Source organism: Oncorhynchus masou, unplaced genomic scaffold (assembly GCF_036934945.1).
Source record: "Oncorhynchus masou masou isolate Uvic2021 unplaced genomic scaffold, UVic_Omas_1.1 unplaced_scaffold_24___fragment_4___debris, whole genome shotgun sequence".
Classification (NCBI taxonomy): Eukaryota; Metazoa; Chordata; class Actinopteri; order Salmoniformes; family Salmonidae; genus Oncorhynchus; species Oncorhynchus masou.
Genome location: NW_027016551.1, coordinates 212,336 through 273,283, shown reverse-complemented (window position 1 = coordinate 273,283; position 60,948 = coordinate 212,336). Strand labels below are relative to the sequence as shown.

Sequence of the window (60,948 nt, the reverse complement as noted above, 5' to 3'; positions counted from 1 at the left end):
TTGCTAATTTTTGCTAACAGATATCATATTTACATAAGTATTCAGACCCTTTACTCAGTACTTTATTAAAGCACCTTTGGCAGCAATTACAGCCTCTATTCTACTGGGGTATGACTCTACAAGCTTGGCACAGCTGTATTTGGGGAGCTTCTCCCATTCTTCTCTGCAGGTCCTCTCAGGCTCTGTCAGGTTGGATGGGAAGCTTTGCTGCACAGCTATTTTCAGGTCTCGCAGAGTTGTTCAATCAGGTTCAAGTCCGGGCTCTGGCTGGGCAACTCAAGGATATTCAGAGACTTGTCTTGAAGCCACTCCTGCATTGTCTTGGCATTGTGCTTAGGGTCATTGTCTTGTAGGAAGGTGAACCTTCAGCCCAGTCTGAGGTCCTGAGCGCTCTAGAGCATGTTTTAATCAAGGATCTCTCTGTATTTTGCTCCGTTCATCTTTGCCTCGATCCTGACTAGTTTCCCAATCCCTGCCACTGACAAACACCCCCACGGCATGATGCTGCCACCACCATACTTCACCGTAGGGATGGTGCCAGGTTTCCTCCAGACGTGATGCTTGGCATTCAAGCCAAAGAGTTCAATCTTGGTTTCATAAGACCAGAATATGTTGTCTCTCATGGTCTGAGAGTCTTTAGGTGCCTTTTGGCAAACTCCAAACAAGCTGTCATGTGCCTTTTACTGAGGAGTGGCATCTGTCTGGCCACTCTACCATAAAGGCCTGATTGGTAGCGTGCTACAGAGATGGTTGTCCTTCTTGAAGGTTCTCCCATCTCCACAGAGTAACTCTATTGGAAGAGTTACTCTAGAGTAACTCTTCCATTTAAGAATGATGGAGGCCACTGTGTTCTTGGGGCCCTTTAATTCTTCAGACATTTTTTGGTACCCTTCACCAGATCTGTGTCTCGGCACAATCCTGTCTCTGGGCTCTACGGACAATTTCTTCGACCTCATAGATTTGTTTTTGCTCTGACATGCACCGTGGGACCTTATATAGAGTGTGCCTTTCCCAATCATGCCCAATCAATTGAAGTAGGGGGAACATGCATTTTATGGCTTATAAAAGTGTTGAACAAAGTGTTGACAGTACTGAATAACAACTTACACATTAACTTACTAATACAAACAGCATCTCTTTGCAGTATTCATTGAGTCTCTCTCTAGTCATAGTTTTAAAGTATTGAAGTCATTATCAACTTTGCTGTGCGTTGAGGCTTCTTTTTACAGTTTTTGGTGTGAGGAAACTATGCAGAAACTGTGAACTGATTGGCCACCGGTCGGCCTATAAGTGCACTTGATTTGTTCTCTGGTTCTGCTGGGTAAGTGGAGTTCTATCTTCAGACACATGAATAGATTCAAAATGAGAACAGTTTCCCTTCCCGGAGATAGGGCTGCTGAATCCAGTGCATACACCGCCAACAGCACAAAACAAATACAAAAAATTAGAACGCAAGGCATTTTTTTTTACAGAAATGTTTTGTGATCGACGAGGAATGCAGTGGAGATGGACCAGTTGATCGTGATCGACCAGTTAGTGACCACTGCACTAAGGTGTTTCAGATGCCAAGCTTATGATAACGTTGCAGCAGTGTGTAGGAGGGAGATTCCGAAATGTTTGAATTGTACTGGAGAGGATGGGACAAAGGAATGTGTAGCACCGGTGGAAAAAACTGTGTCAACTGTGTGAGAAAGACAGGTTGAGGTTGCCAGGGCCAGAGTAGAGCAGAAGGTGTTGTATGCTGAGACAGTGAAGAGAGTAGAGGATGATGTTTCAAGGGTGAGTAGTATTTGGTTTCAGTAAGGTTGGCTTCTTAGCATTCATTACCATGGTTATCAACTGTACTGCAGGAATGGAACGTAAATCACAGAAAAATATATGTTGTGGTGGCAGCTGCAGAGAAGTACTTGGGTGTACGAGGCTTTACTGCAGAAGAGTTACAAGGCAGTTAACCCACTGTTCCTAGGCTGTCATTGAAAATGAGAATTTGTTCTTTTAACTGACTTGCCTAGTTAAATAAAGGTAAAATAAAAAATAAAAATAAAAAAGTGTGTTGAACGAAAGAGTCCTTTGTAGGATCAGTTAGGGTGAAAGTAGTGGAATGGGGTGGTGAATTTTATTTGTATGAAATATATGGAATATACGTGTAGCTTAGTTGGCGGAGCAATTTTTTTCCATTTCCCTCTCCCCTTTTAAAATGTTTGTATCACAAAATGTAACATGATGGAGCCAGATACCTGCCAAAAGGTTGAACATATGAATCGTTGGGATCGTACGAAAATCAATACGTACATTTTTAGGATCGTAAGAAAAGCCATGTGTGAAACATGAAACGTAAACTTTAAAATAGATCTGTAAACATACAAACCCTATGTTACGACTATGAATGAACATTTACACGTTCAATTCTTACTTTACGTCTCCCTTTACTCGGTTACAGATCTTTTTTTATGAGTACAAACTTTTGTCAGTAATGTGGCATCTGCAAAGGACATGAACCTAACTTAGATAGTCGAGGTTAGCTAGTCAATCGAAGCAACTCTAGCCGAGACGTTGCTTGGTAACTTCCGATTTCATTTGCCGAAATAAAAGTTTAGTGCTTCTTTTAGAACTGCATTCAATAACGACATTATACCAGTAGATGGCGAAGTATAGACTTGGACCTTCAGTAAATGACATGTGAGAATGATAAAGACACAGAAGAGCCTTGTCTAGAATAACCACCTGAGCTGCAAAATAGAAAGTAAATATGATTTAGGCTAGGCCTATTCCGCTATCTAAATATGCCATGCTGTTGTGTGCTATTTAATGGCCATATAATTGCATAATCCATTTATTATAGCCAAGTGGGACTATTATGGTGATCATGTAACCTAATGAATCACACTTTTTCCGGTATTTGGGAGCACGGACTGTAGGCCTTATATTAGGCATTTTGACTGTTGTATTAGTGAATTCCATTCTGTATGTAGGCTTGTTATAGCCATTTGCGTTGCACAACCCCATCACGCAGAGACTATACTACCGTTCAAAAGTTTGGGGCCAATTAGAAAAGTCCTTGTTTTTGAAAGAAAAGCAAATATTTTGACCATTAAAATAGCATCAAATTGTTCAGAAATAAAGTGGAGATTCTTCTTTATTCTTTCATTACATTTTTCATTACATTTCATTATAGTACAACGGTTTGATTTGTCTAATCTTAGCAATTTCTTCTTAGCTAGCTACATAGCCGTCTTTGCATCAAAGATAATTGCGTAATTATCGTATTTCGTCGTCCTAACGTAGTCTACACTGCTATCTGCCCAGCAGCTAGCTAAGCAGCTAGCTAACGTCCACTGTCCACCAGCACTGTAGAAACTATTACACTCAACTGAACGACTCGATTAGTGAAGTGTTAGCTAGCTACATAGTTGTCTTTGCTGTCTTCGTATCCAAGATAATTGTGTAGTTTAGAGTGTGTAGACTTAGAGTGATTATCTTAATTTACCGAGGTTAGCTAGCCAGCTATTTGTCGTCCTTAACGTAGGAGATGCTGCTAGCTAGCTAGCCAACAGCTAGCCAACCTCTACCGAATAGAACTTCAACTAACTTCCGCTTCGCTCCACAGGTAGTATCACATTTTCATCTCACTTCATTACAGTACAACGGTTTGATTTGTTTGATCGTAGCTAGCTAGCTACATAGCCGTCTTTGTATCTAAGACAATTGTGTAGTCTAGAGCGATTTTCTAGGTTAGCTAGCCAGCTATTGTCGTTCTTTTAACGTAACGTAACGCAATCAACACTGCTAGCTAGCCAGCTAGCCCCCGAATAGCAGCACTGTAGAAACTATTACAGTACAACGGTTTGATTTGTTTGATCGTAGCTAGCTAGCTACATAGCCGTCTTTGTATCTAAGACAATTGTGTAGTCTAGAGCGATTTTCTAGGTTAGCTAGCCAGCTATTGTCGTTCTTTTAACGTAACGTAACGCAATCAACACTGCTAGCTAGCCAGCTAGCCCCGAATAGCAGCACTGTAGAAACTATTACACTCGACGGAACGACTTGATTAGTGTAGTGTCAACATCGCAGCCACTGCCAGCTAGCCTACAAAGTCAACAACGCAGCCACTGCCAGCTAGCCTACTCCAGCAGTACTGTATCATTTCAATCATTTTAGTCAATAAGATTCTTGCTACGTAAGCTTAACTTTCTGAACATTCGAGACGTGTAGTCCACTTGTCATTCCAATCCCCTTTGCATTAGCGTAGCCTCTTCTGTAGCCTGTCAACTATGTGTCTATCTATCCCTGTTCTCTCCTCTCTGAACAGACCATACAAACGCTCCACACCGCGTGGCCGCGGCCACCCTAATCTGGTGGTCCCAGCGCGCACGACCCACGTGGAGTTCCAGGTCTCCGGTAGCCTCTGGAACTGCCGATCTGCGGCCAACAAGGCAGAGTTCATCTCAGCCTATGCCTCCCTCCAGTCCCTCGACTTCTTGGCTCTGACGGAAACATGGATCAACACAGAGAACACTGCTACTCCTACTGCTCTCTCTTCGTCCGCCCACGTGTTCTCGCACACCCCGAGAGCTTCTGGTCAGCGGGGTGGTGGCACCGGGATCCTCATCTCTCCCAAGTGGTCATTCTCTCTTTCTCCCCTTACCCATCTGTCTATCGCCTCCTTTGAATTCCATGCTGTCACAGTTACCAGCCCTTTCAAGCTTAACATCCTTATCATTTATCGCCCTCCAGGTTCCCTCGGAGAGTTCATCAATGAGCTTGATGCCTTGATAAGCTCCTTTCCTGAGGACGGCTCACCTCTCACAGTCCTGGGCGACTTTAACCTCCCCACGTCTACCTTTGACTCATTCCTCTCTGCCTCCTTCTTTCCACTCCTCTCCTCTTTTGACCTCACCCTCTCACCTTCCCCCTACTCACAAGGCAGGCAATACGCTCGACCTCATCTTTACTAGATGCTGTTCTTCCACTAACCTCATTGCAACTCCCCTCCAAGTCTCCGACCACTACCTTGTATCCTTTTCCCTCTCGCTCTCATCCAACACTTCCCACACTGCCCCTACTCGGATGGTATCGCGCCGTCCCAACCTTCGCTCTCTCTCCCCCGCTACTCTCTCCTCTTCCATCCTATCATCTCTTCCCTCTGCTCATACCTTCTCCAACCTATCTCCTGATTCTGCCTCCTCAACCCTCCTCTCTTCCCTTTCTGCATCCTTTGACTCTCTATGTCCCCTATCCTCCAGGCCGGCTCGGTCCTCCCCTCCCGCTCCGTGGCTCGACGACTCATTGCGAGCTCACAGAACAGAGCTCCGGGCAGCCGAGCGGAAATGGAGGAAAACTCGCCTCCCTGCGGACCTGGCATCCTTTCACTCCCTCCTCTCTACATTTTCCTCCTCTGTCTCTGCTGCTAAAGCCACTTTCTACCACTCTAAATTCCAAGCATCTGCCTCTAACCCTAGGAAGCTCTTTGCCACCTTCTCCTCCCTCCTGAATCCTCCCCCCCTCCTCCCTCTCTGCAGATGACTTCGTCAACCATTTTGAAAAGAAGGTCGACGACATCCGATCCTCGTTTGCTAAGTCAAACGACACCGCTGGTTCTGCTCACACTGCCCTACCCTGTGCTCTGACCTCTTTCTCCCCTCTCTCTCCAGATGAAATCTCGCTTCTTGTGACGGCCGGCCGCCCAACAACCTGCCCGCTTGACCCTATCCCCTCCTCTCTTCTCCAGACCATTTCCGGAGACCTTCTCCCTTACCTCACCTCGCTCATCAACTCATCCCTGACCGCTGGCTACGTCCCTTCCGTCTTCAAGAGAGCGAGAGTTGCACCCCTTCTGAAAAAACCTACACTCGATCCCTCCGATGTCAACAACTACAGACCAGTATCCCTTCTTTCTTTTCTCTCCAAAACTCTCGAACGTGCCGTCCTTGGCCAGCTCTCCCGCTATCTCTCTCAGAATGACCTTCTTGATCCAAATCAGTCAGGTTTCAAGACTAGTCATTCAACTGAGACTGCTCTTCTCTGTATCACGGAGGCGCTCCGCACTGCTAAAGCTAACTCTCTCTCCTCTGCTCTCATCCTTCTAGACCTATCGGCTGCCTTCGATACTGTGAACCATCAGATCCTCCTCTCCACCCTCTCCGAGTTGGGCATCTCCGGTGCGGCCCACGCTTGGATTGCGTCCTACCTGACAGGTCGCTCCTACCAGGTGGCGTGGCGAGAATCTGTCTCCTCGCCACGCGCTCTCACCACTGGTGTCCCCCAGGGCTCTGTTCTAGGCCCTCTCCTATTCTCGCTATACACCAAGTCACTTGGCTCTGTCATAACCTCACATGGTCTCTCCTACCATTGCTATGCAGACGACACACAATTAATCTTCTCCTTTCCCCCTTCTGATGACCAGGTGGCGAATCGCATCTCTGCATGTCTGGCAGACATATCAGTGTGGATGACGGATCACCACCTCAAGCTGAACCTCGGCAAGACGGAGCTGCTCTTCCTCCCGGGGAAGGACTGCCCGTTCCATGATCTCGCCATCACGGTTGACAACTCCATTGTGTCCTCCTCCCAGAGCGCTAAGAACCTTGGCGTGATCCTGGACAACACCCTGTCGTTCTCAACCAACATCATGGCGGTGGCCCGTTCCTGTAGGTTCATGCTCTACAACATCCGCAGAGTACGACCCTGCCTCACACAGGAAGCGGCGCAGGTCCTAATCCAGGCACTTGTCATCTCCCGTCTGGATTACTGCAACTCGCTGTTGGCTGGGCTCCCTGCCTGTGCTATTAAACACCTACAACTCATCCAGAACGCCGCAGCCCGTCTGGTGTTCAACCTTCCCAAGTTCTCTCATGTCACCCCGCTCCTCCGCTCTCTCCACTGGCTTCCAGTTGAAGCTCGCATCCGCTACAAGACCATGGTGCTTGCCTACGGAGCTGTGAGGGGAACGGCACCGCAGTACCTCCAGGCTCTGATCAGGCCCTACACCCAAACAAGGGCACTGCGTTCATCCACCTCTGGCCTGCTCGCCTCCCTACCACTGAGGAAGTACAGTTCCCGCTCAGCCCAGTCAAAACTGTTCGCTGCTCTGGCCCCCAATGGTGGAACAAACTCCCTCACGACGCCAGGACAGCGGAGTCAATCACCACCTTCCGGAGACACCTGAAACCCCACCTCTTCAAGGAATACCTAGGATAGGATAAGTAATCCTTCTCACCCCCCTTAAATGATTTAGATGCACTATTGTAAAGTGGCTGTTGCACTGGATGTCAGAAGGTGAATTCACCAATTTGTAAGTCGCTCTGGATAAGAGCGTCTGCTAAATGACTTAAATGTAAAATGTAAATTCTTAATGTTGTAAATGTCTGCTAGTCTAGAAGGACAGCATCCTGGAGTCACCTCTTCACTGTTGACATTGAGACTGATATTTTGCGGGTACTATTTAATTAAGCTGCCAGTTGAGGACTTATGAGGCGTCTGTTTCTCAAACTAGACACTCTAATGTACTTGTCCATTTGCTCAGTTGTGCACAGGGCCCTCCCACTCCTCATTCTATTCTGGTTAGCGCCAGTTTGTGCTGTTCTGTGAAGGGAGTAGTACACAGCGTTGTACGAGATCTTCAGTTTCTTGGCAATTTCTCGCATGGAATAGCCTTCATTTCTCAGAACAAGAATAGACTGACAAGTTTCAAGAAAGTTATTTGTTTCTGGCCATAATCAAACCCACAAATGATGATGCTGTAGATACTCAACTAGTCTAAAAAAAAGCCAGTTTTATTGCTTCAGTTTCAGCTGTGCTAACATAATTGCAAAATACTTTTCTAATGATCAATTGGCCTTTTGGAACACAGGAGTGATATATGTAGATATTCCATAAAAAAATCTGCCGTATTTAATTTTATTTAACCTTTATTTAACCAGGAAGGGCTCATTGAGATTAAAATATCTTTTTCAAGAACGCCCTGGCCAAGATAGGCAGCACCAAGTCATTACAAAAAAATTACAGACAGACAACATGAAAAACTACAAGTAATCTAGTAAAAACCATTGAATTCACAAGAGTATAAAACAGCAAATTAAAAACATTGACAGGTCAGGGAATCAGCCTCAAAATCCTTCATCAGTGAAGTATGCCGTATCCTGCTACAATAGTCATTTACAACATTAACAATGTCTACACTATATTTCTTATCAATTTGATGTTATTTTAATGGAAAAAAATGTGCTTTTCTTTAAAAAACAATGACATTTCTAAGTAACTCCAAACTTTTGAACGGCAGTGTATATCCATATCATATTATGAGACAAAACAAAATATTGATTAAGTCTTTGCTAAAACCTGTTATGAGCGAAATAGCCAAGGGGTCCCAAATGGTCAAGACTATCTGTAGCCTATTCTTATTGCCAGTATTTAGAGGCTATATTTAGAGGCCTGTGAGCTAGGGTCTCGTTTTAAGGTAAGCCCTATAATGACAACAGTTATAAAACACAAATAGAGTTCTAATATTGTTCCGCAAGACACCAGTACCCAAAATGATAGCCTAAATTGAAATGCCTACAAGTTGATGACCTATTTGTTATTTGGATAGTCCTACATTAAACATTGCATTATTAAAGTGATAGGCTAAAGAACTTTGGAGAATTAGATTTTGAATACACATGGATTTCAATAAACAAAATAATAAGACTGTTATATTCTCTTTGATTTAGTTCCTATTAAATGACTGAATGGGTGACATACTGACTGACTGAACTGAATGAAGGATGAATTAAATGTTAAAAGAAAATATCATGCATGCTCTGCACTTTATTTGGCTGATAGGCATATAGGACTGCATTAGGGTATAATGACTCTATGACTGCATGCCTCCAGAAGGCCATTTTATGAGGTTGATGGGTGCTTTTCCGCAGGCGCATGTTGCTGTGGTGCTGCATGGAGATCATAAGCTCTTCAACTGAGTAGCAGTGTTGTGATGGAGGGAATAGCCTATACTGAGTGTGGGAATAACCTTATGCCAGACTTAGCCTACGTTAAACCTCTCCCTTGGTCATATGTTCACGACCCGGATTCACATAAATCTTAATATACAATTATTTTAAATTCATAGTAACCCCTCCTACAGCATACGCTTTGCCAAGATTTTGAGTGATGAAATAAATGTCAAAATATTCCATAAAAAAAATAATATTTTAGTGGCAAAGACTCCAGTGGTCATACATAATTCATAGATTCAGCAAACATATATTATTATTTTATGTTTCATTATTCATGGTATATACTATTGGTTATGATTGCAGAAAAAGCCCAGAGAATGGGATGGTGCAATATTGAATTAGTGATATTTTGATGCATGTCACCCAGAGATATGCCCATGTTGTAGAGATACACCTAGCGGACTGAAAGCTCACAGTTGTAGGCATATTACAGCTAATGCTATTTAGACTAGCGCTGGCAAACAAATCCATTACATTAGCTCCCTAAATGTGAAGTAACCTCAACTGAGGAGTAATAGAGCGGCAGGTAGCCTAGTGGTTAGTATCGGACTATTAATCAAAAGGTTGCAAGATTGAATCCCTGAGCGGACAAGGTAAACATCTGTCATTATTCCCCTGAACAAGGCAGTTAACCCACTGTTGCTAGGCCATCATTGAAAAAAATAATTTGTTCTTAACTGACTTGCCTAGTTAAATAAAGGTAAAATAATAATAATAATGGAGATTTTTAACTTGAAAACGTGCAGGATAACTACTTCCGTTTTTTATACTCCGTTTTGCTTGTTTGGGTAGCACTCCTCACAGGCCGTTTGGTGTATGCTTTTTGTTGTTGCTGAGATGAAACTGCCCAAACTCTGAAAGGTATTATTGTATGTCAGAATTGCAACTCGAGATTTGTTCAAGCCTAAAATGTTATTCCGTAATTGTAACATGGTGATGGTGTTTGTATGTTCACAGATGAAATGTAACATTCAGTTCATTTTTCACGCAAGGCTTTTCTTATGAACCTAACAATTTATATATGGATCTTCTTACGAGCGTCTGCCAAATGACTTAAATGTAAATGTCTTACGATCTTAACAATACGTACATTCAACCTTTAGGCAGGTATCTGGCTCCATAGCGGCGGCAAGCACAAACAATTTTGCAAACGCCATGATACCAAAGAAGAAGAAGTCGTAGTAGTACCCGGATGGAGCTGTCATGGCCGCCGTCGCTGAGCTGCAAGGCTGAAGAGAAAAGGAAGGTAAATTCATCAACGGTAAACCTTTTTTCAACTGTAATTTTAACTATCGCAAGAGTTTACATTGCGTCGCAGTGGATAATGTCTAAATAAATCATCGCTAACCATACATTTAATGTTCTGAGGCTTATTTCTGGCGTGGGTGGGGGCAAGCTCTATTTTGTATTCAAATAACCGGTTATTGAACAAGTTCTTACACTATAGAGTCCCAATATAAAGTATTTATTTGTCAGTATCACGGACGAAGTTGATGAGGTACGTAGAGCAATATAAATTCTCAAGATTAACATTGCCCCATGCTTTCCACTGGTGTTGTAGGCTATACGTCTGCGTTTTTTCAAAGTTAGAGAATGTCGAGTCTGTGTAGGTAGCTAGCTACCGGAAAAGTACATTTTAAAATTAATTAATAATTAATTTCTGTTTACAATGTATACACACGAGGTGGGATTTGTCTGTCTTCCACAAATATTGTTAGTTGTTGCCTGTTGTGAAGTAACGTTAGCTTACTGAGACATAACATTGTTTGGGGGGCACACACTGTACTTATTGTGTCGTTTTGCTTTGATGTGCTGAACGGTGTGGGTATGGATCCGATGTTCTGGCCCATGATGTTCTGTTGTTTGTAGGATGCAGGGAATAAAACACATGTCCACAATGAACATTATCCTAGCTACTTCCTATAGGGACCCTCCTCGGTAACAACACACAGACCTACACCTTTTGAAGGACATTAGTGTTAATATCATTATGCTATCATCTTGTAATATTAATACATTTACCACGTACTGCTATTACATTTATATTTTTTTTCCACAGAAAATGTGGTAGAATTAGAGAATAGTTTATGGTTTGGTTGCCTTGTGAAACGCATGCATGAGTTGCATAGGCTAGGTTAATGCAGCAAATGTAGTATTCGTTAGCAGTGAGGATGGAAATGTGTCTTTTGGGATGGTGGCACAACTCACTCAGTTATGTCTTCTTTAGTTGTGTAGTGCAGGGACATTACAGTATTTGAAAATCCCGGTGGCTATTTTTTCAAACATGGTCGCCAGCCAATGCTCCAGGGTCAGTTATGCAGTTTTCTTGGTTGGGTCAAAAAACATGGGTTCTGTGCTAATACCCAACCTTCGAAGGATCCTGTGCAAATAAGTCTGTGACATTAGAAAGTGAGCTATTTAGACTGCACGTTGTGCTTGTTGACAACTATATTTTGCCTTAGCAGAATTAAGTTACGTGGCCTTTAAAGTTATAATCATATTGGAAAAAGAGTGACCTCTTTCAATGCGTGCCTATATCCAATAATGTGATGTTAAACTTAAAGTTTGAGTAGGCCTGGGTGATACTCCGTTATACGGTATATTCCGAAATACCGACAGTATATAACTATAAAAAATGTGAAGGTTTGTCATACATTATGTCCATCTCAGGGCTCCAGCTATGCATTTGGTTTGCTAGCTAAGTGGCTAGATGTCAAGATCAAGCTTATTGGTTACAGCAGATCCAATCCCCTCCTGGATCAAGATCGTTGTTGCCTAATTTTTTACTTTTTATTTTTTAGAAATACTGCCCCTTCTGTGCACATTCGGTAATAACATAGACCCCGGTATGGTACAGAAACAGTATGACGGTATGAAAATCTGGATATTGCCCAACCCTAAGGTAGACTAAATAACAATATTGGGCCGACTAACGCAACAACTAAGAGCATGAAGTGTGAGGCTAAACTTCTGTGCTGTTGTCCAGCAGCTGTATCCCGTTGCAGCACAGTGAAGCGTTCATGTACAGATACTTTGACTTCGTCTTGCATCGCGCTCATCTGCAATATTATTGGTTAATCCTGCTGCTTGTGGCAATGTCACATTGCTGAGTCTCAGTTCAACCATAATCTAAATCTTCCCCTTCATTCAACCATATCGATAGTCTTTCCTTTCATTCAATATTTTACCAATTTACACAAACAGAATTATGATGACAATAAATGGACATCAAAACCATGTAATCAGTCCACACAATAAATGGAAGCACTGGTGCTGTTAATCATTTTGCAATTTCTCTGACAGGTTGCGGAGCCCATCCCCACATCACCAACCCTGAGGGAGAAGACAGAACATTCATGTAAAGGCTTCCTTGGAAGGGGTAAAGGTAAATTCAAATAGTCATAATAAAAACAAAGGATGTCATTTCTGAGGTTCCTTTTTGTTGAGCAAGTATTCTATTGATGCATGCAGTTCAGTCTTGATCATTTAGTAAAAGATGAATTAGGATGTGCATACAACACACATACAGTTGTTATGTTTCAATCAATTTCAGTCAATACAGTTTGTCATGCTGTTCTTTAATCTTAATCTGTAAAGCCTACCATAATGTATTATCTGATACAAGGCAATTGCACCAACAAATGTGCATATGCTGTGTCGAACATTGTTTTTCTTTTAGTGGTAACATTGAGATATAGGCCTAACACAGAATTCAGTGTGGAAATAATCTTGATTAGAATGAAAAAGCCACAAGAATAAAGCATGAAACTATCTGATCTCACATTGGAACTTTGTGAAGTCATCATTAGCTAGGTTTCCATCCAATTTGCAACAGATTTTCATAAAAATACCATCATTTTCCAACCAGTTTTGATATTTTTTGGAAAGGAGCATCAAGCTCACCACCGTGCACTTTCACCACCCTGTGAAGTTCAACATAACTTATTACATCTGTGGCCTAATACACTGTGCATGCTTTTCCAAGTCGCAGTGGGAGGACCACACAACATAGCATCGTGTGACTGTAAGTTTACTTTGACATGATAGTTATTATATCAATATTGGTACATAAAAGCGGGGATGCACAGCACCAACCGCACACCTCCCCAAAATTCCCAACCAACGTGCGGCTCATCATACTGTTAGGGATGGGCAGTTGACATTATTTCACTATTCGAATAATATATACAAAATATGGATATGCATGAAGAATAAATCAATGCTCTTGACCAATCACAAATCTACCCATAAAATATTTGGAAGCCATTGGTTTTGGGTATACATATTAGAGGTTGATCGATTAATCGCAATGCTCGATTAATGAGGGCCGATTTCAAGTCTTCATAACAATTGGAAATGGGTATTTTTGGACACCAATTTGGCCGATTTAATTAAAAAGAATATGTATATATATATATATATATAACCCACCATTATTTAACTAGGCAAGTCAGTTAAGAACAAATTCCTATTTACAATGACGACCTAGCGTAACAGGCAGGCTCCTCGTGGAGTGCAATGTAATCATGTGGTTAGAGCGTTGGACGAGTTGGACTAAAAATCTGTCATTCTGCACCTGAACAAGGCAATTAACCGTACAAAATGGGTTAATTGCCTTGTTCAGGTGCAGAACGACAGATTTTTACCTTGTCAGCTCGGGGATTCAATCTTGCAACCTTACGGTTAACTAGTCCAACGCTCTAACCACCTGATTACATTGCACTCCACGAGGAGCCTGGCTGTTACGCGAATGCAGTAAGAAGCCAAGGTAAGTTGCTAGCTAGCATTAAACTTAACTTATAAAAAACAAAATCAATCAATCATAGTCACTAGTTAACTACACATGGTTGATGATATTACTGGTTTATCTAGCGTGTCCTGCGTTGCATTCGTGAAAAAGGTGGCATTCGCGAAAAGGGACTATCGTTCCTCCAACGTGTACCTAACCATAAACATCAATGCCTTTCTTAAAATCAATACACAAGTATATATTTTTAAACCTGCATATTTAGTTAATATTGCCTGCTAACCATGAAATGGTGTCACTTCTCTTGCGTTCATTGCACGCGGAGTCAGGGTATATGCAGCAATTTGGGCCACCTAGCTCATTGCAAACTATGTGAAGACTACAGTGCCTTGCGAAAGTATTCGGCCCCCTTGAACTTTGCGACCTTTTGCCACATTTCAGGCTTCAAACATAAAGATATAAAACTGTATTTTTTTGTGAAGAATCAACAACAAGTGAGACACAATCATGAAGTGGAACGACATTTATTGGATATTTCAAACTTTTTTAACAAATCAAAAACTGAAAAATTTGGTGTGCTAAATTATTCAGCCCCCTTAAGTTAATACTTTGTAGCGCCACCTTTTGCTGCGATTACAGCTGTAAGTCGCTTGGGGTCTGTCTCTATTCCTCCTTGCAAAACAGCTCAAGCTCAGTGAGGTTGGATGGAGAGCATTGTTGAACAGCAGTTTTCAGTTCTTTACACAGATTCTCGATTGGATTCAGGTCTGGACTTTGACTTGGCCATTCTAACACCTGGATATGTTTATTTTTGAACCATTCCATTGTAGATTTTGCTTTATGTTTTGGATCATTGTCTTGTTGGAAGACAAATCTCCGTCCCAGTCTCAGGTCTTTTGCAGACTCCATCATGTTTTCTTCAAGAATGGTCCTGTATTTGGCTCCATCCATCTTCCCATCAATTTTAACCATCTTCCCTGTCCCTGCTGAAGAAAAGCAGGCCCAAACCATGATGCTGCCACCACCATGTTTGACAGTGGGGATGGTGTGTTCATTGTGATGAGCTGTGTTGCTTTTACGCCAAACATAACGTTTTGCATTGTTGCCAAAAAGTTCAATTTTGGTTTCATCTGACCAGAGCACCTTCTTCCACATGTTTGGTGTGTCTCCCATGTGGCTTGTGGCAAACTTTAAACAACACTTTTTATGGATATCTTTAAGAAATGGCTTTCTTCTTGCCACTCTTCCATAAAGGCCAGATTTGTGCAATATACGACTGATTGTTGTCCTATGGACAGTCTCCCACCTCAGCTGTAGATCTCTGCAGTTCATCCAGAGTGATCATGGGCCTCTTGGCTGCATCTCTGATCAGTCTTCTCCTTGTATGAGCTGAAAGTTTAGAGGGACGGCCAGGTCTTGGTAGATTTGCAGTGGTCTGATACTCCTTCCATTTCAATATTAATCGCTTGCACAGTGCTCCGTGGGATGTTTAAAGCTTGGTAAATCTTTTTGTATCCAAATCCGGCTTTAAACTTCTTCACAACAGTATCTCGGACCTGCCTGGTGTGTTCCTTGTTCTTCATGATGCTCTCTGCGCTTTTAACGGACCTCTGAGACTATCACTGTGCAGGTGCATTTATACGGAGACTTGATTACACACAGGTGGATTGTATTTATCATCATTAGTCATTTAGGTCAACATTGGATCGTTCAGATCCTCACTGAACTTCTGGAGAGAGTTTGCTGCACTGAAAGTAAAGCGGCTGAATAATTTTGCACACCCAATTTTTCAGTTTTTGATTTGTTAAAAAAGTTTGAAATATCCAATAAATGTCGTTCCACTTCATGATTGTGTCCCACTTGTTGTTGATTCTTCACAAAAAAATACAGTTTTATATCTTTATGTTTGAAGCCTGAAATGTGGCAAAAGGTCGCAAAGTTCAAGGGGGCCGAATACTTTCGTAAGGCACTGTATTTCTTCCTAACAAAGGCAGCCAACTTTGCCAAACGGGATGATTTAACAAAAGAGCAATCGTTGCACAACTGTACCTAACCATAAACATCAATGCCTTTCTTAAAATCAATACACAGAAGTATATATTTTTAAACCTGCATATTTAGCTAAAAGAATTCCAGGATAGCAGGTAATATTAACCAGGTGAAATTGTGTCACTTCTCTTGCGTTCATTGCACGCGGAGTCAGGGTATATGCAACAGTTTGGGCCACTTGGCTCATTGCGAACTAATTTGCCTGAATTTTACATAATTATGACATAACATTGAAGATTGTGCAATGTAACGAATAGTTAGACTTAAGGATGCCAACCGTTAGATAAAATACGGAAGGCTTCCATATTTCACTGAAAGAATAAATGTTTTGTTTTCAAATGTATAGTTTCCGGATTCGACCATATTAATGACCTACGGCTCGTATTTCTCTGTGTTATTGTGTTATAATTAAGTCTATGATTTGATAGAGCATTCTAACTGAGCGATGGTAGGCACCAGCAGGCTCGTAAGCATTCATTCAAACAGCAATTTAGTACGTTTTGCCAGCAGCTCTTCGCAATGCTTCAAGCATTGAGCTGTTTATGACTTCAAGCCTATCAACTCCCGAGATTAGGCTGTTGTAACCGATGTGAAATGGCTAGCTCGTTAGCGGGGTGCGCGCTTATAGTGTTTCAATCGTCACTCACTCTGAGACCTGAAATAGTTGTTCCCCTTGCTCTGCATGGGTAACGATGCTTCGAGGGTGGCTGTTGTCGTTGTGTTCCTGGTTCGAGCCCAGGTAGGAGCGAGGAGAGGGACGGGAGCTATACTGTTACACTGGCAATACTAAAGTGCCTATAAGAACATCCAATAGTCAAAGGTATATGAAATAAAATCGTATAGAGAGAAAGTCCTATAATTCCTATAATAACTACAACCTAAAACTTCTTACCTGGGAATATTGAAGACTCATGTTAAAAGGAACCACCAGCTTTCATATGTTTTCATGTTCTGAGGAAGGAACTTAAAACGTTAGCTTTCTTGCATGGCACATATTGCACTTGTACTTTCTTCTCCAACACTTTGTTTTTGCATTATTTAAACCAAATTGAACATGTCTCATTTTTTATTTGAGGCTAAATTGATTTTATTGATGTATTATATTAAGTTAAAATAAGTGTTCATTCAGTATTATTGAAACATGACAATGACATTAATAGATGCTAAATATGTTTTGAATTAACTATCTAGTCTGTTTGTTGTCTTATTATTTTATAGCCTACATGCTGTAATGTCTCTCTCTCTCTCTCTCTCTCTTAGGCCCAGTCGCACACAGGTGACTCATACATCTTTACTTTTCCAGGATTTTCATGACTGTACAAACCTTGTTTGCTGACCCAAGACTTGCTATAACTGGGTAAATAACTCAATAACTAGCAAGGAATATCAGCACTTTGATCTCAAAACCTTTTAATCTTGGGACCGCAAGTGATTGACAGATCGCCTTTCAATGCAATATAATTATATTCTGATGCGATCTGCAGAAATCGGTTGATTTAAAAAGCAATGTACACTTAAATGAATATTCTGCTTGTCTGATATATTTTTTTGACTTGCCCCAGTGTTAATGTCGAAACCTGTTCCGCTGAAGGCTACTATCAAACTATTAATAAAAGTTGCTCTCTCTAATGCATCAGCCACAATTTTTCAACACAACTTTGAATTTTTAAAAACTTCCACGAGATGCACCATCAAATTTTTCTCCCAAAATAATAGCCGATAACTTTTCAAATTCCTTCATGATTAAATGTGTAGTAGTCTGAGTAGTTATTTGTGATGAAATATGTGATGTAACTGCCCCACACTCCAAGGTTGATATAGTGGGGTAATCAGACCAGATATTTTAATGTTAACCTTTTGACTATATCTCACCGCTTCACTTTAGTAAAACGCTTTAATCCTCTTCCACAAAAATAATTTTCTTCATGGAAAAGTTACCATCTTGTTACTGATTTTATATATTTCATGATTTTAAGTGAATAAATATTCACTTTGTGGACTTGAGTGTGACAAACAGGCATCTGTCACTTAAAGGGTAACTTAATTATTTCCAGCACAATACTAGTGTCAACATATGTGAAAATGGCGCTTTTCTAAGTTTTGTATAAACAAATACATTTTTAATGTTACATCTGACAATATCATCAGTTTGAAAATCACGTTTTTTTAAATTAATGTTTAAACACTGAGATTTGTGGTGATGTGGGGAGCAAGCAAATACCTGCTCTTGGGCGAGCAGCAGGTGTTAAATCCCATCCTGTGATGTCACAGAGAAGCATTGTTTTATGACCTTTTTAACCACAGATCATAGAAACATGCTGTTTTCACATGTATTATTATTATTTTTTTAATTTTACCCCTTTTTCTCCCCAATTTCGTGGTATCCAATTGTTGTAGTAGCTACTATCTTGTCTCATCGCTACAACTCCCGTACGGGCTCGGGAGAGACGAAGGTTGAAAGTCATGCGTCCTCCGATACACAACCTGTTGTAACTTTAATGTGTTTCAGTTAATGTTTAAGTTTATTTTTTGAACTGTATCTAAAGATATTTCTTTAGATTTATTTGCATATGTAATTGTATTGGGTTGTGTTGAATTACGCTTTTTGACTGCAAGTCCCAGAATGCCTTGCGAGAGGAATGAGTGATAATGCGCCAATTATGTGCAGGTGTTTGGTGATTGTAGCTGACTTTCCGACAGCATCTTACCTGCATTGCTCTGTACCAAAACAATTGTTGTTAAATGTAACGTGAACCAGTATTCCTACTAAAAGAAGCTTTCGTATCAAACCCGACATCCCGAGTCATTACTTTGAAGTTAGTTAATCTAAACAACCCAACCAGCCGTACTGCTTCTTAACACAGCGCGCATCCAACCCGGAAGCCAGCCGCACCAATGTGTCGGAGGGTACACCATGCACCTGGCAACCTTGGTTAGCGCGCACTGCACCCGGCCCGCCACAGGAGTCGCTGGTGCGCGATGAGACAAGAACATCCCTACCGACCAAGCCCTCCCTAACCCGGACGATGCTACGCCAATTGTGTGTCGCCCCACGGACCTCCTGGTCGCGGCCGGTTACGACAGAGCCTGGGCGCGAACCCAGTGACTCTGATGGCACAGCTGGCGCTTCAGTACAGCGCCCTTAACCACTGCGCCACCCGGGAGGCCTTGTTTTCACATGTAGACACTGGTTTGGTGCTGGAGATCATGAATATGAGGTTGAAAAGTGGTGGAATTGCCCTTTTAGCCCTTTGACATGTACCAACAAACGGGTGTGATCATTCTACAGTGTCCCTACAGGGTACGCTGAAACCACTTTCCAGTGTTGATTGATGCAACAGTCAGTGTTTCAGCTGGCCACTGTTTTTTTCACAGAAATATTTTGCACAAACAGTCGTTTGTTGTCATGTATGTGACCAGTTTATTTTTGGATGCAATGTTCAGACAGTCACAGAAGTAGCGACAGCATAACGCAATCATCCAAACTGGAAAATGTAGGCTATATTAGTCCTAACTCTGTGGAAAGATTGACATAACACAAGTGGTCATATTTAGCTAACACTCAGCTGACATAAAGCACAATATGAATTAGCTAGTAGCAATTACTATTCACAGTTCATCACATCACGGTTGAGCTCACCATTGATAAAAATAGAGAAACACTTCGATGTGTAGTAATCCGACGATGGGTAGTTTTCGCGCGCCACCATGTTTGTTTTTTCACGACAACCAAAGATAACAGGAGACCAGATGAGTTTGGTCTGTTTGCATTATGCATGTTGAAGGGGTGTGTCATCTACGATCATTCACTTCCGGAAGTTTACTTGAAAGATGCGTGAACCATTCCTTCACCTCATTATAACATCTTTGGTCTGACAGAAGTTTACGTGATACCCAGAATGCATTGTATAATGTCAACAAACAGCATTAGCTCATAATAATCAGTACAACCTTCAAAAAAGTGCAGTGGCTTGCGAAAGTATTCTCCCTCTTGACATTTTTCCTATTTTGTTGCCTTACACCCTAGAATTAAAAGGGATTTTTTGGGGGGGTGATTTGTATCATTTGATTTACACAACATGCCTACCACTTTGAAGATGCAAAATATTTTTTTATTGTGAAACAAACAAGAAATAAGACACAAAAACAGAACTTGAGCGTGCATAACTATTCACCCCCCACCTTTTGCAGCAATTACAGCTGCAAATCTCTTGGGGTATGTCTCTATAAGCTTGGCACATCGAGCCGCTGGGATTTTTGCCCATTCTTCAAGGCAAGTTGTATGGGTTCCGCTGGTGTACGGCAATCTTTAAATCATACCACAGATTCTCAATTGGATTGAGGACTGGGCTTTGACTAGGCCATTCCAAGACATTTAAGTGTTGCTTCAGCAGTATGCTTAGGGTCATTGTCCTGCTAGAAGGTGAAACTCCGCCCAGTCTCAAATCTCTGGAAGACTGAAACAGGTTTCCCTCAAGGATTTCCCTGTATTTAACGCCATCCATAATTTCTTAAATTCTGACCAGTTTCCCAGTCCCTGCCAATGGCGGGGGGGGGGGTGATATCCCCACAAGCATGATGCTGCCACCAGCATCCCCACAGTGAAGCATAGTGTTCTCGGCCTAACCTCTCTAGGGTATGTGGGACGCTGGCCAACGTCCAGTGAAAGTGCAGGGTGCCAAATTCAAACAGAAATCTCATAATTAAAATTGCTCAAACATACATGTATTATACACCATTTTGAAGTTAAATTGGTTGTTAACTTCTTGAAACTCCCCGTCCCGGATCCGGGTTTGTGACTAAAGCCTCAGGCTCATTAGCATAACGCAACGTTAACGATTTCTGAAAATCGCAAATAAAATGAAAATAATGCGTCTGCTCTCAAGCTTAGCCTTTTCTTAACAACACTGTCATCTCAGATTTTCAAAATATGCTTTTGAACCATAGAAATTGACTAATTTGTGTAAGAGTATGCAAAGCTAGCATAGCATTTTGAGTAGCATTTAGCACGCAACATTTTCACAAAAACCAGATAACCAAATAAATAAAATCATTTACCTTTGAAGAGCTTCTGATGTTTTCAATGAGGAGACTCTCAGTTACATACCAAATGTGCAGTTTTTTCTGAAAGCGTCTGTGTGTAGGAGAAATCGTTCCGTTTTCTACATTGCGTCTGGCTACCGAAACGAACCGAAAATTCAGTCACCTACAACGTAAAACTTTTTCCGGATTAACTACATAATATCGACCGAAACATGGCAAACGTTGTTTGGAATCAATCCTCAAGGTGTTTTTTCACATATCTCTTCATTGATATGCACTTCGTGGAAGCTTGCTTTCCTCTCTGTATCCCATGGAAAAATACTGGCAGGTGACTTTTGCGCACCAATTTCGGCGCAGGACACCGGGCGGACACCTGGTAAATGTGGTCTCTTATGGTCAATCTTCCAATGATCTGCCTACAAATACGTCACAATGCTGCAGACACCTTGGGGAAACGACAGAAAGGGCAGGCTCATTCCTCTCGCATTCACAGCCATATAAGGAGACAATGGAAAACAGAGCCTCAAAAATCGTGTTCATTTCCTGGATGCCATCTCATCTTGGTTTTGCCTGAAGCTCACGTTCTAGGGCACGCACAGAGAATATCTTGGTAGTTTTGGACATGTCAGAGTGTTTTCTTTCGAAAGCTATCAATTATATGCATAGTCGAGCATCTTTTTGTGACAAAATATCTTGTTTAAAACGGGAACGTTTTTCATCCAAAAATGAAATAGTGCCCCCATAGGTGTAAGAGGTTAATCCCACCACAGTGTCCGATTTCAAAAAGGCTTTACGATAAAAGCATACCACGAGATTATCTGAGGTCAGTACCTAGTCACAAAAAAAATTCCAGCCAAAGAGAGGAGTCACAAAAAGCAGAAATAGAGAAAATGAATCACTAACCCTTTGATGATCTTCATCAGATGGCACTCACAGGACTTCATGTTACACAATACATGTATGTTTTGTTTGATAAAGTTCATATTTATATCCAAAAATCTCTGTTTACATTGGCGCATTATGTTTTGCCTCCAAAACATCCGGTGAAAGTGCAGAGAGCCATGTTAATTTACAGAAATACTCATCATAAATGTTGATGAAACTACAACTGTTAAGCATGGAATTAAAGATATACTTCTCCTTAATGCAACCGCTGTGTCAGATTTCAACAAAGCTTTACGGAATAAGCACACCATGTAATAATCTGAGTACAGCGCTCAGAGACCAAAACAAGCAATACCCGCCATGTTATGGAGTCAACAAAAGTCAGAAATAGCATTATAAATATTCACTTACCTTTGATGATCTTCATCAGATTGCACTCCCAGGAATCCCAGTTCCACAATAAATGTTAGTTTTGTTCAACAAAGTCTATAATTTCTGTCCAAATACCTCCTTTTTGTTCGCATTTAGTACAGTAATACAAATGCGCAGGCACTAGGTTCAGACAAAGTCAAAAAAGTTATATTACAGTTCGTAGAAACATGTCAAACGATCTATATAATCAATCTTTAGGATGTTTTTATCATGAATCTAAAATAATGTTTCAACCGGAGAACTCCTTCTTTAGAAATGAAAGGGAACGGAGCTAACTCTCTCGGGCACACGCCTGACCGAGCACATGGCCTTCTGGCAGACCCATGACTCAATCAGCTCTCATGCTCTCCCACTTCACAGTAGAAGCCTGAAACAAGGTTCTAAAGACTGTTGACATTTAGTGGAAGCCTTAGGAAGTGCAATATGACCCCACAGACACTGTATATTGGATAGGCTAAGACTTGAAAACCTACAAACCTCAGATTTCCCACTTCCTGGTTGGATTTTTTCTCAGGTTTTTGACTGCCATATGAGTTCTGTTATACTCACAGACATCATTCAGAGTGTTTTATATCTAAATCTACTAATAATATGCATATCCTAGCATCTGGGCCTGAGTAGCAGGCAGTTTACTCTGGGCACGCTTTTCATCCAGACGTGAAAATGCCCCCTACCCCAAATAAGTTAAAGTGGTGAGAATAGACAGATACTCCAATCTCTGCTGTGGAGCTTTGCAGCTCCTTCAGGGTTATATTTGGTCTCTTTGTTGCCTCTCTGATTAATGCGCTCCTTGCCTGGTCTGTGAGTTTTGGTGGGCGGCCCTCTTTGGTAGGTTTGTTGTGATGTCATATTCCTTCCATTTTTTAATAATGGATTTAATGGTGCTCCGTGGGATGTTCAAAGTTTTGGTTATTTTTTTTATAACCTAACCCTGATCTGTAATTCTTCACAACTCATGTTGCCACTTCCTTGGGGATGCCCCTTGCTTAGTGGTGTTGTAGACCCTGGGGCATTTAATAAATCCTCTTGGGGCTAGGGGGCAGAATTTTCACTTTTGGATAAATAGCGTGCCCAATTTTAAACTTCCTGCTACTCATGCCAAGAATATAAGATATGCATATTATTCATATAGTTGGATATAAAACACTCTGAAGTTGATACAACTGTTTGAATCATGTCTGTGAGTATAACAACTTATGTAGCAGGAAAAACCCAGAGGACTAACTGTTCAGATTTTTTTTTTTCCTCTCTCTGTTCCCTGAGATGTCATTGCCAAGGGATATTTCTTAGGATCTGTTTTCAGTTCCTACCGCTTCCACTGGATGTCACCAGTCTTTGGAATTTGGTTGAGGTTATTCCTTTGGGGAATAAATAAGTAGGCCAACTAGGAACTGGGAGAGTTGTGCAAGACATGAAAAATATCGCTGGTTTGTTTTCATTCCTGTATGGAACACAGAAAGACCAGTCTACAATTTGATTGATTATTAATGTTTAAAATACATAAAGTTGTATTACAAAAGTAGTTTGAAATATTTTGGCAAAGTTTATAGGCAACTTTTTAAATATTTTGTAGTGACGTTGCGTTTTTTGTACGCTTTTTTTCTGGATCAAACGCGCTTTATAAATGGATATATATGGACGAAATTAATCGAACAAAAGGACCAATTGTGATGTTTATGGGACATATTAGAGTGCCAACAAAAGAAGCTCATCAAAGGTAATGCATATTTTATTTCAGCGTTTTGTGTAGCGCCTGCAGGGTTGAAATATGCGAATCCCTTTGTTTACTGCTGGTGCTATCATCAGATAATAGCTTCTTATGCTTTCACCGAAAAGCATTTAAAAAATCCAACATGTTGGCTGGATTCACAACAAATGTAGCTTTAATTGAGTATCTTACATGTGTGATTTAATGAAAGTTTGAATTTTATAGTATTTTATTTGAATCTGGTGCTCTGCATTATCCCAGGCAATTGGCCAGTTGAGACATTTGCGTCCCGCCTATCCCAAAGAGGTTTTAAAAAAGGTGCATGTATGCTGAGATCATGTGACAGATCATATAACACTTAAATAAAGTCCACCTGTGTGCAATCTAACTAATTATGTGACTTTGTTGCACCAGGTCTTATTTAGGGGCTTCATAGCAAAGGGGTGAATACATATGATCGCACCACTTTTCAGTTTTACATTTTTTAGAATTCTTTGAAACAAGTATATATATTTTTTCAATTTCAACTTGGACTATTTTGTTTATGTCCATTGCGTGAAGTCCAAATAAATATTAATTTAAATTATAGGTTGTAATGCAACAAAATAGGAAAAACGCCAAGGGGAACGAATACTTTTACAAGGCACTATACAAACATGCATACATGCATAAAAAGATGAGAGACCTGTAATTTTCATCATAGGTACACTAAAATCCAGAAAATCACATTGTAGGATTTTTTTTGAATTTCTTTGCAAATTATGGTGGAAAATAAGTATTTGGTCACCTACAAGCAAGCAAGATTTCTGGCTCTCACAGACCTGTAACTTCTTCTTTAAGATGCTCCTCTGTCCTCCACTCGTTACCTGTATTAATGACACCTGTTTGAACTTGTTATCAGTATAAAAGACACCTGTACACAACCTCAAACAGTCACACTCCAAACTCCACTATGGCCAAGACCAGAGAGCTGTCAAAGGACACCAGAATCAAAATTGTAGATCTGCACCAGGCTGGGAAGACTGAATCTGCAATAGGTAAGCAGCTTGGTTTGAAGAAATCAACTGTGGGAGCAATTATTAGGAAATGGAAGACAAGGCCACTGATAATCTCCCTCGATCTGGGGCTCCACGCAAGATCTCACCCCGTGGGGTCAAAATGATCACAAGAACGGTGAGCAAAAATCCCAGAACCACACGGGAGGACCTAGTGAATGACCTGCAGAGAGCTGGGACCAAAGTAACAAAGCCTACCATCAGAAACCCACTACACCGCCAGGGACTAAAATCCTGCAGTGCCAGACGTGTCCCCCTGCTTAAGCCAGTACATGACCAGGCCCGTCTGAAGTTTGCAGAGAGCATTTGGATGATCCAGAAGAAGATTGGGAGAATGACATATGGTCAGATGAAACCAAAATAGAACTTTTTGGTAAAAACTCAACTCGTCGTGTTTGGAGGACAAAGAATGCTGAGTTGCATCCAAAGAACACCATACCTATTGTGAAGCATGGGGGTGGAAAAATCATGCTTTGGGGCTGTTTTTCTGCAAAGGGACCAGGACGACTGATCCGTGTAAAGGAAAGAATGAATGGGGCCATGTATCGTGAGATTTTGAGTGAAAACCTCCTTCCATCAGCAAGGGCATTGAAGATGAAACGTGGCTGGGTCTTTCAGCATGACAATCATCCCAAACACACCGCGCGGGCAATGAAGGAGTGGCTTCGTAAGAAGCATTTCAAGGTCCTGGAGTGGCCTAGCCAGTCTCCAGATCTCAACTCCATAGAAAATCTTTGGAGGGAGTTGAAAGCCCGTGTTGCCCAGCAACAGCCCCAAAACATTACTACTCTAGAGGAGATCTGCATGGAGGAATGGGCCAAAATACCAGCAACAGTGTGTGAAAACCTTGTGAAGACTTAAGAAAACGTTTGACCTCTGTCATTGCCAACAAAGGGTATATAACAAAGTATTGAGAAACTTTTGTTATTGACCAAATACTTATTTTCCACCATAATTTGCAAATAAATAAATAAAAAATCCTACAATGTGATTTTCTGGATTTTTCTCATTTTGTCTGTCATAGTTGAAGTGTACCTCTGATAAATTACAGGCCTCTCATCTTTTTAAGTGGGAGAACTTGCACTAAATACTTTTTTGCCCCACTGTACATACATACATACATTACATACATACATACATACTGTGTGCTACAGTAGAAACAACACAATATATAGAAAATAAGGCACTTGCATTGATTGGAAATGTGTGTGTTCCTAAGTCATTATTTGTAAGGAAAACAACAATGAAGGCAATGCGAGCACCAGCCAGATAATGTGCCAGACTGCTCAAATGTTTGCGTACTTGTTCTGCGGAAACAGTGGGGAAGTGCTTAGGCTCTCCTCCCAGAGAGGACAAGAGAGAAGTTTGTCCTGCTTAGTAAAGCCTCATACTTAAATAGTTTGAACAGTTAAATGGACTACTTCTGTTTATTATTGAGGCGGAACACCCCTAAATTTAAACTGCATTCTGACATCACGTGCATAAAACAACTCACGCTGGGGTGACCGTTAGAGATATTTGGAATTCACACGTGAAAAAGGTTAAGTGTACACCTGTTTGAATGTAATTAAAAATCATTTGTTTTTTTCTGTTTTTTCCCCACATTTTTTTTTCAATTTTGTTTTTCCCAGGTTAAGGTTTTTGGTCACACAAACACACATTTTGTTTACTAGAAGAACATCCAATTTGGTTGTGCTTTAAGCATTGTTGTGGACTTAACATCTGGAAACTACCTTGGAGGTCTAGGAAAAATCTAAGAAATTTAGATTTTGGGGTGCAGTTACCCTTTTAATGCATTGTGTACATCAGCAAATGAATGTTTGTTTAGCTATGTATCTGTAGCGGTTGTGATGTGATTGCAGTGGTTGCAAAACAAATGGCCACTGGATTGATGCAAATAATCACGATATCATTCTGCCAGGTAGGCATAGACTAGCTAATTTCTAGTTAACATTTAATTGAGAATGCCTTTCCATCTCTACCAGAAGATGGTTATCATTAGTGTAACAGTATAGCTTCCGTCCCTCTCCTCGCCCCAACCTGGGCTCGAACCAGGGACCCTCTGCACACAGACAACTGACACCCACAAAGCATCGTTACCCATCGCTCCACAAAATGCAGAGCACGGGGAACCACTACTTCAAGAGCGCACCACTGCTAACTAGCTAGCTATTTCACATCAGCTACATTAGTATCATTGCTAACTGCTACACATACCGCATACCGCAGACATGGATCATAGTCAATCGATGTATTTGCGTTGGGCATGAACGCGGGAGGTTGAGACTTTGGAGGCAGTAAACAGTGCGGAAATTGATTGGCAAAATTCTGAATGACGGCCACAGCACATGGAAGGGTAAGGCCATATCTTTTGACCACACTCCTTTGATTTTAAGTGACATCCAGATCTTCATCACTTAACATTTTAAGGTTGTTTTTGATATCCCTTTAAAGCTTACAAAGAGGGTTGTCAAACTATTTTTTAAATGTCTTTAGTTTTCACCTCTGTCTTAACATGTACTCCTGTTTTGTATTGTCTTTTGAAAGGTTGTGGTGTCAGGTGTTCATCAGATTGAAAGCCATGTGATTAAGATTTACTGTAAGATTTCCAAATCCGCTGATGATTTGGACCCTTGTTTACATGTTTGGTGTTGTGCCTGCCATCGGTTGTTGAACTGCATGTACTTGAAATCAGGTTGTCAGGTCTCAGGTTATATGACTAAAGATAGTATGTTTGTTCATGTCTTGAAGGATCAGAGTTGTACTTTTTTTTTATGAAGCTTTTTTTTAAAGAACAATGCAACAATTTGAAACATTGTTCCCTTGTCATGTGAGACTCCTTCCAACTTAGCATTAATACTTAGCATTAATAAAGCGTTCATATCATCTTTTTGAATGGTTTTGATTTCCTTAAAGTGATAGCAGGTTTTCCTTTTGGGATTTTACCTGGACTCTGTCCATTTAAAGTAATGGGCATACCAGCAAAGTAATATGAGTTGTAATGTTATTATGCCCTTTCTGAAAAATCCATTGAACATTTTCTACTGTGTCTGAATCATTGCATTGGGTCAAGTCAACTGAGCCATTTAGCATGCAGCAATATGTCCATTATTATATTGCTTGATTCAATTAAGGTTTTTAAAGAAGCACTATGCAGAAATCGCTTTGCCATTTCCTGGTTGCTAAACTTCTATTAGTTTAGCAACCAGGAAACGGGACAAAAATATTGTCTTTTCAGCGGTTTGAAGTTTGTGTACAAAACCGAAAGTAAAAGACGCAAAAACAAAACTTAAGAATGGGAAGCACAGAAATGGTGCACACAGAACAGATCTATCGTTTCTTAGACTTGCTTTCTATGAGTGACAGATCTATTACACACATTTCTATGTGAATTTGGTAGGGTCGTCCACAGTTACATATTGCAGGTTTAAGTCATAACCGGAGCCGTTCAAGAACAGCTGTAACGTCAGTAGAACCTGTGCTTGTCAGTTAGTAATTCTGTAACAAATCACACAATACATTGAATAGATTCCATAGAGGGTCATGTCATATAAGTATAAATAACCATTTATTTTTGTCCACAAACCAGATTTACAATTTATTTTTCACATTTGTGAAGTGACAAAAATCCTGATTTTAGTTTTCACACAATTTCTCCATTGACACCAATGCCTGATTTGCAAGGTCAGTCAGAATACCCAAGTTGTGATTGACTGACTGTTCAATCAAAGGCGGTTTCTGTAGTGAGAAAGATGTCTTGGGCTGGTAGATTGCATGTTTGTGACACTCGTTTCTCTTGTTCATAGGAGCCTGTATATTGAAGCATGGAAGAGAACCTGATGACACAGGATGATCCCGCTGAAAGCCATGATGACATCATGGAGGCTGAGGAAGAAAAGGAATCCACAAAGGACCACACAGACCAGATGGCAGGTCAAACTTCTGTGTTGCCATGTAGTGACCAATGTGACCCCGATGAAACATCTGAAGAGTCGGGTAGTTACAAGACAGACAGAAAAGCATCTATGAAGTCCCCATGTAAAATACAGCAGGGTGCAGTCTTCTCTGGGAAAATACTTAGCTTTGGGTGTTCAGAGTGTAAGGGTGAAGCTACCTACAGCCCCAATGACCTCCTCAAACATTTTCAGGTGGCCCACAAGGGAACCCTGCCGACGTATCCATGTGACTTGTGTGGCTTTGCCACAAATGAGTTCCCTGCACTTCAGCGCCATCGGATTGGGCACAGGAACACTTTAGTCACATGCGAGATCTGTAATGATGATGTACAGTACTCTCTCCTCCTGCTCACTAGACACTATATCATGTCTCACAGCCAGAATGGCCACTTTCACTGTGAAAAATGTGAATTTTCAACAGTTGACGCAGGAACATTTGTGCAGCACATCCATCATCACAATGAGAGCCAGCTCAAATGTATGAAATGTCAACATGTGAGCTCTAACCGAAGTGAGCACCAGAGGCACCTAAAACTCTACTCGGGTACCTTCCCCCTCACGTGTCTGGTCTGTGGATATGGGGCAGCACGGAGAGAATACCTCACAAAGCACATGGTAACTGTCCATGGTGAGGAGGCAGACAATAAAAATGTATGGAGAGCAACGGAGGACAGCAACAATACCCTGGTAAACTCCTCTCCAGGATTAAAACTCCTGCTGAAGAAAAGTCTTGCTGCAGGTGGTCAATCAAAGGAATCCCAGTGGATGTCAAAACTGAATTCTCTTCCTGGAGTGGGTTTACATAACCAAAATGGAAGGGTGCTGAAACCAGAGAAAACATTGGAGGAATCCCAACAGTTTCATGAAAGGGCTGTAGGCGTGAAAAAGGACAGTAAGAAATGGTTCAAAGGTGCTCTTAAGAATGAGCAACAAATTGACTCCCAGGCTGTATCATCTATACCACCACCAAAGACCCAGGAAGGTTTTGACAGTTATGGGGCTGACGCCCTAAACCCCAACAACTCCAATGGACTAACTGTTCTCATGGTCAAAAATAAAATCTCTATTCCACCTAACTGTACTACAAAAGTCATGGGCTTCAAGATGGTTGACGGTAAAAAGCATTTAGTTCTCAAAGTTATACCAACAGCAAAGCCAGAGTTCTCTGCAGAAAATGAAATTTTATCTACAGAGCAAGAAGTGGACTGCCCATTGATAGGCACTACCTCTGATGGAAGTAAATGCTCAGACATGGCTGAAAATGGGGAAAATACTAGCTCCCCTTACTTGGCTGTTCTAAGCCCCTCAGGGACTGATACCGATGCTGCAATTTCAGTACAAGTGAAGCCAGAGGAAGAGGACGTTAGCATTGAGGAGACATTGCCCAAACTGGAGAAACTAGCACAGAAAGCAAAACACACAGTGGAGCAGAGGATTGATAAACAACATACGTTTAAGGGTGACCAGATTCCTTCCTTGGCAGTTTCTCCAATGACTAAAGAGTCAGATCACTCCACGATTGAGAACGGTAAACTGAGTAACAATACAGCAGACAAAATGTCTGCTTATTCAAGCCCTAATGTGACTGCTGTGGAGCTCCTTCCAGTCAAAATACTCACACATAATACCATGCCTTCTGAATCAGCTTATGAGACCATGCTTCCCAAACCAGTTTCTGAAGAGACAATCAACATGCTTGGAGTTGGTGACATGAGTACAGCTACTGCTGATAAGATCAGTGACCCCATTAATGGAAATTCGTCTCGGCCCAAAGGAGAGACATTACCCTCCAACGACAAACCTAAGACTCCCTCAGAACCCATGACTGATGACATCCAACCTTCTAATGATACTGCTGAGAAGACTCATTCGGTTATCAAGGAGATGGATCCTTCTGATTCTACGTCCGATAAGATTAATTCCAGTGTGGCTACTAAATCTGAAACTTTATCGCCAGATCTGACAGCCCAACTGGAGTCACACCCAGCTGACTTTGTCAACTCCAGAGAGACCGATATTAATGCTGAAAATAAGAATTCTCCTAACCAAGAGTTGTTTAGTTTTCATAATTACTCAAAGGAAACATCAAGCATTTCCTCCAACTCAGCACAACCTTGTAAAAATCCATCAGAGCTTTCGACAGAGGATGAAAGTGTTTGGATGAAAGAATGGAGTTTGACATTGGCTGCGTCCCCACAACCTCCAGATGAGGGGTCTGGAAATGGGGAAGCGGAGACAGAGAATGTAATGGAACGCGTGTCAGACCGTGGCGTTGAGGTCGACGAGTGCATAGCTACTGTAGAGGATCTGGCCACCCCAGTGGAAACTGAGAAGGCAAATCATGGACACTCTGGGTCTACACACCAGGTCCAACCTACTGTAAAAATGGAGGAGTGTGTTCCTTTGTTGGAAAGGGCAACAGGGAGCATGAGTAGTTTGGCTGTCTTGGGTCGCATACTGGAGGAGCATTCGGATGCTATCATTAGCCACCAGCTTGAAAAAGATAGAATAGGCTGCTCAGCTGCCAGCCACGATTCTGTCAAGCCACCTACGACTATGCTAAGGATCCTTAAAACAGCAGAGGGAAAGCAGCAGATGTTGTTACAGACTGCAAAGAACCGGTATGCTGTACCTGTGCAGCTCCAAGGCAACCCAGGGTTCAAGCTGATAACCAAATCTACTCCTCATATCAATGTGTCCTATGTTAAGCCAGGAATTGAAAGACAGAATAAAACCACAGGGCTGGCACTCACCCTCAATGGAGGAAGTTTCAGCATTCTAGGACAGACTGTAGGTGCTAGTGAAAAATGTGCTATGCTGTTGTCTACTGTTCAGCCTGGATCTAGCACTAGTGCAAGCCACTACCTAGTCAACAGCACAGCTCTTAAAGGTCCTCTTGTCTTGTCAGGTGCAGCACATAGTTCTACTGGGGAAAATACCATAAAGTCACCGCAGACTAGTTACTTAGTCCAGAGGCCAGTCCCTGTAGGTCAGGCCCCCCACAATGCTGGTAGCAAATTGGCACGCTTAAGCTCTCAGTCTCCACTTTTGTCCCGTCCAGTTCTGGCAAAGTCTGCAAACTCAGTGAACAGATCCACTGCATTGCACACTGGGCAACAAGCCTTCTTGGTTAGGTATATCTCTACCGCTAAGTCAGGGATGCTTATGAATAGTCCTGATGGGAAGTCTGTGAACCAGAAAGGTCAACCTAATGAAAGTAGGGGAAATAAAGTTGTATATAAGATAGTCAGAACTGCCAATGGTAGCGCGTTCCTTTCTGGTGGTGCACATTCCTCAGCCAACAAGCCCATTTATCTGGCCACAAATTCCACACAGATGCCATGTTTTCTGATGTCATCTAATAAAGTCTCATCCGGAGTGAAAAAACTGATATCCATACAAAATGCCTCACACAACCCTGTCACGGCCTCACAGCTCTCAAATCTTCTTTCCCCCCAATCCAACTTGCAAGGTAGGGTCAGGCAGATAACGGACGTAGGTCTGAATAAATCCCCCCTTGACCCAAGGCCAGGTCGCCAGCTAAGTCAAAGGAAGAGGCGCAGGAAAGCATTGTGTGATGAACTCCCAGAGCACTTGACTAAAGCAAGGAGGCTCTCGAGCAAGGCGGTAACTGAAAAAGGGTCTCCCTTGCTCTGGGAGCCTGTACCCAAAGATGCAGAGAGGACACTGAGACTGTATCCATTAAGTTCACTACAAGAGATTAAGTGCCCTCGCCGAAATCAGCCGGTAGTTGTTCTCAACCATCCTGATACAGACATTCCTGAAGTGTCCAGTATCATGAGGTCCGTCAACAGGTACAAAGGTGCTGTTTCCAAGGTGGTACTGTCTCAAAACACAGTTCAAGCTTTGGCTGAACTCTGCCCAGCCGGACTTCTGGGGAAATGCTCCAAGGCTAAATGTCCCTCGTCACAAAGCAGTGGCTCCAGACTTAAGACTTCAAAAAGCAGAGTCCGAGAGCGATTTCTGTTGAAACTTAAGTTTAGAAAGTCTAGCAGGAAAAAGTATGAGGTGGTGAAGTCCTCATTTAGAGCTACAGAGAGGTCATCAATGTTCGCCTGCTGGTTTTGTGGTCGACTCTTCAAGAACCAAGAGGAGTGGATTGGCCACGGCCAGCGGCATCTCATGGAGGCGACCAGAGACTGGAATAAGCTGTTTTAAAGCTGTTACAAAGCCCCTGGATTGGCCCACATACCGTCCTATAGAGTGGAACAAATGGAGAGGTTAAAGCATTTTAAAAATTACTTATCAGTATACTTTATTCTTATAACGGTGTATATTCCCAGAAATGCCCGAGTAGCTATGATTGAATCACGGTTTTTGAGGTTGTTGATGTGTGGTGTAAGCTGAAACACGTGCCAGTCGAGTTTGGACACACCTACTCATCTAAATTGTACAATAATAGGGAAGACATCAAAACGATGAAAAAACACATGGAATCATGTAGTAACCAAAAACGTGTTAAAACAAATCAAAATATATTTTATATTTGAGATTCTTCAAAGTAGCCACCCTTTGGCTTGATGATAGCTTTGCTCTCTCTTGGCATTCTCTCAACCATCTTAACCTGAAATGCTTTTTCCAACAGTCTTTAAGGACTTCCCACATAGGCTGAGCACTTGTTGGCTGCTTTTCATTCACTATGTGGTCCAACTCATCACAAATTATCTCAATAGGAGGCCAGGTCATCTGATGCAGCACTCCATCCTTCTTGGTCAAATAGCCCTTACACAGCCTGGAGGTGTGTTGGGTCATGGTCCTATTGAAAAACAAATGACAGTCCCACTAAGTGCAAACCATGCTGGTTTTGTGCATTGAATTCTAAATAAATCACTGACAGTGTCACCAGCAAAGCGCCGTCACACCACCACCTCCATGCTTCACGGTGGGAACCCCACATGTGAACATCATCCGTTCACCTGCTCTGCGTCTCACAAAGACACGGCAGTTGGAACCAATCATCTCAAATTTGGACTCATCAGACTATGGACATATTTCCCCCAGTCCATTACTTGTGTTTCTTAAAAGATTAAATTGATGTTAATCCAGCCGCTTTGTCAGATTTTAAAAAGGCTTTACGGCAAAAGCATGCCATTATCTGAGGACAGCGCCCAGCATACAAAAGCATTAAAACATTTTCCAAACCGGCAGAGGCGTCACGAAAGTCAGAAATAGCGATAAAATAAACAATTTACCTTTGAAGATCTTCCTCTGTTTGCAATCCCAAGGGACCATAACAAATGGTAATTTTGTTTGAAATAGTCAGTTTAGTTGGCGCTCTTGATTCAGTAATCCACCTGTTTCACTCGTTGAAAATGCATACAAAGTAATACCAAAAGTTACCAATAAACTTCATCCAAACAAGTCAAACAACGTTTCTAATTAGTCCTCCGGTACCCTAATATTTAAATAAACAATACAATTTAAGATGGAGAATAGTGTGTTCAATACCGGAGATAAATAATGAAGTGCGTGCCCTCATCCCCGCGTGCCACAAGACTACAGTCAAAATGAGAGCCACCTTGAAAAACTACAAATTCTAGCTAATTTAAATAAACAAGCCTGAAACCCTTTCTAAAGACTGTTGACATCTAGTGGAAGCCATAGGAACTGCAATCTGGGAGGATTTCCTTTGAGTTTCCCATAAACAAGCATTTTCAATGGTGACCTAAAAAAATAATTCCAGGTGGGTTTTCGACCTGCCATATCAGTTCTGTTATACTCAGACATTATTTTAACAGTTTTAGAAACTTCAGATTGTCTATCCAATACTACCAATTATATGCATATCCTAGCTTCTGGACCTGAGTAACAGGCAGTTTACTTTCAGCACGTCAGTCATCCAATCTTCCGAATGCTGCCCCCGAGCTCTAAGGGAAGGAATTCCACAAATTAACTTAAGGCACACCTGTTAATTGAAATGCATTCCATGTGACTACCTCATGAAGCTGGTTGAGAGAATGCCAAGAGTGTGCTGTCATCAAGGCGAACGTTGACTACTTTGAATAATCTCAAATATGAAATACATATATGAAATACATATATTTATTTATTTGTTTTAATACTATTTGTTTTAACACTTTTTGTTGGTTACTACATGATGATTTCATGGTTTTGATGTCAGAACTATTATTCTACAGTGTAGAATTTAGTAAAAAAATAAAGAAAAACCCTGGAATGAGTAGGTTTGTACAAACCTTTGACTGGTACCAAATGTGGTTTGTGTATAATATAAGAATATATACATATGACTTAACCCTTTACACTCGTGGGAATTGGCCAATATGGATAGGGCTAAATTTAAATGTTTCTTATTTCTTCTATATGAAAATGCATAACTATAGTAGCAATTGAAAGGGAACAGTTTGACGATCATGGGAACATTATTAGACCAAAGGTGAGGACAACGGTTCACCTGACAGTCCACTGTTGAGTTTATGTGCATTTTACATTTACTTTCTCTGCATTTGTTGATAATAAAATCAGAAAATACTCTGGAAAATACATTCAATAACATAAGAATTTTCCTGGAAAATGTGGGGTTGGTGCAAAATAAGACAAAGAAGTTAGAGGACTAACTGTTGTCTCCAAGTGGCCACACAACTCTCCAGAGTGTGCACAGTTCCTAAGTAATTTCAATACACTTCAACTATAAAGGTGCTTTTTTGAGCTCCGCCTAACTGTGCCATTGAGGAATTAGAGCAAGCACACTTTTAGTTGTTTTGTTTAGAACACAACCCTATCTTCCTGCAATTGCACAATTACTGTTGTTTACTCAATCCAAAAACGGTCCATTATAAATCGTGATCTGGGTCAGGTGGGCATCATTTGAAAGCTTGTTCTATTGCCAGCATGACTAGCTTAGTTATACAATATTGAAGTGTTGGGTTTTCACAATGCAATTCAGGGAAACCGATCACAACGTCTTGTTGCGTGAGGTGCTCAAGTTCAGTACTGCTATCAGTCAAAACCCATACAGAGCTGTGAATATCGCAGAGCCAGAGCTCTGACGTCATGTATAACATGTTACTGTACAGCCACTGCCTTTCAATATAGGTGTTTATCAGTGCCCAAATCTGCCATTTTAACCCGTATACAGGTACGAGTGTAAAGGGCTCCACTCTCATATGTATGTACAGATGGAATTGAACTGTGAAGACTGGGCACACTGTAATAGAGCATATTTGAGAGAGCACTGGTTTTAAAGGAGGGGGACATTGTTGATTACTTATTTTTGTATTCAGAAATACACCAAATTACTCAGGTGATTTCATATTCTCTGATTCAACTAATCTGGTTTGTAACATAAGCTATTCTTTTAACATTTATCTGCTTTTCATAGGTTTTAGAGAGCATTGTGGGGTAATTGTTTCCTTTTATTTATTCCCTGTATTACTTCCATTCGTAAGGTCAGAACTTAATTTGTATACCTGAAATCCAAGCATTTTGTTTTTCATGTTCTCTTCAGTTTTTAAAGTTTTGTTTTACTAGTATACAAATAGGCTAAATGTTTTTTGTAGCAGATAGTGACTTCAGAAAGTATTCACACCCTTTGACTTTTTTCACATTTTTTTTAATGTTAGACAGAATTTAAAATGGATTACATTTAGATTTTTTTTACTAATTAATTGAAAATGAAAAGCTGAGATGTCTTGAGTCAATAAATATTCATCCCCTTGATGGCAAGTCTCTAAGTTCAGAAGTAGAAATGTGCTTAAGTCACATAAGTGCAATAGTTAACAAAATATATATGTAATGACCTCATCTCTGTATCCCACACATACAATTATCTGTAAGGACCCTCAGTCGAGTGTTGAATTTCAAACACAGATTTAACCACAAAGACCAGGGAACTTTTCCAAGGCCTCGCAAAGAACGGTACCTATTGATAGATTGATAAAAATAATAAAATCAGACATTGTATATCCCATGGTGAAGTTATTAATTACACTTTGGATATTGTATCAATCACTACAAAGATAGAGGAGTTTTTACTAAGTTGCCGGAGAGAAAACTGCTCAGGGATTTCACCATGGGGCCAATGATGACTTTCAAACAGTTACAGAATTTAATGGCTGTTAGAACTGATGGATTGACAACGTTGTAGTTACTCCACAATGCTAAACTAGTTTACGGAGTTAAAAGAAGGAAGACTGAACAGAATAAAAATATTCTAAATCATGCATCATGTTTGCAACAAACTAAAGTAATACTGCAAAATGTGGCAACGCAATTCCCTTTTTTGTCCTGAATACCAAGTATAGTGTTTTATTGGATTTGCCCAAAACATATTACCACTCTCCATATTTTCAAGCATAGTGGTGGCTGCATCATGTTATGGCTATGCTTGTCATCATTAAGGACTGGTGAGTTTTTCTGGATAAAAAAAGAAACGGAATGGAGCTAAGCACAGGCACAATACTAGAGGAAAGCCTGGGTGTTTGCTTTCCATCAGACACTGTGAGATTAAATTCACAGTTCAGCAGGACAATGATGTAAAACACACGGCCAAATCTAGTGGCAGAGTTTTGACTTAAATCTGCTTGAAAATCTAGGCTAGACCTAAAAAGGGTTTAGCAAGGATCAACAACCAATTTTTCTTGGTTAAGGGCTTGTAAGTAAGCATTTAATTTTAAGGTCTACGTGTTGTCTTTGGTGCATTTGACAAATACAATTTGGTTTAAATTTGGCATTTTGAAGAATTTTGTAAAGAATAATGGGCAAATGTTGCACAATCCAGGGTTGGAAAGCTCTTAGAGATGTATCCAGAAAGACTTGCATCTGTAATCACTGTCAACGGTGATTGTAACATGTTTGAGAAGTTGTAAACCTTTTTTTTTTTTTTTTACTTTGACATTTAGACTTTTGTGTAGATTGTTGACAAAAGAAGGACAATTTGAATCCATTTATATCCCACTTTGTAACAACACATGTGGAAAAGTCAAGGGGTGTGAATAAATTCTGAAGACACTGTACATACATTCTGGTTTGTCTCACTGTTTTACCCATTTCTGGGGTGACATAAATGTTTTAGTTTATTTTACTGCAACACAATGCCATTGTCTAATTTCTTAATTTTCAGTGTTTGACTTTATTACTGATCACATACTTATGTTGAGTTTCTCTCTTAACAGTTTTTTTTGTTTGTTTTTCCACATCCATGTTCAGTATGAAATAATAACTCAGCTGATCAGTTAATGCATGAGTGATACTTTACGATAAATTGAAATTGAGAAAACATAATTTGAGTAAGATCTCACTATATGGGGATTCACACTAGCGGATTTACTAACGGAAGTACCAATCGCAATGTCTGTTGGTGGCGAATGAGGTGAGCACCTCTCCCCTTCATGAGACGCCACTCACCCGCTTCTGGTCTTTCTTAAGCGTGCCTCTTGCGAGCAGAGAGGTATCTCACCCATTTGATCATAGAACCAGGCTTATGCAAGTAACTGTTTCAGGACATCTCTTTTACAAGAGATTTACGATGCTGCGTGTTGGGCCACCCCACATGAGGTTTTACCGGTGGCCCAACCAACATCCAGCATCTCAAATCTCTTTATAAGAGATGCCCTTAAACAGTGCCAACGATGTATGCGCCTTCAAACCCTTGAGGGGCTGCAAATCTCTGCTATTATAAGCTAATATAATAGTGTCCACTATCCAATAGGGATAGCTTTTGATGAGATCGGGGCCCTCCCTTGCAGGTGTACGCCCAGGGAATACAGTTGGTCACCCTTTTCCTATGCTCTCGATCAATTCAAGTATATGAGCAAAGCACGTACCGGGCACAAACTGTGGAGACACTACTTCCGTAGAGGTGAATGACGGCGGGTGGAAAGCCATAAGCTCTTAGGCTAGACAATTGTAATTGTCGCTGACCTTTATGAAAGTGGGGTTGAGTAACAGTATTACCTTGGATAACCCTCGGGCAAACTGTAGGCACGAATGGTGAACTGATGATGCATGTAGCTCACTCACTCGTTTTTTTGGATGCAAGGACAATCAGTAAAGCAGTTTTGAGGGAGAGATATTTCATCTCCACGTGTTCCAGCAGCTCAAAAGGCTGCCTCAAGCACAATAGACTGGTCCCAAAGCGGAGCTAATGGCTTGGAGACGGGGCGTAACCAATACGCTCCCTTCATAAATCGACATAAGAGGATGTTTTCCTTACTGTGTTACTGTCGAAGCCTGTATGACAGGCCGAGATGGCTGCTAAATATACAAACTGGTCGCACCACTTCTCAAAAACAAGAGTCAAGCCTGTTGTATTCAGATTTATCCTCTCACGGGCCAGTCCCAGAGGACGATGGGCTAGGTGGAGATCAAGTGTGTCAGTAGATCCTTGCATAACAGTATCTGCCAGGGCTCACCGTAAAGCAGGAGCGTGATCTCTGCTAATCAGAGCTTGCCTGGCCATCAAGATGAGGGATAAGCGTTCTTTAGCTCATGGCATGGGCTAACCAAGTCTCGATAGCTAGCCTGTGACACACTACCACCGGTGACTGAGGAGTAGAAAATAAATTCTACTCGAGGCAAAACTACTTTCAGTGAATACTCAACACATCCGACAGGATTTGGGGACCTACGTTCAGCAGCGTCAACCTTGCAGTTCACCAGAGAACAGTTCATTAGGAAGACTGAAATCTTGAGGAGAGCTTAAAGAGTTATAGAGAACTCTTCACAAGGAAAAGCGGTGTGAATGACCAGAGGCGGGTTGAGTAGTGTCTTATGAAGGAGGAGAGGGACTCACCTCATTCGTGGGATACTGTATGAAATGACATTTCAAATAGAACAGCTAACTTAAATAACCAACACAACCTTATTTTTGTCTTTGCCCTTGCAACACTGCGCTATGCGCCAGCCGGCGCAACGGGGATGAGTGAGTGACTGGCATCGCAAAGCCACCTGAGTTTTCCAGCCTGGTCATTATGTCTTTGTTGTAGGTGCATTTGCAATGAAAATTAATATCAGTGTTGACATAAAACAATCACTGGAATCAAGCAGTTTATGCAACTGTCAGTTAAAAATATATATATATATTCATGACAATTGCGGGGTGACTGAATTTAATTTGCATTGTATTCTGTTAGTTTTTCTCCAGTGGGTCTATGATGTGAAAATGCAGGCTCTTACTTTTATGTGCATTGGCTGTTTCGTCGATTTCGGATTCGTGCTGTATATGGGGTTCGTGAAGGTTTTTAGTGGTACAAGTTGGACGTTCTAATGAGTAATGTACATTTTCCACATTTAGTACTATTTTTAATGGGCAGACAAATCTGTTCCCCATGATCAAAGCTTTAATTGAAAGTTAAATTGAAAGAGTAGTTCAAAATGAATAGGCCTACAAAATATATTATATGGCTTCATGAAAGACTGGTAAAACAGGACTACACTAGACCACAAATAAGACAAAACCACAGTTTAAACAGCAACCACCAGTCTGCAATGAATGACACACTGCTACTCATTTCATTTGTATTTCTTTTCATATGCTAATTGAACACCTGTGATTTCCAATGTCCAATAGATTTCTTGTGTAATAGTAGAGGGAGTTCTGTTAACACTTTTCTGAAGCATCTGTACAATTCATTTGACAAATTACACTTGACACAACATTGTTCTCTTTCCAATACCTCATCATTCGACAAACAAATAATGATTCTCTTAGTTTTATGAAATTCTCCTCTGGAAAAAAATTACATTATTTTGTTTTAATATCCCTGTCAGAATAGTTGCCGGGTCTTTTTTACCTGAGAATAAAAGTAAAATGTTTTTACGCCAAGTGCCTCAAATGTTGTGCACCAGGTTGACACAAAATTGTACTGTATTCACCTTGTGGTTCTATCTTCTCAAATAAATGTAAATACTTTGGAAAATAAGCAATGTCTTGTGTTTTGCAAAAATGTACTGTTTGTTGGGTCTTTGGGCACAGGAACACTGATTTAATAGATTAATCTATTTGATTCATAAACATTCAGAAGAATAAGATTTGACTAACTTGAATTTTAAATACAGTTGAAGTTGGAAGTTTACATACACCTTTGCCAAATACATTTGAACTCAGTTTTTAACAATTCCTGACATTTAAATCCAAGTAAAAATTCCCTGTTTTAGGTCAGTTAGGATCTCCACTTTATTGTAAGAATGTTTCTAGGCCTTTTTGCTCTCACACACTTTTTCAGTTCTGCCCACAAGTTTTCTATAGGATTGAGGACAGGGCTTTGTGATGGCCACTCCAATACCTTGACTTTGTTGTCCTTAAGCCGTTTTGCCACAACTTTGGAAGTATGCTTGGGGCCATTGTCCATTTGGAAGACCCATTTGTGACCAAGCTTTAACTTCCTGACTGATGTCTTGAGATGTTGCTTCAATATATCCACATTTTCTTTCATCATGATGCCATCTATTTTGTGAAGTGCACCAGTCCCTCCTTTAGCAAAGTACCCCCACAACATGATGCTGCCACCCTCGTGCTTCACAGTTGGCATGGTGTTCTTCGGCTTGCAAGCCTGCCCCTTTTTCCTCCAAACATAACGATGGTCAATATGGCCAAACAGTTCTATTTTTGTTTCATCAGACCAGAGGACATTTCTTAAAAAAGTAAGATCTTTGTCCCCATGTGCAGTTCCAAACTGTAGTCTGGCTTTTTTATGGAGGTTTTGGAGCAGTGGCTTCTTGCTGAGCAGCCTTTTAGGTTATGTCGATATAGGACTCGTTTTACTGTGGATATAGATACTTTTGTACCTGTTTCTTCCAGCATCTTCACAAGGTCCTTTGCTGTTGTTCTGGGATTGATTTGCACTTTTCTCTGGGAGACAGAACTTGTCTCCTTCCTGAGCGGTATGACGGTTGCGTGGTCCCATGGTGTTTATACTTGTGTACTATTGTTTGTACATATAAACTTGGTACCTTCAGGTGTTTGGAAATTTCTCCGAAGGGTGATCCCTGTGGAGGTCTACAAATGTTTTTCTGAGGTCTTGGTTGATTTCTTTTGATCTTCCCATGTCAAGCAAAGAGGCACTGAGTTTGAAGGTAGGCCTTGAAATACATCCACAGGTACACCTCCAATTGACTCAAATGATGTCAAGAAGCATAGCAGAAGCTTCTAAAGCCATGACATCATTTTCTGGAATTTTCCAAGCTGTTTAAAGGCACAGTCAACTTAGTGTATGGTAACTTCTGACCCACTGGAATTGTGATACAGTGAAATAATCTATCTAAACAATTGTTGTAAAAATTACTTGTGTCATGCACAAAGTAGATGTCCTAACCGACTTACCAAAACTATAATTTGTTAACAAGAAATTTGTGGAGTGGTTGAAAAACGAGTTTAATGACTCCAACCTAAGTGTATGTAAACTTCCAACTTCAACTGTAGTTGTGAGTCATTGGCAGGTTTATGAGAACAAAAAAAAATTGGGCATTTTGCAGGTGTGGTGGACTTGAAATTTAATGGTAGATATGATTGATTTGAAGCGATACTAAATTACTTACAAGTCTACCATGACAACAAAAGCAAAACCATTCCATTTTCATAATTGTATTAGTCTGTAAATGTCTGGTTTATTATTCAAAATCAAAGCTGTTAATCTTACCAAGAATGGTCTACTAATTCATTTTAGACAAGACTGACAAACAATTTTCTGTAAATGGCATAGATGGCATGTTCAAATATATCAAGTGTGCCTTTATTTATTATTTATTCCTCCTATGTATATTAGAAATTACTGCAATGTCAGTAGTCATTCTCCCTCATGCAGATAATGATTCTCTCTCTCGGAGGACCTGAGCCCTAGGTGTTATGCACTTGAGTGAGGACCCAAAAGCAGTTTAACAAAAACAGAGTTCTTTAATGAGAACACAGGAAAGACATAGATCCTCTTCAGACGTAGATAATGGCAAAAATAGACAACCCGCAGAGAGGGCGACAAATGAAACATAAAGTCCCTCTGATAAATAACAAGAGAGTCCCCTTCTTTGCAGCAGAGGAGAATAGCTGGGTTAGCGGCGACAGGCTGCAGGTCGCTCTGGGTAGGCGCGGGTCGTAGAGGAACAGTGGTACCTGATCTCACGTAGCATCAGATGAACTGGACACAGTGCAAACGAAAGACAGTTAGCTGAGTACAGGATGCACCTGCCAGGCAGATTCCGACAGGATAGGACAAGGATGAAGCAAACGAGACGATAGCTTGCTTCTGGCATGAGAAACTCAAACGAGAATCTGACACCGAAAGTAGCAGGAACAGAGAGAGAAATAGAGACCTTATCAGAGGGAAAAAGGGAACAGGTGGGGAAAGGGTGAACGAGGTAGTTAGAGGAGATGAGGAACAGCTGGAGAAGGAGAGAAAGAGAAGGTAACCTAATAAGACCAACAGAGAGAGACAGAGTGAAGAGAAAGAACAGGAAGAAGACATAATAAGACATGACACTAGGACCATGCCTCAGGAAGACCTGACATGATGACTCCTTGCTGTCCCCAGTCCACCTGGCCGTGCTGCTGCTCCAGTTTCAACTGTTCTGCCTTATCATTATTCGACCATGCTGGTCATTTATGAACATTTGTTCTGTTATAATCTCCACCCAGCACAGCCAGAAGAGGACTGGCCACCCCACATAGTCTGGTTCCTCTCTAGGTTTCTTCCTAGGTTTTGACCTTTCTAGCGAGTTTTTCCTAGCCACCGTGCTTCTACACCTGCATTGCTTGCTGTTTGGGGTTTTAGGCTGGGTTTCTGTACAGCACTTTGAGATATCAGCTGATGTACGAAGGGCTATATAAATACATTTGATTTGATTTGATCCCAATAACCTTTCATTTCTCCCAAAGTGTGCACTTGTTCACTTCTCTTCATGGATTTAAAGGTAGACTGGTGTAAGAAATATGGTAGAAACTGTCCAGTCCATGCTTACACCAATCCAATTATTTTAAATATAAAAGGACAGGTGGAATGCCAATGTAGATGCCTTCTGTTTTTATTGGACTGGGACAGGTCAGGGCTGTATTCATGAGTACACCGTAGCCAACCGGTTTCTAACGGAAAAGCAAGCCTTTCTTATGGAGAAGTTCTGGTAGATCCTCCTCATTTCTGCCGGGTTGCTTCTATTTTGTTCCTAGTGTATACCACACAGATTTTGGTGAAGAGGTTGACCAGAGAGGGTGGAGTCAATTGCAATCTCTGGAAACCGAGCAGCAATTTTAAGTGTGTTCATTTAACCTGTCAATAAAGCAATGGACTCCATTCCTGTTGCTGTTACTTATTTTGATGACCGTGAAGCGGAATCCTCTTCAAAAACAACATTGAGTAGTGCTCTTTTCAATATTGCTGCAACCAGATATTTTCTTACAATGGACATATAATCTATTCCAAGTGAAATATGTTCAAGCAGGCACCTATCAAATAAAGGTATGCAACCACTAGCATCATTAAGATCTACCAGTCATCCAACATATTTTGGTTACCCACAACCCTTCATTCCTTCAGAGCTCGTTGACTATCTCCCCTTGTCGAAGGGGAATTTACATAGATGCCTGATTTACTGGTGCTTTAATTTGTTGGCACTTGGCAGAGCGATTGATTAATTGGTCGATTTATTGATTATATCCAGTGCCATTCAATGCCATGGTGATGCGGCGCAAGCAGTGCTCTTCGTGTTCAGACAGGCAAAAAGAGAGCTAGAGACAGGTCTGCAGGCTTGTGCTGGATTATATATATATAGGTCAGGCTCGTATCAGGGCCTGACTTCCTGCTACAATAAGTAGTTCAGGCCGCTGAGTGGCCCGGGGTGGGGGGGGGGGGAGGGACCCTTATCCAATCACACATTTTTATTTTATTGTATTTAACATTTTGTTAGGTTCTAAATTCAGAGTAAGAACCCTTTACGGACAATATGAAAGCTTAAACCAAGTTTATTCACCCCAAAGAATCAAACAGCTGAACAGACCAAGACATGGTTCCACCAGTGGCGGTGTATATATATACACCGGAATCTCCTCCTCTACATCTCTGTTGCTAGGCAGGAAATTAAGTGAAGCGGGCAATAAACTGTTCCTTCTCCCTTAACGTTACCTCGGCCCCCTTCATCACTAATCCACGGCTCTCTCCCCTTATCAGTGCCTGACATGTGATTGTTTTACCTACACTCAGGTCATTCCAAGCTTAATTGCACTGATCATATACATTCCACCTACAGATAACCATTAACTTCTGGTGCAGACCCTCTAGACCTTGGCACTCAATATTTCAATAGGATACCTGATCATTAACACTAACATATCTGGACTGAATGTAAATGTTATACATTCCCCTCCCACCCTCAATGAATAAGTATATTTCATATTCTCAGAACCCAACACTTTATTTAACTAGGCATGTCAGTTAAGAACAAATTCTGATTTACAATGACTGCCTACCCCGACCACACCCTAAGCCGGATGAAGCTGGGCTAATTTTGCGCCATCCTATGGGACTCCCAATCATGGCCCGTTGTGATACAGCCTGGAATCAAACCAGGGTCTGTAGTGATGCCTCTAACACTGAGATACGGTGCCATAGACTGCTGCGACACTCGGGAGCTAATGAAGCGTTAATATCCAAAGACAAGAAAAGTAGCGGAAAGGCAAAGAGAAGGGAGCGTGAGTACCTGATGAATCTATAGTCGTTTTGTCCTTTGAATAAAACAGTCAGCATGGTTTAACTATAATTTTTTATCTTTATAAACTGTATTAAGATACAGTGGGGCCAAAAAGTATTTAGTCAGCCACCAATTGTGCAAGTTCTCCCACTTAAAAATATGAGAGAGGCCTGTAATTTTCATCATAGGTACACTTCAACTATGACAGACAAAATGAGGGAAAAAAATCCAGAAAATCACATTGTAGGATTTTTAATGAATTTATTTGCAAATTATGCTGGAAAATAGGCGTCGTCTGGGTTAGGGAGGGTTCGACCGGCAGGGATGTCCTTGTCCTATCGCGCACTAGCGACTCCTGTGGCGGGCTGGGTGTGGTGCACGCTAACCATGTCTCCCTGTGTACAGCTTGGTTGGGTTGTGTTTTGGAAAGGGAGTTGCAGGAGTCCGTAAGGGAGTCCGTAAGGGAGTTGTAGCAATGAGACAAGACTGTAACTTCCAATTGGATACCAAGAAAGAGAGAAGGGGGTACTTTTATTTATTTTTTTACAATTATTGGATGCCAATGCAGTGTTATGCACAGCTATACAGCTATTCTGGAGGCTATTGCTGCTGAATAAATGGCTGGCATTTAACTGGTATTTTTCTCTATATAATTAAAAAAAAATATGATTACAAAAATATTGTGTCTGCGTAGAGGTTGTAGTAAGCTTTAGGGAAACACATTGACATTTTCAATACTCACAAAAAAACACATTTCTCTCAAATGCTGTGCACAAATTTGTTTAAATCTCTGTTTGTAAGCATTTCTCCTTTGCCAAGACAATACATCCACCTGACCATGTGCACTGGGCACGATCCTTGTAGCTACTTTCTTGGTGTTCACAATTGTTCTAAGTTCAATCGCCCTTAACCTTCCTCATACATTTTGCCTGCGCTGTCACATGCTCCTCTGTGTCAGAGTATCCATAGCAATGGCTCCATTTGGGATGCTCAATGATGAGACATGAGAGCTGTTAACTGACTTTAACTAGCTACTTTTTGTCACTCTAAGCTCCGACAAACAGCTGTAACTTTTAATTGGTAGGAGATCATTCTGTTCGGAGTCCATTTGAATAGCAGAGAAGTACAACAAAATGTTATACCCTCTACAATTTTGTCTGACTTGTTGGTGGAGTGGTCAAAACAGCAGTTTCAAAACGTTTAGAAAAAATGCAGTTGACGCGGTTACTGAAATAGCTGTAGCATTTTATTGGAATAAGATATTTGTTTGAGAAGTAGAGGAAGATTTTATACACTAACTTTTTGTCTAAGCTGTTGGCAAAGTAGCTGATTTGTGTCAAAAGTTGCATTGTTGCAATTACAGTGAATGGAATATTGGAAGTGATGTCACAATGGGACCTTTAGAATGTTGAGGAAATCCAATTAAGATTGACAACGAAAGGACCAAAAGCTTAAAATAATTTTTAAAAGTTAAAGATATCAAAGTTGTATAGAAGCACAATATTCCAGACCGGTCTCCACGTTTTAAACTTTGAATTACATTTTCTAGTTTAAACAGTGTAACAATAGCGTTATAAACAATAATTATAAGAAGTATGTCAGACTTAAAGTGGGTATTCTTGCTTCACAAGCCCCATTAATTAAGAATATTGGTGCTCACTACTAGTGATAACTGATATTGTTTATTCATGTGTCTGTGCGAAAAACTCTTCAAATCTTGGATGTGTTGTAAATGCCTTGGATGAGTATGTGGCCACTAACTGCAGTTGAATTTGACATCTGAATGTCATTTTCTGAAATAAAAATAGTAGAACCAAGCCAAATAGTTCATGGGAAATAACCAATTTTCACATAATATAAATAGTTGTCAAACCTTTTCCCCTATTTTTTACATGGTAGCCAATCAGATTGAATGATGGTGTGTATTCAAATGAAATCTAAATTCAATTTTATTTTGGTAAAACTGGCATGGTCATTGTTTCGATGGCAAACGAGAGAAAGTATAAACATTTCTGATATTCTGAGAATATGGCAACCATGTTCTAGGTATGTTTCTATCAGAAGACACACTACCACCTGGGCCATGTTTCAGCATCCAATTAGGAATGTTACAGATAGAAATACAATTTTGAAAGCTGATGTGATATCTAATCAGAGACACATGTTTGTTCTACATGATATTGTCATGACTCTCTCTCCTTGGTGAGGATCAAAGGTGCTGGATCAACTAGGCCCATGGTGGACAGTTAACCACCCTCACACCCGAGAGTTGGGCCATTTTTATGACTTAACAGCCGGTCGTAAAATTGAGAGAACTTTCTCTTTCTTGGTCTCTAGTTTTGGAGAATGGAATGTCTGGGTGTTAGAGAAACTCTTGCCCAAAACTTCAACATCAAACATTGAACACTGGGATAATATATTTCAACATCCAAATGATGACAGCTGGAATATGGGAAATTCATGTCTATTTTGTGATGTCATTAAAATGATCAGAAAGACGTTATAACGGAAACATTGTAACTTTAAGAGCTTTCACACTATATATATGAGATTTACATCTAAATGTTGTAAAACGTATATGATTAAATATAAAACTATTTTTGAAAAGATAGCAATGTGATTGTAGCATTTTTTTCTTGCAAACTTGTGCCCAGTCAGTAGCCACACCCAAGTGAGCTCAGAGTTCGTGTCAACATGATGGTACCGCCTTTCAGGCCAGAGTGCTTGTGGTTACTCGCTGAGATTTTGAATACAGACGTGAGGACGTAGTCCACACGTTGAAACGGTTAAAACTACAAGACCAGACAGTGTGGAGCGGTGGCTACACGGCTGACAATGGTAAGACCCTCTGAAACTCTTGACGAGTGAAAAAGGTAAAGACTAGACCAAACATTCAGTCTGCAGCTGGGTATGTAAAGTAGTCTAGGACATTCGATCAAAGACGAGGAGGGAAGAACAGATCCCTCTCACCACCATGTGGTACACCTGAAGAATCCATTCTAAGAACACTCCAAGACAAAGAAGGCTACAACTAAGACGGACTTTGACCTCTGGTGGACAACCAGAGACTTACATCGAACTACTCCCCATAGATGGATTGAGTGGTTTCAACAGAGAGACGACATAAAAAGGCATCTATGCCTAAATATATATTGCAATTCTAATCCAAGTGAGCAGTTGCTAGGGTGCTAAATATTCTAGCTACGGTGAGCGTATTTTCCAAATGTATGTACGATAAGTTGACTCTATTTGCCTCCCCCTCTCCTTATATACCCATCCCTTCCATTGCGTAACCAAACAGTCATGCATTTATTAGTCCACTAGGGACCTGTTTTCAAGTCGGTAGATAGTAACTCGTTAAAGAACTTTTCCTGTGTTGCCCCATTCCTAATGAGTCAATTGTTACATGATTCATTTAATTGAGTGTCAATTAAACATAGGTAATTATTCGATAAATAACAGTCATCACACTGTCTGTTCAGAAGAGAGAGATAGACAGTCTCGTCATGACAGTATACAGTATACAGTATCCAAACTTCTTCCATTTAAGCATGATGAAGGCCACTATGTTCTTGGGGACCTTCAATGCTGCAGAAATCTTTTATTACCCTTCCGCAGATCTGTGCCATAATCCTGTTTCGGAGCTCTACAGACAATTCCTTCTATGTCACAGAGCTGTTTTTGCTCTGACATGAACTATCAACTGTGGGACCTTACATCGACAGGAGTGTGCCTTTCCAAATCATGTTCACAGGTGGACTCCAATAATGTTGCATAAACATCTCAAGGATGAGCACTGGAAACAGTATGCACCTGAGCTCAATTTCAAGTCTCATACAAAGAGTCTGAATACTTAACTAAATATGGTTTGTGTTGTTTATTTTAAATTAAAAGAAAAACAAATATTTCTATAAACCTGTTTTCACTTTGTCATAATTGGTCATTGTGTGTAGATTGATGAGAAGGCTGAAGCGTAACAAAATGTGGAAAAGGTCAAGGGTCTGAATACTTTCCGAATGCACTTGTGGATTTCAAGAAGCCAATTAAGAGATGCTCAGCTATATACAATTAGTAAGTACTGATCATTTATGATGATCATTTTGGTCAGACATGGTAAGTAAGCTGAACTAAAGTAGCTTGGGGGCTCCTGAGTGACACAGCTGTCTAATGCACTGCATCTCAGTGCTAGAGGCGTACCTACAGACCCTGGTTCCATCCCAGGTTTTATCACAACCGGCCGTGATTGGGAGCCCCATAGGGCATCGCACAATTGGCCCAGCGTCGTCCGGGTTTGGGTTTGGCCGGGGTAGGCCATCCTTGTAAATAAGAATTTGTTCTTAACTGACTTGCCTGGTTAAATAAAGGTTACATTTATTTTTTAAGCTAGCTAGCTACCATTATATAAAACAATTATGATTTAGTAGGCTATGCTAAATATCTTACATCCAAAAGCTGGATTGTGGCTAGCTAGCAAATGCAAGCTATGGCAGAGAAAAGGGGAAGCAATTGTGAATGTTAGGTAGTTATCTACATTTAGTCAAGATTGTCATTTGACCTTGTTCTCGGCATCCCTGTTGTTGAAGGCTGTAAATCTGTCTTTAACAGTACTTAATTTGTAAATCATGAGGTGGCGGAACAAAAAGTAAAAATCACCTTTATAATAAAGCATTGGATACGTATCATCACATTTGCATAGAGCGGTAGAGTAGAGGTACTTACAGAAGTTGCACACATGGGGAAAACTTTCAGTAGCCTAACGTCCAGGGAAAATGTGGCCTTTCACGCATTTCACGCAATTCTACATGACTAGTGACTTTGGCAGAATCTTTTTTAATACAGCACAAATTATTGAAATGACAGGCTACTTTGACACTAACAAACTGAGAATCTGAGATGAATAGAAACAACCTTGTCTTGTATCCATCAATAGCGTAGGGGTGTGGAGACACATTGTAGGCTATAATATGAGGAAATTATAGTCCTAATGATGCACAGCTCACTCACGGGGGTTGCTAATGTGTTTGGGCCAAAACCCTATCTTTCTCTTGTTTTATTTTGTAAATCGTTATCTGGATGTTGATGAAAGATTTTAGTAGGCTATGCCTTGCTAGCAGGCTACACACAATCCACAGTTAGGCAAAAAAAATGTATAAGCTATTGATCCTCTGGCTAAATTATTGGCCTTCTCATGGTGTAGTAAGCAATTAACAAAGGGGCAACTCAAATTAACGTTGATCGCTTTTATTCAAATTTTGACATTGCAAAAAGTTAATTATTTTTCATGCCACAGGAGGTACCGGATCCGACCAAATAGGTTCCGGAAAGAAACAGTCCAAAACGGAGAGGTGCTGAATCATGTTCGGACAGGATCCGGCTCAAATTAAGCACAAAACCTAGCATACACATAATTAGCTAGCTATCTAGCAAGCTAACGTTACAGTCCAGAAATGGTGACAGGTGGTGGTGAGATGAGTGTAGCCATTACTAAAAACTTGAACTAGTCTGTTTTGTTAGTGATGCTGCAAAAATACATGCAAATGTTTTGTTAGCATATTGTCATTAAATATCAACAATAGTCTTTGTTGTCAAAAGTTAGTTTGTTTGATTTTTCAGGTGCACGTGTGGACACTGCCATCCAATGACCACTGCAAGAGAGAGAATCTGCAGCAGCTAGATTGATGCCTACTGGGGTTTGGTGGAGGACCTTTCCCCAAGCCAGGACATCTCCTGTCTGACCCTGCATCCAGATTTTGAGCCATCTTGCCGCAACCCATTTGTGCTGGTAATTGCATACATGGTCGTCAGACAGGAACACGGACCACTCCATGTCATTGCTTATGAGTAAGTCATAATAATAATATGAATGACTTATTGCATTATAGCCACCTACTACTTGAGTAATGTCTCCCAGACTTTTGTAACTACTCACAATGCCTGACGTCTTGGATCATAAAAAAAATTGTGTTTACACTACCTTGTAGTTTACCAATGAAATCGGTGGATGGTAATGTAGACGTTGCTGGTATTCACATCTCAAAAAATATAAATTAACTTGCCACAATCAATTTCAATAGAACGTTAACAAAAATAGATAAGATTCTGCAAACATGGAGAGGTAAATACTTGTCTATTTATGGAAAAATCACATTGATTAACTATTTGGTCCTACTACAGTTCACTTACTTACTAATGGCACTGCCTACTCCAGACAAATCACATGTTTTTAAATCATATGAGCAAAAAATACATTTCATTTTATTTGGAATGCTAAGCCAGACATAATTAAACGTGCCTATTTATATAATGAATGAGTTTGGGGAGCTAAAATATATTAAAGGATTAATCCTCTCACTAAAAGCTTCACTACATAAGCTATACTTAAATTGTTTTCCAGTAGATTTTTAAGAAAGGCTCATCCTTTGTGAAAAAATTGCCTTTATACAGATTACAACTTCTCATTTCTGCCTAATTGAAAATGAAATTTTGTTGAAAGTATTGCCCTTTCTTAAACAAGCCATACAAAGCTGGTTACAAATATTCCAAGAAATGTTATGGTTAAACTCCAATTTACTGATTAATAAAAATGTTTGTTTTTTTACCATTTTTAAATGGTATTATATTTATTAATGATATTATGAATAGAAATGGAGGAGTTGTCATATATGCACCTATCGAAAATATATGGGAATACCTGCTCAAACCACATTTACAAGCAACTGATTGCAGCATTACCACAAAAATGGAGGAGGCAAGTAGAAAAGGTAGGGAACTTGTTTGCCTGCCATACATTAAAGATACAAATTGGCTGAAAGGAACTGGCATAAATAGAAACATATACCAGTTTTATTTGAGGACAAAAATGTTGACAGCGCCATACAGGTTGCAAACTAAATGGGAAGAGATTTTCGACGTACCAATTCCATGGACATGGTTTATGAACTGGTAACAAGAAAATACCCTTGATTCAACAATTAGAGTTTTTCCATTTAAATTATATACAATTCTTGCCACCAACAGAATGCTATATACGTAAATGGGGCATACAACAATCTCAGCTCTGTAGATTTTGCTGCGAAGAGACAGAATCAATACATCATGTCACGTTCTGACCATAGTTCTTTTGTGTTTTCTTTGTTTTAGTGTTGGTTAGGACGTGAGCTGAGTGGGCATTCTATGTTGTATGTCTAGTTTGTCTATTTCTATGTTTGGCCTGATATGGTTCTCAATCAGAGGCAGGTGTTAGTCATTGTCTCTGATTGGGAACCATATTTAGGTAGCCTGTTTGTGTTGAGTTTTGTGGGTGGTTGTCTTCTGTCTTTGTGTCTATGCACCAGATAGGACTGTTTCGTTTTTTTCACATTTGTAGTTTTGTATTTTGTAGTGTTCTCATTTATTGTCCTTATTAAACATGTTGAACACTAACCACGCTGCATTTTGGTCCTCCTCTCCTTCAACGGAAGAAAACCGTTACAGAACCACCTACCAACCAAGGACCAAGTGGCGTGGTAACAGGCAGCAGCAGCAGGAGAGGCAGCGATGTCAGGACTCCTGGAAATGGGAGGACGTTTTGAACGGCAAGGGTTGCTACACATGGGAGGAGATCCTGGCTGGAAGGGATCGCCTCGCATGGGAACAGGTGGAGGCAGCTAGGAGAGCGGAGGCAGTCGGAGAGAGGAGCCAGCGATATGAGGGAACAGGCTGGCAAGGAAGCCTGAGAGGCAGCCCCAAAACTTTCTTGGGAGGGGGCACACAGGGAGTGTGGCGAAGGCAGGTAGGAGACCTGAGCCAACTTGGTGCTCGGTGCTCAAGTGCTCCAGTGCGCCTGCAGGGTCCAGTCTATCCAGTACCTCCTCCACGCACCAGCCCTCCGGTGGCAGCCCCCCGCACCAGGCTGTCTCTCCGTCTCATCCCTACGGGTGCTCCCGCCTGTCCAGAGCTGCTAGAGTCTCCCGCCTGTCCAGAGCTGCTAGAGACTCCCGCCTGTCCAGAGCTGCAAGGAGCCACTAGAGCCGCCAGTCTGCAAGGAGCCACTAGAGCCGCCAGTCTGCAAGGAGCCACTAGAGCCGCCAGTCTGCAAGGAGCCGCCAGTCTGCAAGGAGCCGCCAGTCTGCAAGGAGCCGCCAGTCTGCAAGGAGCCGCCAGTCTGCAAGGAGCCGCCAGTCAGCCAGTGTCCGCCAGAGCCGCCAGTCAGCCAGGATCCTCCAGAGCCGCCAGTCAGCCAGGATCCTCCAGGGCCGCCAGTCAGCCAGGATCCTCCAGAGCCGCCAGTCAGCCAGGATTCTCCAGAGCCGTCCGTCAGCCAGGATCCTCCAGAGCCGCTCGTCAGCCAGGATCCTCCAGAGCCGCCCGTCAGCCAGGATCCTCCAGGGCCACCAGTCAGCATGGATCCTCCAGAGCCGCCAGTCAGCCAGGATTCTCCATAACTGCCAGTCAGCCAGGATCCGCCAGAGCCTCCATTCAGCCAGGATCCGCCAGAGCCACCATTCAGCCAGGATCCTCCAGAGCCGCCAGGATCCGCCAGAGCCGCCATTCAGCCAGGATCCGCCAGAGCCGCCATTCAGCCAGGATCCTCCAGAGCCGCCATTCAGCCAGGATCCTCCAGGGCCGCCAGTCAGCCAGGATCCTCCAGAGCCGCCAGTCAGCCAGGATCCTCCAGAGCCGTCCGTCAGCCAGGATCCCCCAGAGCCGTCCGTCAGCCAGGATCCTCCAGGGCCGTCCGTCAGCCAGGATCCTCCAGAGCCGCCAGTCAGCCAGGATCCTCCAGAGCCGCCAGTCAGCCAGGATCCTCCAGAGCCGCCAGTCAGCCAGGATCCTCCAGAGCCGCCAGTCAGCCAGGATCCTCCAGAGCCGCCATTCAGCCAGGATCCGCCAGAGCCGCCATTCAACCAGGATCCGCCAGAGCCGCCATTCAGCCAGAAGCTGCCAGAGCCGTCAACCAGCCTGAGCTGCCCCTCAGTCCGGAGGAGTTTGTTTAATCCAGTGGGGCCCTTTAGTAAGGTTGCCAATCCTAGGTCGGCGGCGAGGGTCGCCGACCACTGCGGACAGATGCCCACCCAGTCCCTCCTCTATAGGTTCAGGTTTTGCGTCCGGATTCCGCACCTTGGGCGGGGGGGGGGTACTGTCACGTTCTGACCATAGTTCTTTTGTGTTTTCCTTGTTTTAGTGTTGGTCAGGACGTGAGCTGAGTGGGCATTCTGTTTTATGTCTAGTTTGTCTATTTCTATTTTTGGCCTGAGATGGTTCTCAATCAGATGCAGGTGTTAGTCATTGTCTCTGATTGGGAACCATATTTAGGTAGTCTGTTTTGTGTTGGGTTTTGTGGGTGGTTGTCTTCTGTCTTTGTCTATGCACCAGATAGGACTGTTTTGGTTTTTTCACATTTATTGTCCTTATTAAACATGTTGAACACTAACCACGCTACATTTTGGCTGCATCAAGATAAAATATAAAAACGGTTTCCTTGAGTTTCAAAAGATTGCTTCTAATGTTGTGATCACAAATCAACCTGCTTACATGCTGACCACACCATTCGCATTACGTGCGCAAACTGAAAAATAAATGTACACTTACACAGTGGTGTAAAGTACTCAAGTAAAAATACTTTAAAGGACTACTTAAGCAGTTTTTTGGGGTATCTGTACTTTACTATTTATATTTGACTACTTTTACTTCACTACATACTCCATACATTTTCCTTGACACCGAAAAGTACTAGTTACATTTTGAATGCATTTACATTTTGAAGTACTTAGTTACATTTTCACAAATTCACTCACTTATCAACCGAACACCCCTGGTCATCCCTACTGCATCTAATCAGGGGACTCCCTAAACACAAATGCTTTGTTTGTCAATTATATCTGAGTGTTGGAGTGTGCCCCTGGCTTTCTGTAAATAAATAAAAAACAAGAAAATGGTACCATCTGGTTTGGTTAATACAAGGAATTTGATAATTTGATAATTTATACTTTTACTTTTGATACTTTAGTATATTTTAAAAGGAAATACTTTTAGACTTTTATTCAAGTAGAATTTTACTGGGTGACTTTTACTTTTGTCATTTTCTATTAAGGTAACTTTACTTTTACTCAATTATTGGGTACTTTTTCCACCACTACACTTACATGTTATTCAATAATTTCATCCAAACTGCTCGCGCGAGACAACAAACGTCTGCGTGGCCAGGCGTCAAAATACAACTTGGTTATATATATATTTTTTATGCTTGACGCACTGCAAGTCCCACCTCTCCCCATCCCCTCATTGGTTTTTAAGAGCATATACCCACATGGGTGATTGAAAGCTGAAATGAGGTCCACACTCCAGTCCAATTGTTGGTGGTAATGAACCTTAAAGTTGGTTGCCAAGTGCCATATAAAGTCAGAAGAAGAAGAAGACTGGAGGAGAGATTACTAGAAACTAACTAGGTTTATCCTTTTATCTGTCGATTAATTGTAGGAGTAGAGGACCTTGTGCAATTCAGGTAAAATAACAACCCAATGTTTATGCTTCAAGAGGGCCACCATTGTTCCTGTTCCCAAGAAAGCTAAGGTAACTGAGCAAAACGACTACCGCCCCGTAGCACTCACTTCCGTCATCATGAAGTGTTTTGAGAGACTAGTCAAGGACCATATCACCTCCACCCTACCTGACACTCTAGACCCACTCCAATTTGCTTACCGCCCAAATAGGTCCACAGACGATGCAATCTCAACCACACTGGACACTGCCCTAACCCATCTGGACAAGAGGAATACCTATGTGAGAATGCTGTTCTCTCGACTACAGCTCGGCATTTAACACCATAGTACCCTCCAAGCTCGTCATCAAGCTCGAGACCCTGGGTCTCGACCCCGCCCTGTGCAACTGGGTACTGGACTTCCTGACGGGCCAACCCCAGGTGGTGAGGGTAGGCAAGAACATCTCCACCCCGCTGATCCTCAACACTGGGGCCCCACAAGGGTGCGTTCTGAGCCCTCTCCAGTACTCCCTGTTCACCCACGACTGCGTGGCCACGCACGCCTCCAACTCAATCATCAAGTTGGGGACGACACAACAGTGGTAGATTTGATTACCAACAACGACGAGACGGCCTACAGGGAGGAGGTGAGGGCCCTCGGAGTGTGGTGTCAGGAAAATAACCTCACACTCAACGTCAACAAAACTAAGGAGATGATTGTGGAATTCAGGAAATAGCAGAGTTAACACCCCCCTATCCACATCAATGGAACAGTAGTGTAGAGGGTAGTAAGTTTTAAGTTCCTCGGCATACACATCACAGACAAACTGAATTGGTCCGCCCACACAGACAGCATTGTGAAGAAGGCGCAGCAGCGCCTCTTCAACCTCAGGAGGCTGAAGAAATTCGGCTTGTCACCAAAAGCACTCACAAACTTCTACAGATACACAATCGAGAGCATCCTGGCGGGCTGTATCACCGCTAATATTACCCATCTAAAGAAAGTGTTTTTGGTTTACCCATATGGCCAGTTTAATTGTGTTGTTATGCTATAAATGGTTATTTTATTGTTGTGATACAATTAATTACTACTTCAGTAAGGACTACTATACACTTATTCAGGGACCTTAATCAAAGTTTCTATACCTGTCTGATCAACACATTGTTGAAAAAACAAAGGTACTGCAATTACTAAATATTTCCAATAAATTGAAGCAATATAATTGACATAACATAGCATGTATTCTAACACTATATATCCCATGATTTTGTATAATACTCACTCACTACTTTACAGTTAGCTATATATAAATCAAAATATATTTTATATTTCAGATTCTTTAAAGCAGTCACCCTTTGCTTTAATGACAGCTTTGTGCACTCTTGGCATTCTCTCAACCAGCTTCATGAGGTAGTCACCTGGAATGCATTTCAATTAACATGTGTGCCTTAATTTGTGGAATTTCTTTCCTTAATGCATTTGAGCCAATCAGTTGTGTTGTGACAAGTTAGGGGTGGTATACAGAAGATAGCCCTAAGTCCATATAAAACCACAGTACATCATTACTTTAAGACATGAAGGTACATCCATTTGGAAAATTTCAGGGACTTCGACATTTTCTTCAAGTGCAGTCGCAAAAACCATCAAGTGCTATGATGAAACTGGCTCTCATGAGGACCGCCACAGGAGAAGACCCAGAGTTACCTCTACTGCAGAGGATAAGTTAATTCGTTACCAGTAGAGGTCGACTGATTATGATTTTTCAACACCGATACCGATCGCACGATATTTATATATTTTTGTAACAATTATTGACAATTACAACAATACTGAATTAACACTTATTTTAACTTAATATAATACATAAATAAAATCTATTTAGTCTCAAGTAAATAATGAAACATGCTCAATTTGGTTTAAATAATGCAAAAACACAGTGTTGGAGAAGTAAATGTAAAATATGTGCCATGTAAAAAAGCTAATGTTTAAGTTCCTTGCTCAGAACATATGAAAGCTGGTGGTTCAATATTCCCAGTTAAGTTTTAGGTTTGAGTTATTATAGGAATTATGACGCTTCGACTATTTCTCTCTATACCATTTGTATTTCGTATACCTTTGACTATTGGATGTTCTAATAGGCATTTTATTATTGCCAGCCTAATCTCAGGAGTTGATAGGCTTGAAGTCATAAACAGCGCTGTGATTCAAGCATTGCTACTGGCAAATGAAGTAAAGTTTGAATAAATGCTTACGAGCCTGCTGCCGCCTAACACCGCTCAAACAGACTGCTCTATCAAATATCAAATCATAGACTAATAATAATATAATAAAACACAGAAATATGAGCCTTTGGTCATTAATATGGTCAAAAACGGAGACTATAATTTTGAAAACAAAACGTTTATTCTTTCAGTGAAATACGGAACTGTTCCGTATTTTATTGAACGAGTCAAATATTGCTGTTAGATTGCACAACCTTCAATGTTATGTCATAAATATGTAACATTCTGGCAAATTAGTTCGCAACGGGCCAGGCGGCCCAAACTGTTGCATATACCCTGACTCTGCATGTAATGAATGTAAGAGAAGTGACACATTTTCCCTAGTTAATATTGCCTGCTAACATGAATTTCTTTTAACTAAATATGCAGGTTTAAAAAAAATATACTTGTATATTGATTTTAAGAAAGGCATTGATGTTTATGCTTAGGTACATTTGTGCAATGATTGGGCTTTTTTCGCGAATGCGCAAATGTTACCTTGGCTCCTTGCTGCACTCGCGTAACAGGTGGTCAGCCTGCCACACAGTTTCCTCGTGGAATGCAATATAATCGACCATAGTTGGCGTCCAAAAATGCAGATTACCGATTGTTATGAAAACTTGAAATCGGCCCTAATTAATCAGCCGTGCTGATTCAGCCGTGCTGATTAATCGGTCGACCTCTAAGTTACCAGCCTCAGAAATTGCAGCCAAAATAAATGCTTCATAGAGTTCAAGTAACAGACACATCTCAACATCAACTGTTCAGAGGGGACTGCAGTGAATCAGGCCCTCATGGTCGAATTGCTGCAAAGAAACGACTACTAAAGGACATCAATAAGAAGAGACTTGTTTGGGCCAAGAAACATGAGCAATGGACATTTACCAGTGGAAATCTGCCCTTTGGTTTGATGAGTCCAAATTTGAGATTTTTGGATCCAACCGCCGTGTCTTTGTGGGATACACCTCCAGACTGTGTAAGGGCTATTTGACCAAGAGAGTAATGGAGTGCTACTTCAGATGATCTGGCCTCCACAATCACCCGATCTCAACCCAATTGAGATGGTTTTGGGTGAGTTGGACCACAGAGTGAAGGAAAAGCAGCCAACAAGTGCTCAGCATTTTTGGGAACTCCTTCAAGACTGTTGGAAAAGCATGCCAGGTGACGCTAGTTGATAGAGTGCCAAGAGTGTGCAATGCTGTCATCAAGGCAAGGGCAACTTTGAAGAATCTAAAATCTAAAGTATTTTTAGATTTGATTAACACTTTTTTGGTTACAACATGAATCCATCATTCATAGTTTTGAGGTGTTCACTATTATTCTGCAATGTAGAAAATAGTAAAAATAAAGAAATCCTTGAATGAGTAGGTGTCAGAAACTTTTGACTGGTACTGTATATACCGTATTTGTCACGCCCTGGTCGTAGTATATTGTGTTTGTCTTTATTTATTTGGTCAGGCCGGGGTGTGACATGGGTTTATTGTGTTGTGTTTTGTCTTGGGGTGTTGTTAGGTGTTGGGTGTGTGGCTTAGTGGGGGTATCTAGCATAGTCTATGGCTGTCTGGAGTGGTTCTCAATCAGAGGCAGGTGTTTATCGTTGTCTCTGATTGGGTACCATATTTAGGCAGCCATATTCTTTCAGTATTTTGTGGGTGATTGTTCCTGTCTCTGTGTTTGTGTTCACCAGATAGGCTGTATAGGTTTTCACATTTGTTCTTTGTTTTGTTCGTTATTTCATTTCTAGTTCATTTCATTAAAGAACATGAATAACCACCACTCTGCATTTTGGTCCACTTCTCCTTCGACAGACAAGAACCATTACAGTATTAGGCCTGTGTTGCTTTTGAGAGCAAAGAAAAAGCACACGCGGGAGTTTCCGAGGAGTGGTGTATCCAGGGAGAACTCATCTTTGAAATGTCATTTGTTGTCTTATGCTTCCATCTATTGGAATTATTTAGCAATTGCAATTATTTTTTGAGACCCTATCCTTACAGAATTACTCAGAATTGCAAAATATATGTTCTAGTTCATTTGATCACTTATAGCCATAAAATATCAATTTATGTAATAAACATCTTTATTTTCCATTCAAGCCTCAGTTTAGGGTTTATTCATTTTCTTTCGAAAGTGTGCAGGTCTCCATGTCATGGAGCCCATGTCCATGCCTTGTAGACAATGACACTGAAACAAATGATTGGTTATAGAAAGACTATTGTAGAGCCAAGAATCCTGAGACAAAAGAGAATGTTGGATTGAATAGTGCATCAGTGACATAAGGTGCCGAAGTTTCTTTTAATAACTGGCGTGCACATCAATGTAACTTGTTAACAATTTTTCTACATGTATAAAGCTGCCATTTAAACGTACATGCTCTATCAATGTGAAATATATTATGATAATAATGATCAAAGTGTTGGTAGAGTATAATCATATCACTTAAACACCTTGTGTGTTTGTCTGAAGCACCCAGCTGCTTCCTTGTTGAAGTGCCAGTGTGCATTATGCATGAGGCAAATTAGTCTACTTCTTCTTCGATGGGGTTTAACGGCGGTTGGCATCCAATGTTAATGGTGCATTACCGCCCCCAGATGGACGGGGTATTAAATAAGAAGCGTAAAAAAAAATATTCCGGGAAAAGGCGTAAAATGATATCATACAAAATAAAACGTGTCAACTAAAAACATGAGAGAAAAAAATCATACTTCTTCA

General features: G+C 41.1%; 1 protein-coding gene across 3 annotated transcripts; it reads left to right on the top strand.

Moving 5' to 3' along the window:
• The first annotated feature begins 9,772 nt into the window (after nt 1–9,772).
• LOC135538787 (zinc finger protein 518A-like) lies at nt 9,773–40,773 on the top strand. 3 transcript variants are annotated; one of them, XM_064964704.1, is made up of 5 exons: nt 9,773–9,854; nt 10,097–10,239; nt 12,297–12,378; nt 17,050–17,065; nt 28,719–40,773. In XM_064964704.1, exon 5 carries the CDS (start codon nt 28,737–28,739, stop codon nt 33,045–33,047), a length of 4,311 nt encoding a protein of 1,436 aa, XP_064820776.1. In that variant the 5' UTR covers nt 9,773–9,854; nt 10,097–10,239; nt 12,297–12,378; nt 17,050–17,065; nt 28,719–28,736; the 3' UTR covers nt 33,048–40,773. The 3 variants fall into 3 exon arrangements, with proteins under 3 accessions (XP_064820776.1, XP_064820773.1, XP_064820775.1); XM_064964701.1 differs by having other exon boundaries at nt 17,050–17,146; XM_064964703.1 differs by having other exon boundaries at nt 10,097–10,254; nt 17,050–17,146.
• Nucleotides 40,774–60,948: the final 20,175 nt, after the last annotated feature.

Coding starts and splice junctions, on each gene's coding strand:
- LOC135538787 (XM_064964704.1), top strand. CDS start 28,737: ATGGAAGAGAACCTGATGACACAGGATGATCCCGCTGAAAGCCATGAT.